This window comes from Cornus florida, unplaced genomic scaffold, assembly GCF_030987335.1.
Source record: "Cornus florida cultivar Cherokee Brave unplaced genomic scaffold, ASM3098733v1 CherokeeBrave_3.0.0_Hap2_Chr07, whole genome shotgun sequence".
In the NCBI taxonomy this organism is placed as follows: Eukaryota; Viridiplantae; Streptophyta; class Magnoliopsida; order Cornales; family Cornaceae; genus Cornus; species Cornus florida.
The window spans coordinates 47,663,403-47,735,491 of record NW_026775577.1 but is presented as its reverse complement, the minus strand read 5'-3'; the positions used below and the strand labels follow the sequence as shown (position 1 = coordinate 47,735,491).

General features: G+C 35.6%; 2 protein-coding genes across 2 annotated transcripts; both read right to left on the bottom strand.

The window, feature by feature from the left end:
- Window positions 1-29,585: 29,585 nt before the first annotated feature.
- LOC132267156 (G-type lectin S-receptor-like serine/threonine-protein kinase LECRK1) lies at window positions 29,586-32,341 on the bottom strand. The gene has a single exon (XM_059768234.1). It carries the CDS (start codon window positions 32,124-32,126, stop codon window positions 29,832-29,834), a length of 2,295 nt encoding a protein of 764 aa, XP_059624217.1. The 5' UTR covers window positions 32,127-32,341; the 3' UTR covers window positions 29,586-29,831.
- Window positions 32,342-61,312: 28,971 nt separating this feature from the next.
- On the bottom strand, window positions 61,313-67,304 carry LOC132316690 (probable LL-diaminopimelate aminotransferase, chloroplastic). The gene is made up of 10 exons (XM_059815164.1): window positions 67,213-67,304; window positions 67,082-67,113; window positions 66,855-66,922; window positions 66,241-66,357; window positions 64,872-64,934; window positions 64,346-64,450; window positions 63,386-63,436; window positions 62,882-63,202; window positions 62,486-62,692; window positions 61,313-61,606 (listed from the first exon to the last, which is right to left on the bottom strand). The coding sequence occupies exons 1-10, from the start codon at window positions 67,281-67,283 to the stop codon at window positions 61,313-61,315; spliced, it is 1,329 nt and encodes a 442-aa protein (XP_059671147.1). The 5' UTR covers window positions 67,284-67,304.
- Between the last annotated feature and the right edge of the window lie 4,785 nt (window positions 67,305-72,089).

Genomic DNA, 72,089 nt, shown 5'->3' with positions numbered 1-72,089 from the left:
TAAAATTTAAGGATAACGTTTAATGGGGAAATTGAAGGAAACACCAAATCAACTTCCCAATTTCATTTATTTATATATACATATTTATAATTTTTAAGTCAAATATAAAATTTAAAGATATTCTTTAATAGGAAATTAAAGATGGTGTACCCAAAGAACTTCTCAATTTTCGTTTTTTATCTCATCAAAATTTAACATTATACTTACTCCTCCATTTTTATTAAAATTGATCATTAAACTCTAGCTCATCCTCTTTAGAACTTAATTTTTCAAATCCCTCTATAAAAAGTGTTTTGAATTTATTATTGATTAATGTGTTATTTGTGTTTATTATAGTGTTGCTCATTTTTTTCTTTGATATTTACCAAGCTATGCATAATTGTTTCACAGAGAAATCATAATTTCTTATTACCAACACTTTAGATGAACAAGTGGCTAAATTCATAAAGGAATATTTGCAGAGGACGAAATGTAAAAAGGGCGGTAAGCCTTATGATAATAGAGATTGGTATAATTGGTCTGAGCATTTGGCAAGTTTCTTAGGTGATAGTTGATTGTATGTATTTTATTTTTTATTTTTTACCATATTTCTAAATGTTCAATGCATTTGTTTTATTGTGTTATTATAATCACCTTTACTACTTATGGAAGATTTTATTTTATCCGGTTACTTATGGACTTCAAAAGTTTAGATATGATTTCACTTGCATTGTTTATTTTTTAATAATATATGTGTGTGTGTGTGTGCGCGCGCGCATATAGCATATAAATCAAGAATCATTATTTTTTAAGAACAAGGTACTACAAAAACAAAAACAAAAACAAAAACAAAACAAAACAAAACAAAAAAAACAAAAATAATACAAGAAGAGTCCATCAATATTGAAAACACTTCATATATTATTTGAATACATAATGAAAATATTAATCAACAAAAGTGAAAAAATATAAATTATAAGAAAATAAAGGTTTCTAACTAATAAGTATTTTTATTACATATGTACCTCAAGATCGAAGAAAAAGCCATATGTGAATAGTTATTTATTTTTATGACTACAAATAATAAACCTTAACAGAGTAAGGTAATTATTAAACATTATAGACATATAGATAAAAGTAATTCATTACAATCAATCAATAAAATATTTAATAAAATGTGAAAAATGAAATTCATATAAGATTGGCTTAATTTATATATATAATTTGTAGAGTGATGTAATGATCCTGATTTTGTAAAGACCCGGTCATTTTTCTTCCTTTTCTTTGTCTCAAATTTTTACGGATATTTTTTTCCCGTTGTCTTTTCCTTTGTGTGTTCGGTTTTTCATCACTTGATATCGTCTCGAGTACTTTGGAATGATTTCCAAGACTCTTTTCCTTGGATTGACAACCTCCTTTGGGGATTGTGTCATTTCCATATTTTATTTTTCCGAACACTATTCACATTTTGTCTTTTTCTCGTTTATCCTTTTTTCTGGCACAACCTCAATTTTTGTGCTCGGATTTGATTCCAGTTTTGCATACATTCATGATATTTGATTTCCAAGATAGTGGTATTTTTACTTTTCTAGAAAAGCACGTTAATTGCTTAATTCTTTCATAAAGGGACATTAATGCATACTTTAGTGTAATTATCCTTAACTTGTGGGGTTTTAGTGTAATTAAATAAAGTAATTATTTTTCATCTTGAGGACCATTTTGCAATTAAACTTGGAAGATATTTTTAAAAATGACCTTTTTGCAATTTTTGAAAAGTGTGACAAGTGTCACACTCTCATTGGTCCAGTTGTTGACATTTGTGTGGAAACACTTTGATGCATTGGATGATGACATTTGGAGGGTGAGGATTCACCCACTTGTTGGCCTAGGATTGGTGCACTTGTTGGCTTGGATGGTTGACAAGTGTAGGTGTGGGATAAAGCCTAGGAAGGAGCCATGGATTGGTAACAAGTGTAGGGCCACAATTTAGTCTTGCAAATATCTTTGGGCCACTTTGAGATTATGGTTTTAAAGGAGGATTTTTGTGCAATTGACCATAGATATGTGTGTTGACCATGGTGTAAGATCATATAGTGAGTGGAGGATTCCTATTTCCTCCACTCACACTTCATTCATTGTTTTCATTTCCTTTCTCACCAAAAACCCTAGCCTTCATGGATGGAGCTTGAAGCCTTAAGCCTTGACCTTAATTTTTGAGGGTCTTCCACTCACCTTAGATCATTAACCTTGGGAGACAAAAGTTTCCTCTCATCTTCCTCTTCATAACCCTTGAAGAGTTTGCCATTTTGTGTTGATTTGCCTTGGATTTAAGAGGAACAATCCTCTTGTGAGGTAGGGGATGTTTTAAGGTTATATTTTGTTTCTTGCATGCTATTGATACTTATATGAGTTGTATGTATGTCTTTTGCTAATTTAAGAAATTATGATTTATTATAGCTTGCATGTAACTCATTTTAAACTTGTTAAATGGCATGGCCATGAGTTGATCTTTGATATATATTGACTTGGGATGATTTAGATGAGTTTTCAAATCAAGAGATTTAATGGATTTAATTTGATTTAAATTCTAGTAAATTGTATTTTACTTGTATTCCATTTTAGACTAGAGATATGGTATGACCATGATTTGGTGCTTGTTATATATTAATTTAGGATCATTTGAACAACTTTTGAAATCTAGAGATTTAATTAAAATTGAATTAATTAAAATCTACATGATGATGTCTTGCTTATTTTGCTCTTTTGATTTGATATATGTATTAAGCATGCTATGTTATTTAACATAGATTAATTTGAGGTTGTTCGGGATAGATTTGAAATCTAGAGACTTTCCATGATTAGGTTGAAAATCTCTTAAAATGTAGTATTCTAATTACCTTCTGAGCATGCTACTAATTTGAAGTATATTTAGTACTTGTGGCCTCTTAAAATGGTATTTAGACTTAACAGGATATAAAATATCATTGATTAGTAAAGCTTGTTTAAATGTATCTTTTGTAGGTATATAGCTTATCTAGAATATTACAATTGTTTACCTTGGAAACTAGTTACTAAATTAAAGCTTATTTAGTACTTGTGTCTTAGGATGGTAATGTGACTCAATTATTGTAAAATATTCTTGCTTTGTGTATAAATTGCATATTGAGGACTTGACATGTCATATGCTATTTAGACTTGAATTTTAGGACATGGTTTGTGTGGAATCAACATTACTTGTGCATGCAATGTGGTAACTTGCATTTGATTTTGTATAAGTTTTGAACTTATTGGTTTTAGAAAGCTTGTGAGAACAAATATTATGTGATGGCTAGGGTTTGGCTCTAGTACGGAGACAAGTGTCTTCTAAGTCATAAGTGCGCACTAGGTAGTACCTTGTGGGTCGTAATTACCCGAAAATACTTGCTTGGTCTAGCGACCGCATGTCCTAGTCTTTCCACTATTTGTTGTTTTTGCATTTAATTTTAAGTTGTTAATCATGGATTACTTGTAGCTTAAGAATTGATGTTTGTTTGGGACAATTGAATACTATTTAGTATACTTGAACTTGTATACTTGCTCCGTGGGTTTGACTTTCATTTAGTGTACTTAAGCATGTATACTTGGATGCCGTTATCCGCTTTAACTTGCATGGGTAGCTTAGGATGCTCCCCGAGTCTCACTTGATATAGACGTTAGGTGGCATGAGCCCCTTTAACGTGTTTCACCATAAGGTGATATAATTGTAAAATGCTAGGTCGATGCATGCTCATTACATATGAGTAGCTTTATGTTACTCACCCCTACGATATTGGGGCATATTTCAGGTACAAGAATTAAAGTTGAGACTCCCATTATGCTTGGATGACTTGTGGACTTGAAGATTTCCATTTTGTGAAGATTGGCTTGAAATGCCTTTATAGCTTTATATGTCAAAATGTGTATATTTGATTCCATTAATGTAATGTGTACGTAAGTACACTCTTTACAATGTATTTGACATGTAAGAGATGAGGCCAAGAGCCATTAACATGAAAGACTACAAGCATGTTCTCTTTAAAACTCAAGTATTGCCATTGTAGCTTATTTGTGAGAAATGGAGGCTTTGTATGCTAAAACTTGTTAATGGAATGTAAAGAGGCTTTAGGCTATGTTGGTGCATCTATTTTATCATATTGCATGTACCTGCATACTCACTTTGGCAAACAATACCTTCCTTGATGAAACAAAAACTCTAAGTAGCATTTTTAGGGAGTTTTACCCTATTTTGTTCCAGGGGCATTTCAGGTATTTCACAATCTTTTTTTTTATTTTTCCTCCCAAGTCACCTAGAAAACTCAATTTTGAGGTGGGTTTCTTCTTTGTGTTTTTCCAGAAAACATCATCTTGGCCCTTAAAAATCAATATTTTTCCGAAAAATCCTTGCTATTAGGTTTTGCAAATTTTTAGTACAAATATAGTTGGTACTATTTATCGACTTTTTTTTGAAAATCGTAACGACTGATCCGAAACTTCCGGAGGTCTTGTGGGTGTATTTTAAGATTGCATTTTCAATTTAGGCAATTTAAAAACCTCCCGAAGCCCTATTTCCAAAACTTGGGCAGTAGCTCGGATTTGTTTTTTTTTCTCTTGACTTGATTTTTCTTAGGGGCATTCTGGGCATTTTAGAATGTATTTTTTTTTATTTTCGTTTGCGATCGGGGTAGGAAACTTAATTTTAGGGGGGGGGGGGTTTCTTCTTTAAGTTTTTCTAGAAAAGTCCATTTAGATGCCCGTTTTTACTCTCAATTACAGTAGTAGCGGGTTGACGGCACTGTAGCTGTCACGGCCTTCGTCGGGCCGCCGCGACGTCGATTTTGTTTTTGACCTTTCTCCCTCATCCGAACTCCAAATCAAGTGAATTTTTTTTTGAAATTGATTAAGTTTTTATTTTCTATCCAACGGTGTACTCGGATGCAACCAGATATTTTTAGATAATTGCCAGTTTACCCTTTTAGCTTAATTGCTCGTTTTTCTTTGTTTTATCGTTTCTCTTTCGTCCGGAATCCGAATAATGAAATTCTTGAGTCCATCATGATTAGTTTTTCATTTTATTCCTAGTGGTGTGCTCGATAGCACTTGAATCCTTTTTTTTTTTGCAAAAATGACCATTTTGCCCCTAGGTTCCTTTTTGTCTGTTTTTGAAACGACACTTCCGCATTTGTTTTCCTTTGGGTTCCATGACCTCATTGAGGGTCACATTGGTGTCTTAGAGATGCATTCTATCTCTAAAGACCGTTGTTTCACCTTTTGCTTCCGGATTTCGGATCCGTTATCAGGTCATCTTTTGGTCATCACTAACGCACTGGGTTTACAAAACTTGGGCCATCACAAGTGGTATCAGAGCTCCTAGGTTTGAATACCTTGGACGACGGGTTTTGGGTACATATCATGCTTGTGTTGCCATACTCTATTTGTTTATATGCTTTATGATAACATGTTTTGGTTTGATAACATGTTTATATGCCTAGGCGGTATATGTAGTATATCGTTTGGTTAAAGCATGATTTTATTCTAGTATAAGAAACATGACATATGATGTATGCTAGGTTATATTTGTATATGCATATTGTTTTGCATATTTGATAGGACTTAGGATTAGTCACGGATGTTTGACTCGAGGTTGGGTTGTTTGGTGAGTTTGCACTTAGTGCAATATTTGGTGTGTTTTGGTTTTGTTTAGGCACTCTTCTTAGATGTTGTTAGCAATTGTCAGTTTGGTTTCATGGTAGTTTAGGTCATTGTTGACCTAGCGTTGGCTTTGGATAGGTGGATGGTCACCTTTTGTTTAGGCTCTCGTGGGGTGAGCCATTATGCGTAGCCGTAGTGCTGGATTTGTTGGTTTTGGGCCATGATAAAGTTGTGGACCTCTTAGGAATCTTGGTTGTTTAGGAAGATTCCTATGAGATTGCAATTTTTGTGGGCGGGAACGTTTGTTGGCGGGTGCATGGCACTGTCATACTACCGTGTTGGCTAGCTACAAGCACAGTTTGGATGGAATCAGTGTTGGTTTTGTTTTGATAGGCATTGTCCTTTGATCAGTGATGATGATGGTTGTTTTGGATGGAATCAGTGTTGATTTAGTTGTTATTGGTATGGCTATAGTTGCCATTTTTCTTGAGGAGTTCTTGCGTGATGACGCTTTTGGGATCAAGTCGATTGATTGATGTTTCGGGTAGTGAGAGCACTGCACTGTTAGTGTCACTTGTAGTGTCACCTTTAGATTCGGAGTTAGATTGTTAGAGTCTTACCATTGTGGTAAGGTCTCACGTCTGTTTGGAGTCAGATTATAGCTAGGACTTGTTTTCCTTTTACCTAAACACTCTAGGACACGATGTCCATAAGGTTCATTATTGCATCATCTTATCTTCTATAGTTTCGTTTACTACCATGTTAGTAGTATGATTTATGTTATAGCGATGCATGAGTAGGTGGAGGTCTATCCACATTTGTTTTCTTGTTGTATGACATTAGCATACTTTAGTTACATGCTTAGAAATGTCATGTTGTTACTATGCTTTAATAATATACTTTTGCGTTATGTGGAGACATGTTGCATGTACCTTTGATTTTATCTATGTGAGTAGATTTGCTTACTCGGTAGTTGCATTCCTTGTCATATGCATGACTTTCATATTTAGTTTTCCCTTTTGTTTCCTCCGGTCGCACTTAGTGCGTATGTGGGTTTTGTAATGGTTCCATTGTGAGATTCCTTGTGGAGGAGTTTTCACATTTGTTTTGTTTTGAGCTGTCCGCTTCCCTAAGGTGGGAAGAACGCTCCATTTTTGTGTTCATTGTGTTAACACTCATGGGGGGATAGGGTTCCTCCTCTTTTTCTTGGTTGTCTCTTCTCTTCGTCGTCTCATGCACAGTTTTGGGGTCGGTTGGTCCGTGCGGATCACCGTGGTTATCTTGAGTCCTTGGTGAGGGTTTGGTGAATTTTGGTCGACTTACTTCCAAGTAAGGGGTGAAGTCTTTGACCTTGTTGTCTTTTGTTTCAGAGGTGGAGTCGTGGTGTTGTCCTTCTTAGAACTGGTGGTTTTCTTTCTTTTATGTCTTCTCTTGGGGAGTTTTTACCGTGTTTGTTGATGGAGTTATGGTGCTCAGGGTGAGTTGATTTGTGTGAGATCATTTTACGAGGACTTGTGTCCATATTATTGAGGATTTTTTTTGATTTGTGAGGTGAGCTGAATGCTTTTTTGAGAATGTCTTTTGGAGATTTGTTTCAATTTTGGAGACCTGGATGTGGTTAACCCTTAGGAGAGGTTTTGAAGGATCGCAGTTGGATTTGGCTTGTTTGTGAAGTTTTCTCGTCCTAGTTATGGCTAGGCATCATTTTGAGGCATTGTAATTCCAGTGATTGGGTATGGAATGAAATTGAGGAATTTTGATTTAGCCTGGTATTGCCAAGCACGGTTTTGATAGACTCTGTTTTTATGACCATAGTTGTTAGAATTTTGATGTGTATGCCACGTGGTGGACTTGTTTTTCGAGGGCTTAGTTATCCATGATAAGGATGTGGATCTGATATTTAATTTTGGTGTAGTTTTGTAGTTAATCTATTTCAGGGAGATATGTGGGACTTTCGATGAAATGTCTTGTATTGATGTTCATGGTGGGGTTGATTTATCTGGCAGGCTTTGGATTTTCGATTGATGTTGTTAATAGGAGTGTTTTGAGACATTGGAGTTGTTGGTTTTGTTGTATTTAGGATTTAAGACCTTAAGCATAGCGGTACCTATAGCATTGTTGTCAGAGTTTTGGGATTGGCCAGGATGGTTCAGCAGGACATCTTGGACCATATCTCAACTCTCACAAAATGTTGGTCCCCGTAGTACTTTTGGTAAATATCATTTTGACATTGATGTCATTGGTATCGAGAGGTTTCATGGGTAGACCTAGTGGGGGGCAGGTTATGAACTAGTACCTTATACTGTCATGCTACCGTACAAAGTTGTGTGTTGTGGGCAAGTACTAGTTGCCGTCGATGCTACCTTACTGACGAGTAAGTGTGAGCGGGCACTAGGTACTGTCATTGCTACCACACATTTGAGTACGTCGCGGGCAGGTTTTGGTCACTATTCGTGCTGCCACGTTGTGTTTGTTCTGTACCCTGATTTGATATGTGGTTATCTTGGAGTTCTTTTGGTGGTTATTTTTGGTTCCTTATGATGGTTCGCTAGGAGGGATGCTTATCGTTGTTGTTTTCTGTTCCTTTGTCTAACCTTGGGTTCTGTGTGTAAGTTTGACTTGTCGTGTGGCCATGTTCGTTAGGAATGATTTCCGAGACTCTTTTCCTTGGATTGACAACGTCCTTTGGGGATTGTGTCATTTCTATATTTTATTTTTCCGAACACTATTCACATTTTGTCTTTTTCTCGTTTATCCTTTTTCCTAGAACAACCTCACTTTTTATGCTCGGATTTGATTCCGATTTTGCATGCATTCGTGATATTTAATTTCTATGATAGTGGTATTTTTACTTTTCTAGAAAAGCACGTTAATTGCTTACTTCTTTCATAAAGGGACATTAATGCATACTTTAGTGTAATTATCCTTAACTTGTGGGGTTTTAGTGTAATTAAATAAAGTAATTATTTTTCATCTTGAGGACCATTTTGCAATTAAACTTGGAAGATTTTTTCAAAAAGGACCTTTTTGCAATTTTTTAAAAGTGTGACAAGTGTCACACTCTCATTAGTCCACTTGTTGACATTTGTGTGGAAACACTTTGATACATTGGATGATGACATTTGGAGGGTGAAGATTTACCCACTTGTTGGCCTAGAATTGGTGCACTTGTTGGCTTAGATGGTTGACAAGTGTAGGTGTGGGATAAAGCCTAGGAAGGAGCCATGGATTGGTGACAAGTGTAGGGCCACAATTTAGTCTTGCAAATATCTTTGGGCCACTTTGGGATTATGGTTCTAAAGGAGTGTTTTTGTGCAATTGACCATAGATATGTGTGTTGACCATGGTGTAAGATCACATAGTGAGTGGAGGATTCCTATTTCCTCCATTCACACTTCATTCATTGTTTTCATTTCCTTTCTCACCAAAAACCCTAGCCTCTAGGGATGGAGCTTGAAGCCTTAAGCCTTGACCTTGATTTTTGAGGGTCTTCCACTCACCTTAGATCATTAACCTTGTGAGACAAAAGTTTCCTCTCATCTTCCTCTTCATAACCCTTGAAGGGTTTGCCATTTTGTGTTGATTTGCCTTGGATTTAAGAGGAACAATCCTCTTGTAAGGTAGGGGGTGTTTTAGGGTTATATTTTGTTTCTTGCATGCTATTGATGTTTATATGAGTTGTATGCATGTCTTTTGCTAATTTGAGAAATTATGATTTATCATAGCTTACATGTAACTCATTTTAAACTTGTTAAATGGCATGGCCATGAGTTGATCTTTGATATATATTGACTTGGGATGATTTAGATGAGTTTTCAAATATAGAGATTTAATGGATTTAATTTGATTTAAATTCTAGTAAATTGTATTTTACTTGTATTCCATTTTAGACTAGAGATATGGTATGACCATGATTTGGTACTTGTTATATATTAATTTAGGATCATTTGAACAACTTTTGAAATCTAGAGATTTAATTAAAATTGAATTAATTAAAACCTACATGATGATGTCTTGCTTATTTTGCTCTTTTGATTTGATATATGTATTGAGCATGCTATGTTGTTTAACATAGATTAATTTGAGGTTATTTGGGATAGATTTGAAATCTTGAGACTTCCATTATTAGGTTGAAAATCTCTTAAAATGTAGTATTCTAATTACCTTGTGAGCATGCTACTAATTTGAAGTATATTTAGTACTTGTGGCCTCTTAAAATGGTATTTAGACTTAACATGATATAGAATATCATTGATTAGTAAAGCTTGTTTAAATGTATCTTGTATAGGTATATAGCTTATCTAAAATATTACAATTGTTTACCTTGGAAATTAGTTTCTAAATTGAAGTTTATTTAGTACTTGTGGCTTAGGATGGTAATGAGACTCAATTGTTGTAAAATATTCTTGCTTTATGTATAAATTGCATATTAAGGACTTGACATGTCATATGCTATTTAGACTTGAATTCTAGGATATGGTTTGTGTGGAATCAACCTTACTTGTGCATGCAATGTGGTAACTTGTATTTGATTTTGTATAAGTTTTGAACTTATTGGTTTTGGAAAGCTTGTGAGGACATATATTATGTGATGGCTAAGGTTTGGCTCTAGTACGGGGACAAGTGTCTTCTAAGTCATAAGTGCGCACTAGGTAGTACCTTGTGGGTCGTAATTACCCGAAAATACTTGATTGGTCTAGCGAACGCATGTCCTAGTCTTTCCACTATTTGTTGTTTTGGCATTTAATTTCAAGTTGTTAATCATGGATTACTTGAAACTTGAGAATTGATGCTTGTTTGGGACAATTGAATACTATTTAGTACACTTGAACTTGTATATTTGTTCCGTGAGTTTGACTTTCATTTAGTGTACTTGAGCATGTATACGTGGATGCCGTTGTTCGCTTTAACTTGTATGGGTAGCTTAGGATGCTCCCCGAGTCTCACTTGATATAGACGTTAAGTGGCATGAGCCCCTTTAACATGTTTCACCATAAGGTGATATAATTGTAAAATGCTAGGTCGATGCATGCTCATTTCCTACGAGTAACTTTATGTTACTCACCCCTATAATATTGGGGCATATTTCAGGTACAAGAATTAAAGTTGAGACTCCCATTATGCTTGGATGACTTGTGGACTTGAAGATTTCCATTTTATAAAGATTGGCTTGAAATGCCTTTATAGCTTTATATGTCAAAATGTGTATATTTGATTCCATTAATGTAATGTGTACATAAGTACACTCTTTACAATGTATTTGACATGTATGAGATAAGGCCAAGAGCCATTAACATGAAAGACTACAAGCATGTTCTCCTTAAAACTCAAGTATTGCCATTGTTACTTATTTGTGAGAATTGGTGGCTTTGTATGCTAAAACTTGTTAATGGAATGTAAAGAAGCTTTATGTCATGTTGGTGCATCTATTTTATCATATTGCATGCACTTACATACTCACTTTGGCAAACAATACCTTCCTTGATGAAACAAAAACTCTAAGTAGCATTTTTAGGGAGTTTTACCATATTCTGTTCCAGGGGCATTTTGGGTATTTCACAATGCGTTTTTTTCATTTTTCCACACGAGTCACATAGAAAACTCTATTTTGAAGGGGGGTTTCTTCTTTGTGTTTTTTCAGAAAATATCATCTTGGCCGTTAAAAATCAATATTTTTCCAAAAAATCCTTGCTGCTAGGTTTTGCAAATTTTTAGTACAAATGTAGTTGGTACTATTCATCAACTTTTTTTGAAAATTGTCACGACTGATCCAAAACTTCCGGAGGTCTTGTGGGTGTATTTTAAGATTGTATTTTCAATTTAGGCAATTTAAAAACCTCCTGAAGCCCTATTTCCAAAACTTGGGCAGTAACTCGGATTTGTTTTTTTCCTCTTGACCTGATTTTTCTTGGGGGCATCCTGGGCATTTTAGAATACATTTTTTTTTATTTCCGTCTGTGATCAGGTAGGAAACTTGATTTTAGGGGGGGTTTCTTCTTTAATTTTTTCCAGAAAAGTCCGCTTAGATGCCCGTTTTTACTCTCAATTGCAGCAGTAACGGGTTGACGGCACTGTAGCTGTCACGGCCTTCGTCGGGCTGCCGCGACGTCGATTTTGTTTTTGACCTTTCTCCCTCATCCGAACTCCAAATCAAGTGAATTTTTTTTTGAAATTGATTAATTTTCTATTGCCTATCCAACAGTGTGCTTAGATGTACCCAGATATTTCTGAATAATTACCAATTTACCCTTTTAGCTTTATTGTTCGTTTTTCTTTGTTTTATCGTTTCTCCTTCGTCCGGAATCCGAATAATGAAATTCTTGAGTCCATCATGATTATTTTTTCATTGTCTTCCCAGTGGTGTACTTGATAGCACTTGAATCCATTTTTTTGCAAAAATGACCATTTTGCCCCTAGGTTCCTTTTTGTCCGTTTTTGAAACGACACTTCCACATTTGTTTTCCTTTGGGTTCCGTGACCTCATTGAGGGTCACATTGGTGTCTTAGAGACGCATTCTATCTCTAGAGACCGTTGTTTCACCTTTCGCTTCCGCATTTCGGATCTGTTATCGGGTCATCTTTTGGTCATCACTGACGCACTGGGTTTACAAAACTTGAGCCGTCGCAGATTTTATCTTTTTCCATTTTCTGGAATTTTTTCTGATTTTTCGAGTGTATTCTCGTCTTACCTCGTTTTGCGTTCCACATGGGTCCCGAGTACCGTTTTAGTCATTTTCTTGAGTCGAGAATTTTAGAAATGTAATTTTAAATATTTTTAGTCATTTATAAGTGACGGGTTGGATTTTAGAATTTTTAGGAGGTCGGGACGACTTTTGGGTTCGTAAACTTCTCCCGATTTTGCCATTAGCAATGAGATGCATTGTGGTCTTTTCACACATATATACATATACATGTATCTATATATTACAAGTAGATATTTGTTGGGTAAGAATAGCATTTCATTGGAAGAGGAGGGGTATAATAGTAACTTAGCTTGAATTAAAAATCAACAAAAAGTTGCCACATGGCATTCTTGGGACCATATGACCATTTAGAGGACTTTACAAACACTCCATTTTCCTCTTCATTTCTGGCAATACTCCTTCTCTCTAACCCTTCTCCATCTTTCTTTATCTCTATCTATAAACACATACATATCTCCATATATTAAAGCTTGATTTTGGAGAGGGTAGAGTTGGATTTTGAGGAAGATCAAGAAGAGAAAGTTGAAGAGCACGTCAAAGGCCACATTTTGAGACCATGGTTGCTAGGGTTTGGAAGAATTTCAATTTTTGGGAGGCCTTAGGTCTTGTTTTGCTAGCTTCAATGAGGTAGGGGTTTCTAATGCATACATTCTTTGATTTTAGTGAATTAAATTCTTATAATTTGGCCATAGCATAATTAAATTGTATAGACTTGTTTATGGTTATGAGGTTCTTTGTGTATTAAATGTGAATGTTGTATATTATGTGATAGTTGGGTTTGTTTACTTGCTTATTTGAATGGTGTAAAAGAGCATGCTAAATTTAAGTTATTATGTGCCTAACATGCTTAATACTATGAATGTGAAATTAATTTTGCGAAGAATTTATATGATAAATTATCTTCCTACTATGCAAGCAGGGTGTGGCTAAGGCGTATGAAATTTTAATATTGTGAAAGCATTGAAAAGCATGAGGCATTTCATGCATGGCATTTGGTAGGAAAAAGGGAAAATGGATTTTGAGAATGGAAAAGAAATGGTTTATGGGAAAATGGCTTTGAAAGGAAAAGATTTGGAAATTTGTTGCAAAAACCCGGTCGCCTAGGAGTTACCTAGGGTCCGTGGCGTTAGTGCGACCTAGAGGGAACTATGGAGACTGCCCTAGTGTGGTTGAGTTACCTGAGCCCCAAATGACGCCATGGAGTTGCCATGAGTCAGGGACAGTTAGCCAACTCTTCTCTCGTGCCGCCATGGAGTTACCATGGGACGGGTTACACTAATGGTTTGGAAATGATGACAGAAAAGGTTTTGAAAATGGGGAGCGACATTGTATGACAGTGCATTCCATAACACGGCATCGTTCATTTATGACTTGGAGTATTGTTGTTGATATTGTGGTTATATTTTTCCCAGAAATGGCATGATTCCGATTTCTTTTTTTCTATTCTTTGTTTGGATTCACGGGGTTATAAGAGGTGTTTCTTAGGCACCTCCTATTGAGCAATTGGCTCACCTCTTTATTTTTCAGGACACGGAAAGGAAGTAGGGGACGACAATCTACCACAAGTTTAGTCGGGTTGACAGACTTGGACTCTTTTGTTCTTGATGTGTATAATACCCTTTTTGTTGTAAATTGTAATAGGTGACATTTTGGTATCTAGTTCATGGATGGGAATTCATTTTGATTCAAAGTGGTACATGTAAGGCCTTAAGCCCATACCTTAATGTATTATAGACATATTTAACTTCAAATGATGTAATAGACTCATGTATAGTTTTATTTGAATGTAATGATACGTAGTTAAGTTAAATTCATTGTCATATGCATGATTTGGGATAGGTTCAGACTTTAAATAGTGTCACTAAGGGACCAAGAGAGTGCCCATGTGCATAAGTGCTTGATTTTAGGCTTTTTTGAGCATTTTCAAGGTTCTAGTCATCTGGAACTGGTTCAACTTTTATGGAACCGGTTCAAGGGTGTAATTGGTTCACATTTGGGCATTCTACCCATGTGGAACCGGTTCAAGGAATTGGGTGTGATGTTTCCATTTTTCGCCATTTTTCTTTTTTTCGGGATTTTTGTAGCTGCAAGGGCATTTTCGTCTTTTGTCGTTTTGCGTATCGGACACTACGGAGAGTACCGGTTGTGTCTGAGAGTTGTATGGGGCATTTCATTGAGTTCAGAACTCTTTGAAATACAAGGGTAACCATTTTCGCATTTTTCAATTTTTCGGGCTGGATGGTCCCGTGTGGGACCCGTTACTGGAATTGTTGCTTATGGGAATTTTGGTTGGGTTCATTTGCATCTCATGTATTTTAATTAATGTATTTTATGTGGTTGTGGATAGATATGTGTATATATGTGTGTAATTGTGATTTAAGTTAAAGATAAAAAGAAAAATGTATATAATAAAAAGTGGGACCCACATGTTTATTTAGAAATGTAATACCCCTAATTTTAAAAGGATAGTCCTGGTATTTTAATAAATTATTTAATTGCATTTTTGTTTGTTTACGTGTGTTTTTATTTATTTAATTGTTTATTTGCCTGATGAGTTGAATTAATTAAATAAATTGTGTTATTTGTTTTATTTAATGAAATTACATGTTTAATTTGAGTATTGGTTTAATTGTATATTTTATTTTATTTAAATGGATTAAATATTTTAATTAATTAACTTTGTTTTATTAATTGGTAGTAGACATAGTTTTTACATTAGGTTTTGTTTTATGGGCCGATTAAGTTTCAGTTTAAGGTTTACCATACGTCTGCCTAGGGTTTTAGAACCCTATTCACGGCATAGTGAAGGCAGAGAGACGTTTAGAGAAGTCTGGGAGAAAACAGAAAGGGAAAACAGAACGTTCGCCAGAAACCTTATGAAGACGACGCTGAGATTTTGAACCGAAATCTCAAAGGCAAGTTCCATCTTACTACAATCCAACAGAGACTCAATACGCATGTACATCCTAACCAACTCAATAATAACTATGTAATCTGTACATATATATATATATCCACACTATGAGACTCTCACTGGACTATGATGAGGGTCTCAACCTGAGTAGAAGGCAACATACAAAACGCACCTGAGTGGGCATGACTACCTAAGCCTAACAGGGTATACCTCAACCAACATAGCTAACTACGCATCCTATTGCATATACGCTCCCTAACCGTCGACTCTGAGGCTCAAGCTCATATCGCGGTACCATAAAAATATATTTAAAGTCCGATCCTATCCATCCATAAGAAATCCAGTTAGTCGTTCAGCTTATTTAGCCGCACAGACTAGTGCATATAATCCAATCCATCCAGCAGTTAATAGAATAAATAATAAATGTAACTATCAACTAATTCATGTATTCCACAATCGATAATAAAACATTAAGTGTAAACATCAATTGTTCTATATTAAGCATGATAAAATGTTGTAAATTAACAGGTTTAACCGATACTACTCCGCAATGTCCAATAATTGATACTACAGGCCATACATGTAAACCAATTAATTCTAAGTAAGCATAACAAAATATAAAAGTTCACAGGTTTATTTTTATAATACTGGAATGTGACTAATTGAAAATCATCACTAAGAATTGCAATACTAAAATTAAACAACTTGCAATCCTTTCCACCCAAAAAACAGTAAACCAACTTAGTTCCAAATAAGCATACTAGAATATATAAATCCACATGCTTATTTTTATAACACTTGGACAGAATTAACTAAGAATTTTATTACTAAGAACTGCTATCCCAAAATTTAAGCAATTTGAAATCCTTTCATCTAGAAACAGTATACTGATTTATTTAAACATTGTCTACTGTCGCATTAAAAACAAAGTTGTTTTATTTTGTATAAATCTTCTCTCAGAGATTTTAATCAAGCTTAGAACATCTCCAAACACCCTAATACAACTCCTATCAGAATCTAAAAATCCCAAAATCTAAGCACCGTAGCCAAAACAGTCGTTGAAAAGCTAAAAAATTAAAAAAAAAAAAATCGAGGGAGCCGCCTCCCTAGTGCATGGAGCCGGCTCCCTCCTTGAGGGAGCCTGCTCCAAAGATCCTAGAGCCAGCTCCCTCCTTGAGGGAGCCTGCTCTTTGATTAAGGGAGCTTGCTCCCTTCTAACGAGAGCCGGTTCTCCTCCTGTTCCCTCTTCGTCTTCGAGTCCGGCGACTTCCCAGACATTTTTCCTCCATACCTAGGGTTCCTAGATGTTTAAATTAGATCCCGGCATGTTCCAGAAGCAATTAAATTCTTTATTCAATCACCAACATTAGTTAAACATGAATTATGCCAAAAAGAATTTAAACCGGAACAATTATCCATTCATGAACGTACTGTCAAAGTGATCACCCATACAAACCAGATTTAGTTTAATGTTTTGCCCAAGGTGATCCAAAACTGATTAAATCCTTTATTCATTAATTAACATCAATTAAAACATGAACCATGCAAGAAAAATTCAAAACAAGCAATATACGATTCATGAATACGTACTGATTTACTCAAATCCAACATTCAAAACCAAATTAATTTTAATGTTTAATTGCCTTTGAGATTTCGATTCAAAATCTCAGCGTCGTCTTCTTAAGGTTTACGGTAAACATTCTGTTTTCCCTTTTTGTTTTCTCCCAAACTTCTCTAAACGTCTCTCTGCCTTCACTATGCCATGAATATGGTTCTAAAACCCTAGGCAGACGTATGGTATGTATTTATAGACAATTATAATACCTAAGTCCAATTAAACCCTAAACTGAAACTTAATCGGCCCATAGAACAAAACCTAATGTATAAACTATGTCTGCTACCAACTAATAAAACAAAGTTAATTAATTAAAACATTTAATCCATTTAAATAAAATAAAATATACAATTAAACCAATACTTAAATTAAACATGTAATTTCATTAAATAAAACAAATAACACAATTCATTAAATTAATTCAACTCAACAGGAAAATAAATAATTAAATAAATAAAAACACACGTAAACAAACAAAAATACAATTAAATAATTTATTAAAATATCAGGACTATCCTTTTAAAATTAGGGGTAGGCCAAGAGGCCAATTTTTGGCCTCACTCTTTTTTCTTTAATCTCTCTCCCAGCTGGTCTCTCCCTCTCCCCACTTTTCTTGCTTTTTCTTTTTCTTTGTCTATCAAAACTTCAAGTTTTGATTTCTCCCACAATACTTGGTGTTTTTAGAAGTCGTTTGTGGCAAATTAAAGATCATGGTGAGATCTATGAGTTGATCGGAGCCGATCTCCATTTAGCCACCATTTAAGGGGATCTCAAAATCCTAGGATTTGAGGTGAAATTGGGGCTTTTCATCAATTTAGAGGTAGGGGTCTCTAATCCTCACTTTCTTGCACCTTTGTGAGTTTTTCTACTATAATTGTTGCCAATCATGCTTAATTTGAATTGATTGTCCCTTAAATGATTTAAATTGTGTATGTGAACCATGTAATTATGTATATTTGTTGATTTACATGGAAAGCATGCCTAATTGTTGATTTTCTATGCCTATTGTGTTCGTTAAATTGTTAGAATTTGTAATGAGGAATCATGTTAATTGTGTAATATTAATTTCCCCAATTCTCATAGTATTAAAAAGGCATGTGATATGTATTCAAAGCATTGGGCATGAAAAAGGGTGAAATGATTTGAAAAAGATGAAAAGGGGATTTTGGGGAGAATTTTAGATAAATGATTTTTGAGAAAACTCAGTCGCCGCGGAGTAACCAAAGGGCCGGTGTGTTAATGTAACCTAGAGGGAACTAGGGAGATCACTCTAGTGTGGTTGATTTATCTGGGCCCCAAATGATGCAACGGGGGTACCAAGGGTCAGGGACAGTAGCCAACCCTTCTCTCGTGTCACTGCAGAATCACCAAAGGACGGGTTACATTAACAGTTTGTGAAGCGATTCATGTTTTTTGAAAATGGGGTGTGATATGCATGGCATTGCATTCATGGCACGATATTTGTTTGTTTTGAACTTGGAATTGACATTGTACTTTCCCAGTTTAGCATGACCTCGCTGCCTGTTATTCTATTCATTGCTTGGATTCATAGGGCTACAAGAGGTGTGTCTTAGGCACTACCTACTGAGCTTTATGCTCACCCTATCATTTAACATTTTTCAGGGCCAGGAAAGGAAGTAGTGGACGCTGACCCTTCACAACTATGAGGAAGATTAGGAGTTTATTTTTGTGTGTCCTTTGTATACTTCCCATTCTTTTGTAAAGTCTCAAAGCTGTAGTAAAGTGCATTTATTTTTGCAAACCTTGACTATGTATTGTAATTATAATTCTCAATGAAATTTTGATGTAACTTGAGACTATGTAAACATTTTATGGTGAATGAGGCAAGTTATGTATGTGAAAAAACTTGAATTGTTGTCTATTCTTTTACCGTGAATTTGGACTTGTTGCAAATCAGGTTCATCATAGGTTTGGCAAGCATAAAGCATAGCCAGAATGCATATCTAGGGAGTTCAAGGTCCAGGGGCCTAGTTTCAGCCGGCTGACCCTCACCATCAGCCGACTGAAACCCCAGGTTCGGCTAACCGAATCAGTCGACCGAAACTTCTATAGTAAAAGTCCCGAGAGCATTCATCTTTAGCAATTGTTTCAGCCGGCCAATGATGAGCGCTGAAAAGTGTGCATTTAAACCGCTTAAGCTCGAGTATTCCAGGACTTTTATCTATCTTATTTTCTTCTTTTAGACTAATTTCATGTTATTGTCCTTTTCAGGTGTTTATCCCTAAAATAAGTCAATTCAGCCAAATTAGAGTATAAAAGAAGCAATTTCAAGCTGAATGGAAGAATGGAGCAAAGTGGTGGAAATCAGCAAGCTTCAATCAATTAGACATATTTTTGATCGATCTCACATTGATCGATCCAGCCCTACAAATATGTATCAAACCCCTTATCCTTATCCTCAAGAAATTCTATCTTCGATCGATCCAACTTTCTTCAGATCGATTGAACTTTCTTAATCTTATCCCCACCTACCACTTTTGTCTTTTTCCCAAAATATCCCAAAAATATCTCAGATTTGTCTTATTCCAAAAAGGCGCTGCCATGGATTGATCGATCTGGCCTTACTTCGATGGATCTGGCAAGAGTTCGATCGATCTCATCTGAATTCGATCGATTGAACCTCCTCAAGTCCGAAATAAAACAGAATCCAGCTCATTAAAAGATGGCTCGTGGTGCAATCATTGAAGGGACCCTAGTGCACGAGACCTAACCATTGGGTGTGACACTTGAGCTACCTATATAAGGATTTTAAGCCATTTATATCATACATCATCATAGATATCATATACTATCTTGGAAAGGAGGCTAGAGATTAGAGAGACATACACTATTTTGGTAGTTCTTCCATTCTTTTAGGGTTTCCATCAAGAAGAAGATCATTCCTACCATGGAGATGGCCCTTGAGGGTTAGATGACTACAGCAATGAGTGGCTAAACATCTTCTTAGAGCTAGAGTTAGCCTTAAGCATGCCTTCTAGACCTTGATGCTTTGTATTTTGAGGGGATTTGTGTTGTAATCTTGTCTTGACATTTGATTTATATATGAATCTTATTTTTACAATGATTTGTGTTGATTAATACTTCTAATTGATCATTTCATTCTATCCATATGTCTATGTATACTAGAATAGATGTTCATGTGTTTATCTCTTGGTTTTGTGATATTAATGCATGTCTATGTGTATTGATGCTATGAATCTAGAGATTGTTAAGGCATAGTGCTTAAATAGAATACTCTTGTGATTTGTTTGATAGTTCATGCTCATTTCTTGATGGATTGTGCCTCTACCTTAGTTTAATTAGTTTAATTTTCATATCCTTAGCTTAGATGTAGTGTAGTTGCTTTACTTTCTTAGATGTGAGGACAATCAATGCTTGTTGTTTGATGTTCCATACTTATGAATGCAAGTAATATAATTCTCTAACTTGTTAGTGTATTGATTGTGAGCTTAAAGGACAGAATAATGACTTAGTTTGATCTATTGTGCTATTCACTAGGTTGTCTAGACAATGTATACTTAATAATTCAATCCATGCTTGTTGATTCAATCAATCACACCTCTTTATATTGCAACACATATTTCCCCTCATTCATTACACATTGAGTATTTAGAATAATGATGTTTAGTGGTGACCTCTAGATCCCAAGACTTCTCTCTCTTGTTTTCTATCCTTTATTTGTTTTAGTTGCCTTGTTTTGAATCTATTTACATTGTATTTTAAGTAACCAATCAAAACATCTTTTGATCACTCGATCTACTAATCCGACCTTGTTTCCATTTCAAGCACGCACCCAATCCCTTAGGACGATCCCTACTCACCCTAGCTATATTAGTAGTTAAAGGTAGTAGTGACACTTTATAAATTTAAACTTGACCACACTTTTATTGCAACTTTGGTGCACATGCGATGACCCACACCAGCTAACCCTGTAGGTCAGCCGACTAAACCTGCTCTGTCAGCCAGCCGATAAAGGCTCATTAGCCGGCTGATCATCCCCTTTGAACCGCATTGTTTGACTATTGTTATATGGTTGTATTCTAAAGTATTTTGAACCCCAAATCGATCCTTATGATGATTTTGGACACAAGAAATAGATGGTATGATCTAGATGAACTCGAGTTCGGGTAAGGACCCGGTTAACGATTCGAACCCACGAGTTCGGGTCGTTACAAAATTGGTATCAGAGCGATGGTTCGAAAACCTTTAGGATGATGGGTAGAGGCCTACATAGGGTTGCATGGGAAGTTGTTTGCATTGTGTATATGTTATGTGTTTTATTATTTAAAGAAATATGTTTAACTGTTTGAATGCTTATGTGCTTACGTGTTTATATTAAAGTGTTACTTGCATAGTTTTGTATGCTAAGTGTTGGTATGGCATCATTTCATGTTGAGTCATCCATGGTGGACCTTAGTGTCATGTCATTGAATCGTTTCCTTGTTTTATAGCAAGATGCCACCACGAAGGGAACCCAAAGGTATTGGCTCTAGGCCGACAAGAAGAGATGTTGGCGAGAGCTCTAGCTCCAATCCAGCAGAGTAAATTGAAGGAGATACACTTCTTAGGGATTTGATTACCCCAAGAGGTGTTTCCACCAGAAGGAATGATGATGTTGAAGCACCCGTTGAAGAGGGTAAAGGTTCAGCGGAACTAACATTGAACCACTTGTTGTAGAATGCTTTGAGGGAAACAATTGCTACTTTTCCGCAATCAATACCTCAACCAGTAGTTCAGGTGGAGGAGACGCCAGTGCAGAAACGTCTTAAGTTAATTTCTGGATTTTCGAAGTTGATGCCAATGATGTTCGAAGGTGGTGTAGATCCCATGGTAGTGGATGACTACATGAATCAAGTGGAAACTTAGTTGACCTCTATGGATGTGATGGATGATTATGTGAAAATCATCCTAGCCACTTACAAGTTTACTAAGGATGCTAAGCTTTGGTGGAAGTCAGTCACCAATCGGCACAAGATAGAAGAGATGAGTTGGGATAGGTTTAAAGAGTTGTTCTATGAGAAGTATTTTCCGGTCACCAAGAGATAGGAACTAAAGGACCAGTTTAATGGCCTTATCTAAGGCAATATGTCGGTGACAGAGTATAAGAACAAGTTTACCTCACTGTCTCACTTTGCTTTAAAGATGGTGAGTAACGAAGTTGACAAGGTTTGGAAGTTTGTCTCTGGGCTTGATTATAAAATGAGGCCGTTGATAACGGTACAGTACATCAAAGTTTACTCAGAAACAGTAGAAAGGGCATTAATATTAGAGGCTGAAGTAAAAAATAGAAATACAGGAAAAGAATAGTAGAGACAAAAGAGGAATATTGGGTCATCTTCAGAGGGACCTTCATAGAAGAGGAATAAGGGTGGTTCGTCTTAGTTTCAAGGACAGCAGTTTACACGATCCGCTCCTACCACTCTTATGTCAGCTGGGTCTAATAAAATGGAGTCATTTGTTTTCAATGTCAGCAGCCTGGACATTATAAGTCCAATTGCCCCATGAGATCGTCTTCAGTTTCTTCAGCTCTGAGAGCTTATTATGGGTGTGGCTAGCAGGGCCATTTGATTTGAGATTGCCCGAATCAAAGAGCAGGTGCCAATAGTGGCAGAGGGTCACGGCAGAGGCCGTCGCAGTTGGCTATAGTTCAATCGGGTTTCAGACCACCACCACCACCACCACCGCCTGCATTGTCTTCACAGGGATCATGGCCAGCTAAGAGGGATACTCGTGTGCATCGGTGCAACATTCAGGTGTTCAGGTTGGCAGTTCTCAAGCACAGGCACCACAAGGACGTGTCTTTGTACTTGCACCGACTGATGCATCTTCTGGTCCATCAGTTCTCCGGGGTATCTTTCCAGTGTTTGGTTTTTGGGCTCGTGTTCTCTTTAACTCTGGTGCATCTCATTCCTTTATTTCATCATCATTTGTACTTGCATCGGGGTTAGAGGTCAGTTTCATGGATCGGCCATTGTGCGTTGAAACGCCAGTTGGGGTTTCAATGTCCTTGAGTCGAGTTATGCGAGACTGTTCCACCGTGATAGCCGAGTGGACTTTTGCGTTTGACCTTATCTTCCTGGAGATTACTAGCTTTGATGTCATTCTCAGGATGGATTGGTTAGCTTGATTCCGTGCTATGATCGACTGTTTCAGAGGTAGAGTCACGGTTTGTACTCCCGAGGGAGATTGCTTCTTTTTTATAGGAGATCAAAGTGATTCCCAACCTTCATCATTGTATGGAATTTGTGGACAGAGTTGTGGTGATTACTTCTTGGCTAGTCTTTTAGCTGAAGAAAATGATGTTGTGGAAGAAGATTATCCTACGGTTGCTCGTGATTTTCTGGATGTGTTTCCTGAGGATTTGATAAAGTTGCCTCCACACCGAGAAGTGGAGTTCACAATTGATTTGATGCCCGATACCGCACTGATTTCTATGGCACCTGTTGAATTAGAAAAATTGAAGAAGCAGCTTGATGATTTGAGGATGAAAGGTTTCATCTGACCGAGTGTGTCACCGTGGGGCGCACCGGTCTTGTTTGTTGAGAAGAAAGATGGTTCTTTGAGGTTATGCATTGATTACCGAAAGTTGAATTATGCCACCATCAAAAACAAGTATTCTTTGCCAAGGATAGATGACTTGTTTGATCAGTTGAGGGGAGCCAATTGCTTCTCGAAGATTGATTTGAGGTCTGGTTATTATCAGTTGCGGGTCAGGGATGAGGATATCCTAAAGACGGCGTTCTATACACGGTATAGACACTATGAGTTCCTTATTATGCCTTTTAGCTTGACTAATGCACCAGCAGCATTCATGGACTTGATGAACCGTGTCTTTCATGATTACTTGGACTAGTTTGTGGTAGCTTTCGTGGACGACATTCTTGTGTATTCACGATCTCGAGAGGAGCACAAGATCCATTCGAGCACTGTATTGCATATTTTGCAGGAGCACCGATTGTACGCCAAATATGAGAAGTGTGAGTTTTGGCTACAGGAGGTGAAGTTTTGGGGACATGTTGTTCCGGAAGGTGGAGTGTCAGTGGATCCATCGAAGATTGAAGTAGTTTTGACTTGGGAGCAACCCAAGAATGTTTTTGAGATCCAGAGTTTTCTTGGCCTAGCGGGTTATTATCGGAGATTTGTGAAAGATTTGTCTTGTTTGGCAGTGCCTAGACTCGCTGGACCTAGAAAGGGATCAAGTTTGTATGGAATGAAGTATGTGAGTCATCCTTTCAAGAGTTGAAGACAATGTTAGTGATACCTGAGCATGGCTTGGGTTATGTGATTTATTGTGACGCTTCACGTGATGGTTTGGGATGTGTGCTGATGCTGGATGGTAGAGTAGTGGCTTATGGGTCTCAATAGTTGAAGACTCATGGGTATAACTACCCTACACATGATCTATAATTAGCGGCAGTTATGTTTGCTTTGAAGTGTTAGAGACATTACTTGTATGGTGAGAGATTTGAAGTGTTTTCAGATCATAAAAGTCTCAAGTACGTTTTCTCTCAAAAGGACTTGAACAACAGACAAAGGCGATGGGTTGAGTTCTTGGAAGATTACAATTTTGATTTGCAGTATCATCTGGGCAAGGCAAATGTGGTAGCGGATGCCTTAAGCTGGAAATCTCGTGGAACTTTGGCCGATTTAGCTATTCGAAAGTGGAAGATGCTTGAGAGTTTGGCAGAGATAGGATTGCAATGCTCTGATGACGGTGTATGCAATGAGTCGGCATTCTTGTTTAGTTTTGTGGCTCAATGTACTCTTGTTGGACGAGTAATTGAGTCATAGAGACAGGATCCGGATTTGGATGCCATTCACACTTTGATTTCAAGTGGTGAGATAGTGAAAAATTGGACCTTACATGCAGATAGAGGTCTACGGTTCAGAGATTTATTGGTTGTTCCCACAACTTGTCATGAGGACGTTCTTCGGGAGTTTCATACTTCCCGCTTTGCTATTCATCTAGGTGGTACCAAGATATATCACAATCTGAGACGCCAGTATTGATGGAATGGAATGAAGAAGGATGTTGCACAGTTTGTAACTAAGTGCCTTACCTATCAACAGGTGAAGGCCGAGCATTAGAGACTAGCTGGTTTGTTGCAACCATTGCCTACAGCACAGTGGAAATGGGAGCAGATTGCTATGGATTTTGTGACAGGTCTTCCTAAGTCCCGAAGGGGTAATGAAGCCATATGGGTCATCATTGACAGATTGACCAAGACGGCTCACTTTTTTCCTATTAAGGCAATAGACGACGCATAGGTGCTTGGTGTTCTATATGTGAAGGAGATTGTAAGGTTGTATAGAGTTCCAGTAACCATTGTTTCAGATAGGGATGCCAAGTTCACTTCGAAGTTCTGTGAAGGACTTCAATCAGCATTTGACTCAACGTTGCACCTTAGTACATCATTCCATCCACAGACAGATGGCCAGTCGGAGCGTACCATCCAGATCTTAGAGGATATGCTTCGGGCATGTGTGCTTGATTTGGGAGGTAGTTGGGAGGATCACCTTCCACTTATTGAGTTTGCCTACAACAATAGTTATCAGGCGAGCATTGAGATGGCTCCATTTAAGGTGTTGTACGGCATACCTTGTAGTTTTCTAGTCTGTTGGACTAAGGTGGGCAAGACAGCCGCCTTAGGACCTGACATATTACTCAAGACTACCGATAAGATTAAGCTGATCAGACAGAGGTTGCCCACAGCTCAGAGCCGACAGAAGAGCTATGATGATAGGCAGAGACGACCGCTATCTTTTGAGGTGGGAGACCATGTTTTTCTACGGGTTTTTCCACGGAAGGGATGATGAGATTTGGAAAAAGTGGTAAGTTGTCGCCATGATTCATTGTACCATTTGAGATCTTAGATTACGTAGGAGAGGTTGCCTATAGAATTGCCTTGCCACCGCAGATGGACAGGGTTCATAACATGTTTCATGTATCGATGTTACGAAAATATGAACCGGATCCATCATACGTTTTGAATTGGGTTGATGTGGATATTGATAAGGATGTCTCCTATGAAGAAGGGCCAGTTCAGATCCTTGACACATGGCAAAAGGTGTTAAGGGACAAAACGATACCGCTAGTGAAAGTTCTTTGGAGGCATCACGGGGTCGAGGAGGCTACTTGGGAGCTTGAGTAGGAAGTTCGCTCCAAGTATCCAAAGTTGTTTTCTTTCCCAGGTATGACTTGACTTCGGGGATGAAATCCTTTTAAGTTGGGGAGATTGTGATGTTTCCATTTTTCGCCATTTTTCTTTTTCGCCGGGATTTTTGTTGCTGCAAGGGCGTTTTCGTCTTTTGTCGTTTTGCGTATCGGACACTACGGAGAGTACCGGTTGTGTCCGAGAGTTGTCTAGGGCATTTCATTGAGATCAAAACTCTTTGAAATGCAAGGGTAACCATTTTCGCATTTTTTAGTTTTTCGGGTCGAATGGTCCCGTGTGGGACCCGTTACCGGAATTGTTGTTTACGGGAATCTTGGTCGGATCCATTTGCATCTCATGTATTTTATGTAGTTGTGGAAATATATGTGTATATATGTGTGTAATTGTGGTTTAAATTAAAGATAAAAAGAAAAATGTATGTAATAAAAAGTGGGACCCACATGTTTATTTAGAAACAAGCCAAGAGGCCAATTTTTGGCCTTACTCTTTTTTCTTCACTCTCTTTCCTCGCTGGTCTCTCCCTCTCACCACTTTTTTTGCTTTTTCTTTTTCTTTTTCTATTAAAACTTCAAGTTTTAATTTCTCCCACAATACTTGGTATTTTTAGAAGCCGTTTGCGGCAAATTAAAGATCACGGCGAGATCTATGAGTTGATCAGAGCCGATCTCCATTCGGCCACCATTTAGGGGGATCTCAAAATCCTAGGGTTTGAGGTAAAATTGGGGTTGTTCATCAATTTAGAGGTAGGGGTCTCTAATCCTCACTTTCTTGCACTTTTGTGAGTTTTTCTACTATAATTGTTGTCAATTATGCTTAATTTGAATTGATTGTTTCTTAAATGATTTAAATTGTGTATGTGAAGCATGCAATTATGTATATTTGTTGATTTACATGGAAAGCATGCCTAAATGTTGATTTTCTATGCCTATTGTGTTCGTTAAATTGTTAAAATTTGTAATGAGGAAGCATGTTAATTGTGTAATATTAATTTTCCCAATTCTCATAGTATTAAAAAGGCATGTGATATGCATTCAAAGCATTGGGCATGAAAAAGGGTGAAATGATTTGAAAAAGATGAAAAAGGGATTTTGGAGAGAATTTTGGATAAATGATTTTTGAGAAAACCCGGTCGCCGCGGAGTCACCAAAGGGCCAATGTGTTAATGTAAACTAGAGGGAACTAGAGAGATCGCCCTAACGTGGTTGAGCTATCTGGGCCCCAAATGACGCCATGGGGGTACCAAGGGTCAGAGACAGTAGCCAACCCTTCTCTCGTGTCACTGCAGAATCACCAAAGGACGGGTTACATTAACAGTTTGTGAAGCGATGCATGTTTTTTGAAAATGGGGTGTGATATGCATGGCATTGCATTCATGGCACGATATTTGTTTGTTTTGAACTTGGAATTGACATTGTACTTTCCCGGTTTAGCATGACCTCGCTGCCTGTTATTCTATTCATTGCTTGGATTCATAGGGCTACAAGAGGTGTGTCTTAGGCACTACCTACTGAGCTTTATGCTCACCCTATCATTTAACATTTTTCAGGGCCAGGAAAGGAAGTAGTGGACGCTGACCCTTCACAACTATGAGGAAGATTAGGAGTTTATTTTTGTGTGTCCTTTGTATACTTCCTATTCTTTTGTAAAGTCTCAAAGCCGTAGTAAAGTGCATTCATTTTTGTAAACCTTGACTATGCATTGTAATTATAATTCTCAATGAAATTTTGATGTAACTTGAGACTATGTAAACATTTTATGGTGAATGGGGCAAGTTATGTATGTTAAAAATCTTGAATTGTTGTCTATTCTTTTGCCGTGAATTTGGACTTGTTGCAAATCAGGTTCATCATAGGTTTAGCGAGCATAAAGCATAGCCAGAATGCATTTCCAAGGAGTTCAGGGTCAAGGGGCCTAGTTTCGGCCGGCTGACCCTCACCATTAACCGACCGAAACCCCAGTTCGGCCGACCGAATCAGCCGATCGAAACTTCTATAGTAAAAGTCCCGAGAGCATTCATCTTTAGCAATCGTTTCAGCCGGTTGACCCTTTTAGGTCAGCTGACTGAACCTGCCATGTCAGTCTATCGATGAAGGCCCACCAGCCGTCTGACCATCCCCTTTGACCTGCATTGTTTGACTATTGTTGTATAGTTGTATTCTAAAGTATCTTAAACCCCGGATCGATCCTTATACTGATTTTGGACACAGGAAATAGATGGTATGATCTAGATGACCTCGGGTTCAGGTAAGGACCCGGTTAACAATTCGGACCCACGAGTTCGGGTCGTTACATTGGGAACTGGTTTAAGTCCTCCAGTGCACTTTTTGGCTTTCACAGTTTGTCAGCTTGGATCACCTGACTTCGTGCAGTCATAACTTCTTCATTCTAAACCCAAATAGGGTCATTCTTGAGTCCATTTTCAAGGATTTTGAGTTTGCTTTCCAATGTGACCAACTTCACCTTCAAATTCTATTCATGTTGAGAGATATGGTTGTTTTAGTGGGATAGTGCCAGAATTTTCCTTAAACCGAGTAAGGGCACTTTTAGGAAATTATGACCAATGGCCGTAAAGCCTCTTCGAAATGTCATAGAATGACTAGAATGTTTGTTTTAAACTTCATTTGACTAGTTGAAGGACAGATTATCCTCTCATATTATAAAATGACCATTTTACCCCTAGTGTATCCCCAGATTCGAGTAAGAACCCGGTTAGCGATTCAAACCCCCGGGTTTGAGTCGTTACAGGTGAATTGATTCTTTTATGAAATCTTCTAATTTTTGTTTTTGTATTTTTTTTAAAAATAAAATATTGAGTTTTATATAAAGTTTATTTATTTAACAAAAATATTTATTTCATCACGTGCATCGCATGTGAATTTTCCTAGTATGTAATAAATAAGCTAACTTTTCTCACTAATAGATGCGTGGTTTATTTGAAATAAGAAATATGCCAATTACAAATTTATATCTCACATTTATGACTCAGTCTGCTTGCTTTATCCGCCGGCTCTTGATCCATCTGCAACATGGGATCGCACACCCTGCTTACGAGTGATATTGAGTGCCCTAGGCATACTAAGTCCCGACCAATGACCATGCATCATTTCAAAAAAAAGTTGGCACATCAAATTGTAAAATTATTGATAATGAGACAATATGTTATATTTAATTAGATGGGTATACTTATGACGTGGCATGCCTAGAACACCCAATATCTACTCCATGCTTACCCACTCTACACACACTATTATATTGGAGTATCAAGTTTTCGATTCCCACTGCTGCTAGTTCAGACTCCACTGCCCACATTGACAAGTTGGAGCTACATTCTGAAACTTCCAATTGCTAAATTTCCACTCCGTTGATTGAAGAAAAAAGATTGAAGAAATTCTGTCACTTGTTACAAAATGACTATGTTTTTGCCCATGAGGAAACTAGAAGCAATTGCATAAGAAATTGCATGTCCATGAGGATATTTATTTAAACTAAAAGATTTGATACCCAGAATATGTTGAATTTTAGATAGAGAATTTATTTGTGCCATTTCATCTGGAGAAAAGTCCTTAACAGAAGGAATACATCATACTGAAAGAAAATATATATATATATATATATATATATATATATATATAAAACTCACCATAACGTGGTTTCATTATTCAATATAGCATGGATCCTAGACATAAAAAGGAAGCAGATAGTGAAAAGAGTTTGATTCTTTTGTTGTTCGGCTTACAAAACCATAAATCAGAGGCCTAGATGGAACTAATAAAGGAAGTAGGAGAGGGAGGAGTTGGTATGTCAACAGTCCCTTCCAACATCAACACCACCTTCTTCATGGAAGGGCGAAGCGATGGGTCATCCTGGATGCACCAAATTCCCACCCGAACCATCCTCTCCAGTTTGCTCTTATCCACCTTTTCATCCTGCACCAGCTTGTCCAGCCTATCAGAGTCGAAGCAGTGGAAGACCCAATCTGCAAGAATTACTTCAGCCTCGGCAAAGTCTGGATCCAGGCTTCTTCGACAACATATGATCTCCAGCAACATGATCCCAAAGCTGAACACATCTGCTTTCACCGTTATGGCCAAATTCATGTGCCATTCAGGCGCGACATAGCCCCTCGTTCCTCTCACTCCAGTATAAGTCCTGGTTTGGTTGGGGTTCATCAGCTTTGACAACCCAAAATCTGCAACTTTTGCACAATGCCTTTCATCCATTAGGATGTTTTGAGGTTTTATATCGCAGTGGATGATCTGAGTCTCGCACTCCTCGTGCAGATACAGAATGCCCCTAGCCACATTCACGGCAATTCTAACTCTTTCCTCCCATCTTGGCTTTGTTTCAGACTTGAAAAGGACATCTGCAAGTGACCCATTGCTCATGAACTCATACACCAGAAGCCTATTAGTTCCATCGTGGCAATAACCAAGCAACTTCACTAGGTTCTTGTGATGGGTTCTTCCAATTACTTTCATCTCATTTAGGAATTCTCTTTCGCCTTCAGCCACCACTGTCTCTAGTCTCTTAACGGCAACAGCTCTCTTGCTGTTTGATAAAATCCCTTTAAACACTGTCCCTGAAGCTCCTTTCCCCAATACTTCCCCAAAACCATTGGTTGCTTGCTCAAGCTCACCATAAGTAAAAGACCGAAGAATAAACTCCTCAATCAATTCATCATTCCCACCATTCAATAACTTTTTGTACCCCTTCACACGGTATTTGTAAATCAGAACCCCAGATATCGCTAGCACAGTAAAAGCAACAGATAGTACCGCAACACTAACAATAAGAACTTTGGATTGCTTTTCTTTTTTGAATTCTCTGCTTCCTACTTTGACAAGTGTAGTTACTTGATCATTCAGCTGAAATCTTCCGAATTTTAGTGGAAGCTTTTGTTTCATGCACTTCTCATCTTTATAGAGCACAACTTCACAGTCGTAATCTTTCAAACACTCATCTTTGCAAGCAAATTTACTCTTGTTGTGGAGTGTGGAATACGAATTTTCTAACCAAGCAACATTATCTAACTCATCAAAATTAAATGAAACATTCCCATTCCTAACATAATTTCTGTTGCAGCCCAAGTCCTTCTGGCCCTCGTCAATCAAAACAAAACCAGGAAGACATGTACAAACAGCTTCTTGATTCATCAAGGAACAATATTGATTCTGACCACACAAGCCTTTAGGAAGACACTTGTTGCTGGAAGATGACCACTCAACTGTCCAATCATCATCACTCCGATTCAAGCCATATGAGTAAACCCTGAATATTCCATCTGCATCAACTGTCATGCGGTACATCAGTTTATCAGAGACATCTCCCCCATCATACAGATTCTTTATATTGCCACTGGTGTTAAGCAAGTATAATTGGCCCTTGTCATCAAAATTTAGAGTCACGTTGTTTCCGGCTCCGTGTATTCCCGAATCCCAGTAACCATATTCTACTAAATTCGGGCTGTCTGCTGGATATTGCGCTAGGTATCCGTCCTCCTGCATTAAGATCCGAAACTTCCCAGTGGAGTGATCGTCCTTAGAGACGCTAGAGAACAACTCTTTCGGCTCTGCAAATTGGCGAAGCTTCTGACGGGGTAAAAAGGTGTCTGTTGGAGCGTTAAAGCTCTGCCATACGATCTCTGAACGTGAATTATAGAGAACGAAGTTGCCGGTGTCCAGCATGGAAGCTGATGAACCAGTCTGGTTCCCACCGGCAATTGTTATCTCAGGGTCCTCCCCCTGTCGCAATACCAACCTTCCATCATCACCCAAAAGCAATTTACTATCTCTGTGAAATGGTGGATCATCTCGCTTCGCTGTCCATATGACTGTTTTCGGGGCAATTGTTGCGTACCAGATGCCTATGGAGAAGCCATCACCATTTGGGTAGAACCCAAATGCAAATTGGCCAGAACCGGAGGACCAAAATGAGTTGCTAGAGGCTGGAGAGAGAGAGGAGCCTAGGCTTATGATGGAGTTTCTTTGTTGAGCAGTTGCTAATGAAAATTCAGTGATCAAAACAAGAAACAGACAGAATATTGGAGCCATGCGTAGGTTGGAGTGATTTGGGGATCTTTGGTTCTCTTGTATGGTGAAGAAATCTATATATCATGATTCATTGTTCTGGGCTTTGAGTCTTTAGACTCACTCACGACTTTGAACTGAAAATAAAACAGTCTTTCAAATAAACAAGACGTGTGTGGTGGAGGGAACCCAGATTTTCTATCCAAATTGTGGAATTTTAACAGCAATGACTGTCTTTGGGACTATTAGCCAGACATTTTCACATTCTTCTTATAAACTTTCATGAAAAGACAAGATTGTCCCTAATTAGTGACAAAAATTTCACACACCCACACCCAAACAGACTCTTTCACCAACTCTATTTAGCAGCCATGATGGGAGTCAAGTCAACTTGTGGAATTTTAGCAGCAATGAGTGGCTTTGGGACTACTAGCCACGCATTTTCTATCCAAATTGTGAGAGTCAAGTCTGTGGAATTTTAGCAGCAATAACTCTGGCTGTGGAATTTAGATAAAAATAGTCTAGAGTGGAATAGGGGATCTGTTTCAGCCGGTCCTAGGGTAAAAAGTAAAAAAGTGAAAAAATATATATTTCTGGAAATATATAATATATACACAATATATATTAATTATAGGATTTATATATGCCGTTGTCATCTTCATCAGCAAAATACTGTTACAGCCAGCCCTTCATCACTTTATTTTTCCGTGATGTGTAAATTAATTTGCAAAATGCTTATATGTCTCCTATGTATTGGTCCGGATCACAAATGAGATGGTGGATACCAAACCACTTAATAATTTGTGGTATCCAAATTGTGGACGATAAGTCACCTGTGGAATTTTAGTAGACTCTTGCTTGGGAGTCAAGTCTTGTAGAATTTTAGCCAGCAATGACTGTGTCTTTGGGACTATTAGCCAGACATTTTCTATCCAAATTGTGGGATTTGTGAAGGAGAAGAGAAAAAGCTAACGACCGAGTCATATTATTTTTTGCACCGAGAAATTCTTAGTAACATTTCAAAACCAACTATTAAGTAAATTTGTCCAAATGTGCTGATGTGTAAATTAATTTGCAAAATGCTTACATGTGTGTTATGTATTGGTCAAATCACAAATGAGATAGTGGGTACCGAACCACTTAATAATTTGTGGTATCCAAATTGAGGAAGTCAAGTCACTTGTGGAATTTTAGCGGTTTGGGACCATTAGCCAGACATTTTCTATCCAAATTGTGGGAGTCAAGTCAGCAGCAATGACCAGGGCCGGCTGAAGCTTACCCGAGTTTGGCGATAGCTAAGGGCCTAAAGCCCCACCCAATAAGTCCAAAAATTTGGATATTTTATATATTTTAAATTTTTTGAAAAATATATTATTTTCTTTTAAGTATTAAACCTCGACCAATAAAAAGATTTGATAGTGGGCTTAAATTTTTTTTTATCATTTCTCACCTTCTTTATTTTGAACGCCCAAATATTTTTTCTTTATATATTATAACTTATCTAAAATTTTATTTATTTCTATTATTAGAACTAAATCAAGAGAGAAATTTAATAGTGAGCCAAAAATATTCTTATCCTTTTATCAAATTTTTTATTTCTAATTTTTTTTTTTCACAATACTTGGGTCCCTTCATTGGAGGATGAAGTTTATCCTCCCTGCTAATGTGGCCCAATACAATTTAGACATATGTCCAAATTTTTAAAATTTTTAAAAATGATTATTATCCAACTTCTTACACATTAAACCCAAATTCAAATTTTTTTTTTTTCTTTCCCTATTTAAAATTTTTAGAATCCCTTAAACCCAAACCCAATTTTTTTTTTATTCCCCCCTCTCTATACCCCCCAAATCTCCATACCCAACCTCAATATGAAATCTCGTCTATCTACATCAATCAATCACTCAACTTTTATTCAATATGTAAAACAATATACAAATCAACAGAAGAAGAAGAAGAAGCTCATAAGTGACACAAAATTGCACCAAATTGGAATTTGCAGTATTCACAAACTTTTAATCTTTCATTTATATATTTTTCACCAATGAAGAAAAAAAAAAAAAGAAAAAAAAAAAGCGCTTGTAGCCCTATCAATTAAAGGTGTTGGGAATTTAACAGGAATGCAAAAGATAAATCTAACTCTAACCAAAATTAGATTTACGAAAAAAGTTATCTTTGACTAAGAAATAAATATACGAGAAATTTTTTATTTTAATATAGATTAATATCAAATTTTTATATAATATTTTAAGCTCTTATTCCATCCCTATTCAAATATAATATATTCTTTAAATAAATTTAGTATTTTTTCAATTTGGATATAAAAACAAGCATATTCTTTTAGAAAGGAAAAAAAAAAACCCTTTGGGATTCGGTTTAACCTGTAAGAAAATAGGGAATAATAAATTTTATAAAATTTAAAATTTTAAACATGTGTCTAAATTGTATTGAGGCACATCAGTTGGGAGGATGAACTTTATCCTTTAAAGGAAGGACCCAAGTATTGTCCTTTTTATTCTCACTATTATCCTCGATTCCTCATTACATATATATATATATATATATATATATATATATATATATATATATATATATATAATGATAATTCTCATTATCATTATTACAACAACATTAAATATTAAATATGGTTGGAATTGGTAAAACTTTTCATATTTTTGTAAGACTCTTATTAACTTTTATCTTCCCTCGTTTTCTTATTCCTCACATATTTTTCCTCCTCTCATTATAGCATTTTTTTTTCCTCCTCTCGACTCAGTACTCGTTACATTCCGTTGAAAGATTTTGTATATACTTTTACTCTATAGAAGAATTTGTTAAAGCATTAGACCGAATTTTTCTATATAATTTTATAACTTAAATTATTATATAATTTTATTAATTCATAAATTTAACATGTTTTACATTGTTATGTCATTCTAAAACATATTTGTTTGATATTGAATTTAATTCATGTTTTTGTTGATACAAGTCATATAAAAATAAAATATGACTATATGTATCAGTATATTTATCGATACAAGGAAAAGAAAAAAAACACAAATATAACGTAATTGGAAACCATTAAAAACAGATAATATATATATATATATATATATATATATATTTATTATGATTAAAAACAGATAATATACCATTAAAAACACATGATTTATTTATTATCATTAAAAACAGATAGTATACCATTAAAAATGTAATATATATGATTAAAAATATAGTTTTCTCTCACTAGATTTTCTCCCTAATCATATATGTTATCTATTTCATAATTTTTTTATTTGAAAAAGAAAAAAAAAGAAGGTGAATGGAGTCGCAAAATTGTAAACAGATCATGCAAGATCGGAGTTTTCAGCACCGACAATGTTTCCGGCAAGATCAAGTGAATTCTAGGAGAAGAGGAAGGTTGAGATTGATATTGGTCTTGGCCTTGGTGCCGTGGAACTCACGCACCACTGCATAGTTAGAGAGGAGGTTGTACTCCTTTGAATCCACGATGAATTCCATATCTACATCCGCCATGGTTGGACCTCCGTGTGTGAGAGGTTGGAGGTCTCGTTGTTAGTCTTTAATTTTGAAAAGAGAAGAAGTAAAAAGGTTATTTGGTAAGAAATATTGATTTGGGTCCCATGTATAACTTTTGTATACCATATTCATATATGGTAAAATCATCAGTGACAAAGCAATGATTGGACAAGCTAAGCTTACTTAGCTTCATCCCCGCCATTAGATCTGACATGGACACCCTCTGGTGGGAGGTGCCATGGAGACGAATCACGCCCATTAATTATAGGTTTTATATACACCATCGTCATCTTCATCAGCAAAATATTGTTACAACCCGCCCTTCTTTCTACCTTCTTCTCTCTCAAAATAAAAATCAAATATTTATTTGTTTCCAAAACAAGATAGAGGGTCTCATCTGTTTCCTAACTTTTCTTCATCTTTCCAAATTTTCTACTTCAATTACTTTATTTTTCCGTCAGATGTGCTGATCTGTTAATTAATTTGCAAAATGCATACATATTTGCTATGTATTGGTCCGGATCACAAATGAGATACTGGAAACCGAACGACTTAATAATTTGTGGTATCCAAATTGTGCAAGTCAAGTCACTTGTGGAATTTTAGCAGATTCTGGCTTGGGACCATTAGCCAAACATTTTCTATCCAAATTGTGGGAGTCATGTCAACTTGTGGAATTTTAGCAGCAATGACTGTCTTTGGGACCATTAGCCAGACATTTTCTATCCATATTGTGGGATATGTGAAAGAGAAGAGAAAAAGCTAACGACTCAGTCATTTTATTTTTTCGTTAAATGTGCTGACGTGTAAATTAATTTGCAAAATGCTTACATGTCAGCAATGTACGAATTGGTCTGGATCACAAATGAGATAGTGGGTACCCAACCACTTGATAATTTGTGGAATCCAAATTGTCACTTGTGCAATTGTAGCACACTTTGGCTTGGGACCATTAGCCAGACATTTTCTATCCAAATTGTGGGAGTCAAGTCAACTTGTGGAATTTTAGCAGCAATGACCTGGGCCGGCTGAAGCTTACGCGAGTTAGGCGATAGCTAGGGCCTAAAGCCCCACCCAATATTTTGGATTTCTTTATATATTTTAATTTTTTTGAAAAATATATTATAACTTATCTAAAAAATTTATTTACTTGTATTATTAGAACTAAATCAAGGGAGAAATTTAATAGGGAGCCAAAAATATTCTTATCCTTTTATCATTTTTTTTTCCTTTTGCAGACAATACTTAGGTCCTTCCACCCGGAGGATAACACGTGCAAATTTTTAAAATTTTAATAATGATTATTATCCAACTTCTTACGGGTTAAACCCAAATCCAATTTTTTTTCTTTTCCTCTTTAAAATTTTTAGAATACCTTAAATCCAAACCCAATTTTTTTTCTTCCCACAAATCTTCATACCCTCACAAATCTCCATACCCAACCTTAATATGAAATCTCAATCTATCTACATCAATCAACCACTCAACTTTTATTCGATATGTAAAACAATATACAAACCAACAGAAGCTCATAAATGACACAAAACTGCACCAAGGAATTTGCGTATTCACAAACTTTTAATCTTTCATTTACATATTTTCCACCAATGAGATAAAGGGCAAAAAAAAAAAAAAAACAGCCCACAAGCGCGTTATCAATTGAAGGTGTTTGAAGCTTGACAGGGATGTAAAAGATAGATCCAACTCTGACCAAAAATAGATTTATGAGAAAAGCTATTTTTTACTAAGAAATAAATATACTAGAAAAGTTCGATTCAAATATAGGTTAACATCAAATTTTTATATAATATTTTAAACTCCCATTCATTCCCTATTCAAATATATTATATTTTTTAAAATAAATTTATTATTTTTTCGATTTGGTTATAAAAACAATCATGTTCTTTTGAAAAAAAAAAAAAAAAAAAATCTACTTTGGGATTATGTTTAATCGGTAAGAAAATGGGTAATGATTATTTTTTAAAATTTTAAAATTTTGAAACATATATCTAAATTGTATTGAACCACGTTGGGAAGATGGACTTTATCCTCCAAGGGGAGGACCCGAGTATTGTCCTGTTTTTTTCTCACTATTATCCTCAATTCCACATTACATCATAGTGATATATATATATATATATATATATATATATATATATATATATTTCTCATTATCATTATTACAACAACAGTAAATAATAAATATGGTTGGATTTGGTAGAACTTTTCATACTTTTGTAAAACTCTTATTAACTTTTATCTTCCCCTCTTTTTCTTATTCATCACATATTTTGTCTCTTCTCTCATTATAGCAATTTTTTTCCTCTTGTCAGTACTCGTTATATTCCGTGGAAAGATTTTGAATATACTTTTATTGTATAGAAGAATTTGTTAAAGCATTAGACCGAAAGTTTTCTCTATGGTTTTATAACTTAAATTATTATATAATTATATAATTTTATTAATTTTTGTTATGATAAATAATATATTTTGTTTGTAAGTTGTCATTATTTTTATTTATATTGTTGAATATGTCTATAAGAAAATATGAATATGGATATGAAAGACTTAAAAAGATGAGAACAATAGTTTAACTAATTCAATCTTAAAAAATGAGTTACTGATAAATTTATTGCGACTAATAATTAAAACATAGCAAAAAAATTAATGTAAAAATTGAACAAATGAACAATTAAGTCATCTTCATGAATTAAAAGATTATACAATAGTGAAAGAAAAAAATAAATAAATAAATAAAATAAAGGCTAAGTGTCTGTTTGGCGTGATTTTTGAAGCTCTAAAACGGACTTCCTAGCCTAAAAAGGCATTCCAAAAAAACTAATGATTGTTTGGTAAATAATTGGAACGGGCTTATTGAGTATGGTATAAAAAAAAAAAATTTGGGGCCCACCCTATAGATACGCCCTCCTTCAGTTGTGGACTTGGAAGGCTTTGAGTAAAAATAATAATAATAATCTCTAACAGTGTAATCAATTTCGTGGGGTCATTAGGTAGGTACCGTAGGTGAAATTTTGGAGTTTTATTCTTTCTGATTTTTAGTTTTTAAAATTTATTCCATTGGATCGGTTTTGGAGAATGCATTTCCTAAATTAGAGCAAGCCCAGATAGTTACCAAAAACGAAAAAAACAGACCTCTCTTTATTGGACTTACTTTCATTAAAGAAGATAGCTTATATGACAACTCCCATTAGCTAATTAAACAAGAAGAAGAGTATTTTACCTTCCACTTGTTGCTGACGATCACCACTGATTTCACTCGACTTCCTCTATCTAGAAAGAAACGCTCCCCACCTGCACGATTAAATGTGAATTATACCAGACCGATCGATCATGATTTTTCTTCATAACCAAGGCTCCACCCGACGAGGCTGTCTCTAGCATACCCCTAGCGTACACGGCCATCGAAGCTTCCTCAAATCCACCCTCCACAAGAAATTAGCAAAATTATAATGCATAATCAGTCATTTTCTGTGAACGACCTTTATGAAGAGAGAGAGGACTTGCTGATGGTGGTGATAGTATCGTACACATATACGGAGAAACCATAATCTTGGGCACAACTTGACATGGAAGCAAAGCTTGGTTTTGTTTAAGGCTAGATTTTATTATTATTATTATAATTATTATTATTATTTTATTTTTTACTGGTTGCAAATGATCTCTAATTCACAGTGTAGAATTGTTGGAGAATAGTCGTGTGATATCATCTCATCTCATGGTGCACTAATTAAATATTGCACTGCATTAATAGTACACCTGCGAATGTTGATTCGAATATGATATGAATATTCAGATATAAATTGAGAAAAATATTCCATAAGCCGATAGTGATTCAAAATTGAATATGGACTATAGCTTATCAGATCCATTAATCATTGGATCTGATTAAAATAATATATAATTTCATCTAGGGAGGGATATTTTGCACTTACTTTTATATAATTGCACTATAATCTTGTACGAAATAACACCAATAACCATAATTTTAAAAATTAATAATTATTTTTTCAAATATTACAAGTACTCTTCTCAGCTATAGTAAGATCTTTTTGTTTTGCCCCTTCTGTTAGGGCCTCTTTTTCTCTTGCTTTATGCCTTTATAATCTCTCTCTATGCAGTATCAACTTTCTCATTTCTCTCATTAAGGTAAAAACTTCACGAGGATAGTAGTGATCATGTCAAATTCAGGATATAATCTCAAATGAAAATCGGAGATATATAGCGTTCTTTATTATTTTTTATTTTTTGGTCAATCAAATTCATTAAAAGGAAAAGACTGTGGGGGGGGGGGGGGGTGACGGCTAAAGCCCAAGGCCCAAAAGCAACAAACCCAGAAAGGCAAAAAAAGGCCCAGCCAGGCAACAAAAACTAAAACCAAAACCAAAAAAACCCGTTGCTATTGCAACTAGAGAACACAGTTGTAGCAGCAACGAGTAACCAGCAAGACACACTATTGCCCCTCACCAAAAACTGAACTTGGCAAACTCCAAGCAGATGCAATACATCTCGCAGCCTTCGAATCACACAGCTTACAGGACATGAGACGGTTCCTAACATCAGTGTAGATCAGCTTAGTAACTGAAGTAGTAGAGGCAACTTGATTCATGGCATGTCGCCTATTTCTCTCTTTCCATATGAAGTAGACAGTTGTAGTAAGGCAGAGCTTGTATACATAAGCATCAGAGCTTTAGTTCTATCCTTCCGTATAGACACGATCCAGTTGGTAATGTCATATAAGTTAGAATCCCCAACATAAATCCCACATAGGTGTTGGAACAACATCTACACCTCCGAAGGAAAACTACATTTGAAGAAAAGGTGTTGATGACTCTTAGCATCAGCAAGGCACAGAGAGCAGTAATTTGGAATGATTTTCTTTGCCAGGGCTGGGCTATCTCTAGTCTTGAGTTTGTGAGTGAGAGCAACCCAAGCAATAAACGAATACCTCGGGATATGATTTGAAAACCAAATAGCAGAGTGCCATAAGATGGTCGGTGATGGAGAGATAAGAGCTCTGTAAGTGATAGCTAGATAGAAGCTGCCAGTAGGAGAAAGGGTCCAAGTGACAAAGTCATATGAACCTGTATTCAAGATAGGAAGCTGCTCTATGGTGCCTATGGAAGGACTGATTTCTTTGAACAAAGTAGGAATTATCCACTGCTCATGCCTAATGAAACATTGAACCTTTGCCCAATCTTCCCACTGGGAACAAACGATGAGATTATGATCAACTCTAATGTCAAGGGGACCTAATGGAAGCCAGTAATCATGCCAGATTGAAACATCCTTTCCATCCCCAACCACATGTTTGATAAAAGGACTGGCTAAAGCCCAAGGCCTAAAAGCAACAAACCCAGAAAGGCAAAAAAAGGCCCAGCCAGGCAACAAAAACTAAAACCAAAACCAAAAAAACCCGTTGCTATTGCAACTAGAGAACACAGTTGTAGCAGCAACGAGTAACCAGCAAGACACACTATTGCCCCTCATCAAAAACTGAATTTGGCAAACTCCAAGCAGATGCAATACATCTCGCAGCCTTCGAATCACACAGCTTGCAGGACATGAGACGGTTCCTAACATCAGTGTAGATCAGCTTAGTAACTGAAGTAGTAGAGGCAACTTGATTCATGGCATGTCGCCTATTTCTCTCTTTCCATATGAAGTAGACAGTTGTAGTAAGGCAGAGCTTGTATACATAAGCATCAGAGCTTTAGTTCTATCCTTCCGTATATACACGATCCAGTTGGTAATGTCATATAAGTTAGAATCCCCAACATAAATCCCACATAGGTGTTGGAACAACATCTACACCTCCAAAGGAAAACTACATTTGAAGAAAAGGTGTTGATGACTCTTAGCATCAGCAAGGCACAGAGAGCAGTAATTTGGAACGATTTTCTTTGCCAGGGCTGGGCTATCTCTAGTCTTGAGTTTGTGAGTGAGAGCAACCCAAGCAATGTACGAATACCTCGGGATATGATTTGAAAACCAAATAGCAGAGTGCCATAAGATGGTCGGTGATGGAGAGATAAGAGCTCTGTAAGTGATAGCTAGATAGAAGCTGCCAGTAGGAGAAAGGGTCCAAGTGACAAAGTCATGTGAATCTGTATTCAAGATCGGAAGCTGCTCTATGGTGCCTATGGAAGGAATGATTTCTTTGAACAAAGTAGGAATTATCCACTGCTCATGCCTAATGAAACATTGAACCTTTGCCCAATCTTCCCACTGGGAACAAACGATGAGATTATGATCAACTCTAATGTCAAGGGGACCTAATGGAAGCCAGTAATCATGCCAGATTGAAACATCCTTTCCATCCCCAACCACATGTTTGATAAAAGGACTGGCCAAACCTCTAAGGTGGAGAAGCATTTTCCAATTCCAAGAGCACACCTGTGGAGGCTTCAAGATCCAAAAACTTCTATTTTTTATGAGATTAACATGAGCCCACTCGAACCAAATTGATTGGCCTCTGTCTTTGAATAAGTTCCATATATGCCTGAGCATGGATATTCAGTTTAAAACAGCTAATTGAGGTATGCCTACTCCCCCAAAATCTTTTGGTTTGCATACATTCCACCAAGCAACCTGAGCTCTAGAAGCTTTCAATTCAACCCCTATCTAAAGAAAATTCCTAAGGACAGTGTTGAGCTGATTTATCACCATCTTAGGGAGGATAGTAAGGCTGCACCAGAACCCAATCATATTAACAAGGATGGATTTTATAAGCTGTAATCTTCCTGTATATGATAGGAATCTGGCATTCCAATATGTAATTCTACCTGTAACCCTTTCAACTAGAATTCTGCAGTTATTAGCATTGAGTCTTTTAGAGCTTAAGGGCATACCAAGATATCTAATAGGAAGGTTTCCTACTTCAAAACCGCACAAATTTTTCATGAGCTGTTGGATATGCTCAGGGACATTGGCAGTAAACAACAAGCTCTTAGATAGGTTAGGGAAGAGTCCAGATAACTCTGAAAAGGTAATAATAGACTTAGTTATGGTAGAGAGGGACTGAATGTCACCATGACAGTAAAACATGAGGTCATCGGCAAACATAAGGTGAGAGAGTTTAGTTTTCTTACATTTCCAGTGGTAACTGAAAAGAGGATCATTGGCAATGTTCTGATGCGTAATAGAGGATAAGATATCCATAACTATAACAAAGAGGAAGGGTGACAAAGGGTCACCTTGCCTCAGGCCTCTAGTACCCTTGAAGAAACCATGAAGCTCACCATTAATAGATACTGAAAAACCAGGAGATGTAATACAAGCCCTAATCCAATTAACAAAATTTGCTAGAAATTTGAGAATATGGAGAGTGTCCAGTAAGAAAGTCCAATTCACAGTGTCATAAGCCTTCTGCAGATCAACTTTCAGAGTACATCTAGGACTGTTGGAACTAGTATGATACCCTTTCATCAATTCCTGAGCCAAGAGAACACTGTCCCCAAGTCTTCTATCCTTGATAAAGGCTGTTTGGCATTTGTCCACAAAATAAGGAAGAACTGGTTTGAGTTTGTTTGCCAAAAGCTTGGAGATGACTTTGTAAATGGTATTACAGCAGGCAATGGGTCTAAAGTCTATCATGCAATTGGGGTTCTTCACTTTAGGAATAAAACCAAGATAGGTAGCATTTATCTCCTTGAGTAAATGACCAGTTGAAAAGAACTCCTTAACAGCCTTAGTGGTGTCTTCACCAATGACAGACCAAACCTTTTTATAAAAGTAGGCATTATACCTATCAGACCCTGGAAATTTGTTGTTCTTGAGGGAGAAAAAACACTTCATGATATTTTCATTAGAAGGAATAGCATTGAGCTGAGCAATGAAAGTATCAGGAATAACCTTGTGATACACAGAATTTAGAGCATTCATACCTAAGTAATTGCTTGTTTCTCCACCAAATATAGATTTAAAGTAGTTGAGAGCTTCCTCTTTGATTACTTGAGGTTCATTAGTAATGGTTCCATCATTCAGTTGGAGGCTGAGAATCTTCTTCCTGTTGCATCTATTGTTGAAAGCTTTCATGAAGAAATTAGTGTTGCCATCCCCTTCCTTTAACCAGTTAATTCTGGATTTTTGTCTAAAGAAAGATTCCTCTGTAGCTGCCACATCATTATAAGCTTGAAGGAGCTCATTTTCTCTATTTCTTAGATGCTCATCAGAGGGACAAGAGTCAAGAGTCTTTTGACAATGGTGAAGGGCCTCCCTAGCTTCAATAACTCTAGAAGAAATCCCATTGAACTCTTTAGTATTCAAGACTTTGAGCTGCTGCTTTAAAAGCTTGAGTTTCCTAGTCACTTGGAAAATAGTGTGACCATTCACATTAGCTTCCCATACAGCCCTGGTAGTGGATAAGAAGTTGTTAACCACTAATTGACTCTAGAGGGGGGGGTGAATAGAGTCAATGGCCAATTTTCGCAATTTATGAAATTTGTTTTACAACAACTATTATGCAATGATTAATTGGAAAAATTAAGCAATATATAGCACAAGTAAAGAAGAGATAGAGATAGGAAGATGCAAACAATGAACTCAGTGATTTAGCGAGGTTCGGAAACTCCTACTCCTCGGCTCAAGATCCCCCTTGAGACTTCCCAAATTCACTAGAGCTTCTCCTTAATGGTGGAGAGCAAACCTTCAAATTTGAAGCAAAACCTTGCTTCTTTTCCTTGCTAGGAGAACACCCTTCTCCTAAGCTTCTTTTGGGTCACACCAACCCTTACAAGATTGTAGCAAAGTTTGTAAATGAAATACAACTCTCTCAATAGATATACAAGTGTAAGCTCACAACTAGAAAATATTAGAATATTAATGAAGCTCAAGTTCTAGGATAAGAGAATGTAGTGATGGTTGAAAGTGAAAGCTCAGAGAAAAAATTAAATAGCTTATTGAATACTCTTGAATGCTCTCTTGAATGTATTATTCAGTGGTGTGTCTACTTCAGTAAATGAGCCTTCCTTATATAGACAACCGTAGCTTAATATGTCTGTTAAAAGTAGTTGGAAGACTTAAATGCAGAAAAGTGCCGTTGTAGATTCAAATAACTTAGAAGAGCCGGCTCTACAAAAAATTGGAGGAGGCTCCAATAAATGGGAGGCGGCTCCAATAACTGGGAGGCGGCTCCAATTCACAAAATGCATTCTACGACACACAATTTGGCTACTGGAGTGCAAAGAGCAGGCTCCTACATTTGGGAGGCGGCTCCAATCCTTATGTAAGACTAAGAATGAAACACATCTTGTTCTGTGCACTTCCTATTATGAGAGCATGCATAAGTAAAGTTCATGGAAAGATTTTAGGCCTTCTAAAAACTGATTTTTAGAGAAAATATGCATGAACCTAAAAACTTGAGCTTCAGAAGATATTCAAATATGCTTTAACATTTAAATCTAAAGCTCTCACCATCCTATCTACCCTTTTCTCCATTCCCTGACTATGATCTTTTGAGCTTGATGAAGACTTGCTTTCTTCCTTGAAATTGTTTGATTGATCTTTGAAGTTTGAGTCTTTCTTTGATTTCTTGCAATCTTTGAGGCTTCATTGAGTCCATAGCTTGAGTACTTGAATGCTTGAAATGGCTCATCTAGCTCATCATATAAGATATGAACTATATATAACTTAATGAAAATATTAGTACATAAACATCATTAATGGTTTGTAATCATCAAAAATAAGCTTGACCTTTAGATAAAAATCCTTAGGCCAACAATCTCCCCCTTTTTGATGATGACAAAACATTGATGTGTTTATTGACAAAGTAGAGTTGTATTTGAAAGAGAGCTCCCCCTATCAATAAGCATATCTAAAGTATCATATCATGCTTGATTTCATTTAACTTTTTACAAATATTTTTATAAGTCTCCCCCTATCAATATGCATCAATCAAGATATATATAAAAAGTAGAGTAGACACATAGCATAGTAGACACATAGCATAATAACACATCTTTCTCCCCCTTTGTCATCTCAAAAAGTCTACTTTTATGAAAGAGAAAATACATGCCAATTCATGAACTATTAGAGAATGAGAATTTAAAGGGCAATAAAATAGGAAATATGTCATTTTATAGATGACAGAAGTCAAAACAGTAGATAAGGAAAATATGAACATAACTAGCAGATGTTAGACAAAAGCATAGATCATGATAAAGACTTCAAAAGAAAAATGACATAAGTAAAAACATAGCTAAAGAGGCTTCTTCAAAGCAGATAAAACAAGTGAGTGCACAAAAAGAGTTTTTAGACGAGGTGATATTGTTCTAAGTAGAAGGAGGAGGGGGTTCAAGGCCTTTTCGAAAGGCTTCAAAGTCTTCACTGATATAAGTGACAGTCATAAGCACTTCGTCAAGTTGTTGTTGTTGGTGTTCAAGAGTGGTTTGTTGTTCTTGAAGAGTGGCTTGATTTTGACGAGAAACATTTAGAAGTTCCAATAAAAGATCATGATTTGAGCGATGTGCAACTGGAACATCCTCATCTTCAGCACTGTCATGGCTTTCATGTTCTTCCTCATCCCCATCATCAACATCCTCAATCTCTTCTCCACGAGCTCTAGCCTCTTCGAATCTTCTCTGCCTAGGATAAAACCACATACCATCGGGATCCCTTTTTAGCCCCATTGTGTCTAGATTGAAAGCATCAAGGATATCTCTTGGGCCTAGTTTGGCTGATTCATTTTTGTCAAGTGAAATTTTGTTAGCCATGAAAATGTGAGTGAGAACCATGGCATAGTGGAGTGGAGTTTTTTTTCTTGTTCTTGCATGCCAACATGTGATGAAAGATAATGTAGGCCAAGTCAAAATCTTTTCCATTTAAGACACACCAAATCAGAAAGATTTCCATGCGAGAGACTTTTGAGCGACTGCCGGTTTTAGGAAGAATGGAGTATGCAATAATTTTGTGGATCAATCGAGCTTCCATAGTCAATTGTTTGGATTTGACTTCTTTGATATTGGTAGTGCGGGAATCATAGCTCATTTGGCGAATGGCTGCTAGTTTGTCAAAATCTTTCCCAGTGAACCATTTTTTAGGAGAGTAGAATTGAATACCATCATCCATAAAATGAAAGATTTTGGAAATGCTTTCAACATCAAGATCGAATTCCACTCCAGCCATATAGCATTGTAACTTCTCTACACCAGGCATTTTCTCAAGGTGGGTGTAGAATAACTGAACAAGTCTTGGATAATACTTGTTTTTCATCCCAACAAATGACCCAAGGCCAATAGCATTAAAGAGTTTGTAGGTGTTGAGGTTGAGGTCATCACAAATTGTGTGTGACGGAACCTTTCATTTGGCCACTTTCCGATGAAGAAATTCTTTCTCATATAGCCTCTTGTGAGTAGGAATTCTATATAACTTTGTGGCAGAAATTTGAATTGGACTTGGAGGAGGAGTTTGTTCATTTGGGATAAAGTCATGAGATTGAGTGATCCTAGTTTTGCCACGAGAAGGATTCCTTCTACAGGAGGATGATGCCATGGAAACTCAGTAGGGACCTAAACAAGTCACAATTTAAAAACTAAACTTATATTAATTTTGAAAGATATGGAGGCATTTTCAAAAAACTTTGAACAAAATTTTTCATATCTAGACAATTTGGAGAACAAAACAATAAAATAAACTATGTTTGAAAACCCCAAAAAAAAAAAATTGTGAGCAACAATGTGATTGTCGTTGGATTTAAAAAAAAAATGAATTTTGAAATGTAGACTTAAAATGGAATTTTAATGGAATAAAATTAAAAAGAAATGAATTCACAAGGCAACCCCCAAAAAAAAATTTGCTGAAAGTATTAATTTTCTAGGGTTTGATAGAAAATTAAGTCTTGAGAAATGTTGAATCAATTATGACAATTCATGTGGAATTGGTAAAAGATTATGGAAATGTAAACCCAAGAGGGAAATTCAACATAATCCACAAGAGAATGCTTAGATTCATGAAGCAAGACCAAAATTTTGGATCAAAATATGACATTTCTAGGGTTTGAACATGTAATATAAAGGAGATTAAACCAAAATTTTGTTCAAAATTGAAAGGAATTCATGCAACAAAATTCAATTTAAGATGAGTTTAAAGCAATTCATGGAGTATTACATCAAAGCATGGATCAATACATATATATGATAGACAAAATAATGAAGAAATGAGAACAAATGAGGTTGAAGTTTTTACCTGAGATGGAGAAATTTTCGCACAACAGTGAGAGGAGAATAAGTCAAGATGCAGAATGAAGGCCACTAGACGTTTACATGATGGATGGAATCATTGTGAAACCTTATAAGTGGAAGCACCCATACTCATGGTGAAGAAGCTCTCACGGTTTATGCTCTCTGGAATGGTGGATTGTTTCAAAATGACTACTGCCCGAGGTAATAAACAGAGAGACACTTGATTGGAGCCGGCTTATGGGAAATTGGAGCCGGTTCAAGAGCTTTTTGGAGCCGGCTCTTGATTTTTGGAGCCGGCTCTTAATGAGTTTTGAGAGATCCCGAGAGTTTGGACATGGATGCAGGTTTTGGGGAGCCGGCTCATGAAATTTTGTGATCCGGCTCTACAGATACCGAGAGTTAGGATTTATGATTTTCTTGGATGCAGGTTGGAGAGGCGGCTCTTGAATGAGATGATCCGGCTCTTGTTTTCTATAGAGGCGGCTCTTATTTAGATTGGAGCCGGCTCTGCAGCTGCTACTTCACTGCATGACATTCTGTTCTGTGATCATTCCAATTTCTCTTCTGAGTAGACAGAATCTCTCCTCTTGGAGTGGTTTTGTGAAGATGTCAGCTAATTGCTTTTCAGTAGTCACAAATATAAGATCAATATCACCCTTAGAAACATGATCCCTAAGAAAATGGTATCTAATTTCTATATACTTTGTTCTTGAATGCTGAATAGGATTTTTAGAGATGCATATTGCACTTGTATTATCACACATAATAGGAATGTGATCAAAATAGAGTCCAAAGTCTTCTAGTTGTTGTTTAATGTAAAGTGTTTGAGCGCAACAACTACCGGCTACAATATACTCAGCTTCCGCCATTGATAGAGCTATGGAATTTTGTTTCTTGCAAGACCAAGATACTAATGATTGTCCAATGAAGTGACAAGTCCTGCTAGTACTTTTTCTATCAACTTTGCATCCACCAAAATCAGCGTCCGAGTAACCAACAAGGTCAAATGATGTATGTCTAGGATACCAAAGTCCCAAGAATGTGGTATAGCTCAAATAGCGAAAGATTCGTTTAACGGCACATAAATGAGATTCTTTAGGACAAGATTGAAAACGAGCACATAAACATACACTAAACATGATATCCGGTCTACTTGCGGTTAGATATAAGAGACTACCAATCATACCTCTGTATTTTTTAATATCTACATCAGTGCCTTTTTCATCTTTATCAAGTTTCAAAGATGAGCTCATTGGAGTATGGGCATGTTTGACTTCCTCCAAGCCAAATTTCTTTAGCAAATCTTTAACATACTTAGATTGGCAAACAAAAATGCCATCAAGTGTTTGTTTGATTTGCAATCCTAGGAAAAAAGTAAGTTCACCCATCATGCTCATTTCGAATTCATTCTGCATACTAGAAGCAAACTTTTCACATATCACACTATTGGTTGATCCAAAGATAATATCATCAACGTAAATTTGAATGACCAATAAGTTGTTATCGATGGTTTTAGTGAAAAGAGTATTATCAATTTTACCTCTAATAAAACCATTAATGAGTAGAAAACCACTTAGTCTTTCATACCAAGCTCTTGGAGCTTGTTTTAAACCATACAAGGCTTTTGATAATTTGAAAACATGGTTTGGGTAATTATAGCTTTCAAAGCCCGGTGGTTGATCAACATATACTTCTTCTTCAATGATACCATTTAAGAAAGCACTTTTTACATCCATTTGATATAACTTGAAGTTCTTATGGGATGCAAAAGCAAGGAGCATTCTTATAGCTTCAAGTCTAGCTACGGGGGCAAAGGATTCCTCATAATCAATTCATTCTTCTTGATTATATCCTTGAGCAACAAGCCTTGCCTTGTTTCTTACTATGATTCCCGATTCATCCTTTTTGTTCCTAAATACCCATTTTGTGCCAATGATAGTTTTGTCTTTAGGCCTTGGAACCAAAAGCCAAACTTTATTTCTTTCGAATTGGTTAAGTTCTTCTTGCATGGCCAAAAGCCAAGATTCATCATTTTCGGCTTCATGAATATTTTTTGGTTCAAGTTAGGAAACAAAAGCTACATAATTGCAAATATTACTCATTTGAGATCTAGTTCTTACACCTTTAGATGGATCACCGATAATTTGATTTATTGGATGATTAAGCACTTGCTTCCAAGCCTTAGGAGGAGTGTATTCATGAGAGTGACTTTCTTTTGGAACATCTTTGGAGAGATCTTTATAAGAAGGATCATTTAAATCAAGAATTTCAACATTCTTTTCAATCTCAATCACATCTTCATTTTCATCCAATGAGCATCTAAGAGGGGATAATGGTGATTCATCAAATACAACATGTATTGATTCCACAACCACTCGTGTTCTTTTGTTAAACACTCTAAATGCTTTGCTACGAGAAGAGTATCCTAGGAAAATACCTTCATCTGATTTAGGTTCAAATTTTCCTAGATTATCTTTGTCATTTAACACGAAGCATTTACACCCAAAGACTTTAAAGTATCCAATATTTGGTTTCCTTTTGTTCCAAAGATCATAAGGAGTCTTATTAAGGAGTTTTCTAATGATGACTCTATTTATGACATAGCATGAGGTACTAACAGCTTTGGCCCATAGAGATCTAGGAGAATTATGTTCATTTAACATAGTTCTAGCCATTTCTTGGAGAGACCTATTTTTCCTTTCAACAACTCCATTTTGTTGAGGAGTTCTAGGAGCCGAAAGATTATGATTGTATCCATTTTCATCACAAAATCTTTCCACATCTTGGTTGTCGAACTCTCTACCTCTATCACTTCTAATGGACTTGATCTTACATTCTTTTTCGTTTTCTACTCTCTTACAAAATTTAGTAAAGATTGTATGAACCTCATTTTTATGTGTAAGGAAAAATACCCAAGTGAATCTAGAGAAGTCATCCACAATGACAAATGCATAGAGTTTTCCACCAAGACTAGCAATTCTCTCCGGACCGAATAAGTCCATATGAATTAATTCTAGTGGTCTTGAAGTTGTTATATCATTTTTCCTTTTAAATGATGACTTGATTTGCTTGCTTATTTGGCATGCGCTACAAGTTTTATCTTTAGAAAAATTAGTCTTTGGGAGGCCTTTGACCAATTCATTCTTAGATAGTTTTGAAATCAAATCCATACTAGCATGACCTAACCTTCTATGCCACAACCAACTATCCTCATTTGAGGATACAAGACACTTGACATCTTGATCGTTTAGTTCACATAAAAGCAAAGAATATACATTACCATTTCTTAGAGCATGGAAAACTTCAACATTATCCTTTTTGACAATGCATTTGTCCGATTTAAACAAAACATCATATCCTTTATCACATAATTGGCTAATACTAAATAGGTTATGTTTTAAGCCCTTAACAAGTAACACATCATCAATAGATAAGGAGGAGGAGATACCAATAGTTCCAATGCCAATGACCTTGCCTTTTGAGTTGTCACCGAATGTGACGCTTCCTCCTTTATGAGGTTTGATGGAGTGAAATTTTGATTGATCTCCCGTCATATGCCTTGAACATCCGCTATCAAGAAACCATTTGTCCTTGGATAAATATGGAGACTTCAAGCAAACCTACAAAAAGAATTTGAATAATCTTCTTTTGGTACCCACATTCTCTTGGGTCCATGAGAGTTTGGAAGAGGTGTATAAGTCCCTTTAATAACCCAAACTTCTTTTGTCCTACATGGCCTAATAGGACAATGATTGATCTTATGTCCTATTTTTTTACAATAATTACATTGTGGACTAAAAGAGGAATTTTTAACAAAGTAATTGTTCAAAGGTTCTTTTTTTTTCAATAAACAAGAATTTTTATTGTGAGGATCAAATCCAAGTCCATCCTTGGCATAAGCATTTCTTTGCTTTCCAAGTATGAGACCCAAATTTTCTCTACCTTTTGTGAATTTTGCTAAAGTCTCAATTTGATCTTCAATCATAATTTTTAATGATTTATTTTCAGAAATTAAATCTATTGAAACCGATTCTTTAGCTAATTCTTTTTCCTTTTTCAAAGCTTCATTTTCAAGTTGAAATTTTTCAAGGTTTTGAGAGATGATATTCTTTTCCCTTTTTAGAGTAGCACATTTTTGAACCATTTTGCCTAATTCATCATGCAATTCTCTAAAGGCATCTAGCAAGTAATTGTGTGCATCAACCAATTCATCATAAGTAGTTTCCAAATTAAATGAGTCATGATTAGAAATTACCTCATCGTCATCGGCCATGAGGCAAAGATTAACCAATTCATTGAGTTCATCGTCACTTTCGGATCCATTTGAATCATCATCCTCCCATGTAGCTTGCATGGCCTTTCCTTTCTTTTTCCTTTCCTTTTCATTTTTATAGGCATAGCAATCGGATTTGAAATGCCCCAGTTTTCCACAATGGAAGCAAGTAGGTGCTTCTCTTTTTCCTTGCTCACTAGATGACCCATTTCTTTTGAAGTTGTTGCTCTTTTGGAACTTCTTCATTTGAAGGATTCTTCTCACGGTCTTGGTAATGAGAGCAACTTCTTCTTCTTCATCATCATGAGGAGCCTTATCAATTGCAACTTCTTTGGTAGTAGTTTGTAGAGCTATATCCTTCTTTTGAGTTTCTTCATCTCTATCATTCATTTCTAGCTCGTAAGCCATTAATGAACTAATGAGTTCGTCAATGGGAAGTGTGTTAAGATCTTTTGGCTTCTTGGATGGCGGTCTTCTTTGCTTCCCAATTCTTTGGCAAAGATCTAAGGATTTTTCTTACATTGTCGGATGATGTATATTTTCTTCCAAGAGCTTTCAAAGGATTAACAATGTTAGTAAAACAAGAGTACATTTCACTAATAGTTTCTTTGTTATTCATGGTAAAAAGTTCATATTTATGGACAAGCATATTCATTTTGGATTCCTTAACATGACTAGTACCTATATAGGTAACTTCAAGTTTATCCCAAATTTCTTTAGCCGTTTCGCAATCCGAAATTCTATTGAATTCGTCTTTGCTTAAGGCACAATAGAGATTAGTGATAGCCTTGACATTACATTGTATAAGCCTACGGTCATTTAGGGTCCATTCAATATCGGGTGTTGGAACATTTTCACCCTCTACTATCTTGGTTGGAACATGGTCTCCTTTTTCTATGGCTTTCCAAACATCTATATCTATGCCTCTTAAGAATGCTCTTATTTTGATTTTCCAATAGTTGTAGTCACTTCCATCAAACCAAGGGGGTCTATTGTTAGATTGACCTTCTTGATGAAAGTTTGTATTGGCCATGATCGTTCTCTAAGATGATTAATCTTTTTCTAGAGATTAGGCTCTGATACCAATTGTTAACCACTAATTGACTCTAGAGGGGGGGTGAATAGAGTCAATGGCCAATTTTCGTAATTTATGAAATTTGTTTTACAACAACTATTATGCAATGATTAATTGGAAAAATTAAGCAATATATAGCACAAGTAAAGAAGAGATAGAGATAGGAAGATGCAAACAATGAACTCGGTGATTTAGCGAGGTTCGGAAACTCCTACTCCTCGGCTCAAGATCCCCCTTGAGACTTCCCAAATTCACTAGAGCTTCTCCTTAATGGTGGAGAGCAAACCTTCAAATTTGAAGCAAGACCTTGCTTCTTTTCCTTGCTAGGAGAACACCCTTCTCCTAAGCTTCTTTTGGGTCACACCAACCCTTACAAGATTGTAGCAAAGTTTGTAAATGAAATACAAGAATCTCTCTCAATAGATATACAAGTGTAAGCTCACAACTAGAGAATATCAGAATATTAATGAAGCTCAAGTTCTAGGATGAGAAAATGTAGTGATGGTTGAAAGTGAAAGCTCAGAGAAAAAATTAAATAGCTTATTGAATGCTCTTGAATGCTCTCTTGAATGTATTATTCAGTGATGTGTCTACTTCAGTAAATGAGCCTTCCTTATATAGACAACCGTAGCTTAATATGTCTGTTAGAAGTAGTTGGAAGACTTAAATGCAGAAAAGTGCCGTTGTAGATTCAAATAACTTAGAAGAGCCGGCTCTACAAAAAATTGGAGGAGGCTCCAATAAATGGGAGGCGGCTCCAATAACTGGGAGGCGGCTCCAATTCACAAAATGCATTCTACGACACACAATTTGGCTACTGGAGTGCAAAGAGCAGGCTCCTACATTTGGGAGGCAGCTCCAATCCTTGTGTAAGAGTAAGAATGAAACACATCTTGTTCTGTGCACTTCCTATTATGAGAGCATGCATAAGTAAAGTTCATGGAAAGATTTTAGGCCTTCTAAAAACTGATTTTTAGAGAAAATATGCATGAACCTAAAAACTTGAGCTTCAGAAGATATTCAAATATGCTTTAACATTTAAATCTAAAGCTCTCACCATCCTATCTACCCTTTTCTCCATTCCCTGACTATGATCTTTTGAGCTTGATGAAGACTTGCTTTCTTCCTTGAAATTGTTTGATTGATCTTTGAAGTTTGAGTCTTTCTTTGATTTCTTGCAATCTTTGAGGCTTCATTGAGTCCATAGCTTGAGTACTTGAATGCTTGAAATGGCTCATCTAGCTCATCATATAAGATATGAACTATATATAACTCAATGAAAATATTAGTACATAAACATCATTAATGGTTTGTAATCATCAAAAATAAGCTTGACCTTTAGATAAAAATCCTTAGGCCAACAGAAGTCCCTATGATCACCGAGGAAATTAAAGAACTTGAAAGGGATATTTCTTCTAGGATTTGGGTTACCAAACTTAACCACCATTGGGGAGTGATCAGAAATTCCTTGGGGTAAGAACTCACATTCAGAAAGGGGAAAAATTGTAAGCCATTTATCATTAGACAAGACTCTATCAAGCTTTTTTGAGATGTTGGCAACTCTGGGCTTTTATTAGTCCATGTAAAGAGAGTTCCACAGTACCTCAGATCACTAAGCTCAGAGGTGTAAATGCAAGTGTTAAACTCATCAATGGCAGGAGTCCATCTTTGAGAACCTCCACAGCATTCTGAAGGGTGTCTAATGACATTAAAGTCACCCAGTAGGATCCAAGGGGTCTGCACACTAGCTGTAGCAAATTGACAGATGTCATTCCATAAACTTCTTTTATAATCTGCACTATTAAAGACATAAATAATAGAGAGATTAAAGTTAGGAAGGTCACTGTCTATGGTGATAGAGCAGTGGATGGCTTGGGCACTATCACTAAGCTTCTGGACCTTAATGAATCTTTGGTAAAAAAGAATCCATATTCTTCCAAGAGTGGCATGGTTGTAGTTGTGCAATAGCTGCCATGAAGGGGAAATGTTCCTTAAAACTGAGCTGACATTGACTTCTTGAACCTTGTTCTCCACAATTGCCACTAGCTGGAGCTTATGTTCATAAATAAGCTTCCTTATTTCTCTTTGTTTTTCAGGGGAATTAAGAACCCTAATATTCCAAGCTGCTGTATTGATCATTGAGTGGATTGGATAACAAGACCTAGAAAGCCCAAAATGGGCATTTCTTGGGTAATGTCACCCTTTTTCTTCTTCTTTTTCTTCTTCTTCTTCCCTATATCATCCTCAATACATCTTTCATCACTTTTATGTGTTTTACTACCATGACTTGCAGAGGACATGGCGGTATTAGAAGAGGTGTGAGAAGTTTCAGCATTGCCAGTGCTGGAACTAACATCATCACTCTGCATATCACTCACTTGGTCATGGTGGTGGCAACCTTCAGCAATTGTGTGGACAGTAGGAATAGGGCAGCCTATTGTGGAAGGTTTAATTTCAGTTTGTTGGTCATGGTTATGGCTAGCAGGAGCATTTTCAGTGTCAATGGGAGTAGAGCAGCCTGTTGTGGAAGGATCACCTTCAGAGCTTAATGAGGCAAATTGGTTTTTTGTTAACAAGGGTGGTTCGTGTCTAACATTATTATTGAGGGGAGGAGCCTGCTCTGAGCAAGTTTCAGTGGTAATATTGAGATCATTGGGAGCATGATGTTCAATCAGTGTGGTTGGACCCTCCTTATTGTTCTTCTTGACCACCCTCAATTCAGAGCTAGAGGTGACATTGTTGCCCTCAGGAAGTTTAGGGCCTGTGGTGCCAAGGAGAGGTTTACATTTAGAGGTTGTATGCCCAAAACACTTACATACCTCACAAACTTGAGGCATCCATTGGTATTCTGCATCAATGGTGATGAGTTTACCACTCTCCAACCTTATTTCAAAATTATCCACAAGAGGTTTAGCAGCATCCACTTCAATACAGACCCTTGCATAACTAATCCTAGTTAAAGTTGCAATTTGTTCATCTGCAAATAATGGTTTCCCCACTGCACTAGTGATACGACTTAGGCCCTTTGCAGTCCAATATTCATAAGGAATATTGAAAAACTTAACCCATAAAGGTATGATACTACATGCCTCCTTCTTAAACTCCATACCCTTTTCCCATTTTTTGAGAATGATTGGTCTTCCCATCATCATCCATGGCCCATTTACAAGGATATTGTTACAATCATCCTCACTGGAAAACTTGAATATGAAAAAGCCATTGTCATCCCCAAGTAATTCGTCAAAACCCATTGAACCCCACAATTTTCGAGCTTATTTGTTAACAATAGTGTATGGCAGCTTCTTCTATAGAAAGTACCCTACAATACTGGCCTTCCATTCTTGCTTCCCTTCCTCAGCTAGACTTGCAGGGAGATCAACCACAATGGAGGATATAGACTTTGCATTGGGTGGGAGAAATTCTAGGTTCATCCTGCACTTGTTAGTTCCTGTTTCATGACCAGTGGCAGCAACTTTTGACCAGCTAAAATGTGTGTCTCGAGGTTCAACATAGTCAATAGAGGGTTGCTGAGCATTGTCAAGACTTTGTGGAAGCCTAGAATTTCTATTTTGGTGTAAGAAAGGAAAGTCATTGTGTGTTGGAATGGGTTGGACAGAAGTGTCAGATACAGGGTTTAACTGCAGACCTGTTGCATTCCCTACCTCCAAAGGTGGCTCGTGGATGCTCCTCTGGTGCTGGTGTTAGGAGATAATGGTGGTCTTCCTTCCTCCACCTCTTCCCCTACCACTGGACCCTCTCCCTCTTCCTCTGCTTGATGTAGGAAAGCTTGGAACGTTACTCCTTTCCTCACTTGAGTACATAGGAGTGGCTATAGGTTCAGCAGGGCCTTCCTCTACTATTAGTGTTTGCTTCCCTCTATGCACTTCATCCCTGTGGTTTAGAGCTCTCTCTAAATCAACAATTTTCTCTCTGGCATAGGCAAGTTCACGTCTGGCATTTGCTAGAGATCTAGCAGGGGCTTCATCAAGCATCTGTTTTGCCTAAGCTAAGGCTTTAGCTTCCTCAGCAGCTACATCCCAATCCCCTTCCTCAGTTGCTTCATGAATAGTAAGAAGGTTGGCTGGAGATTGCTTATCAGAGGACGGAAGAAAAATATTGGGGCAGGACAGTTGATTGGTTGGTTGTAGGGGAGGGGTTGAGCTAGCCATAGGATTATAGTTGTGGTGGTGACTGGTGGTGGAGTTAATTTTATGTTTTTTAGTAAGTAATTAAATTGTATGTTTCTTTGAAAAAAAAGTATGTTTAGATTGTTGGAAAAACTCTAATCAAACAAAATTGTGCACATACAGAGATTAACTTGCCCATAATCAGAAAATTCCCAATGCCAATTAGATGATTGGTAGTTAAAGACCACCATGATCACAATTTAAGAGTTTCTTAATGGATAAGAAATAAAAGAACAAAAAGATCGCAACAAAGTCGTATTTCATTATCACTCAAATGACAATAGTTGAGAATGAAATCCATCAATCATAAGAAGTAGTCATGGATGTAATTGGAGTCCAGGGAGGTAACTGCTTCAGATGGTTGTAGCCTGAGATGTTCCCCTTTTTTTCTTTGTTTCGTATTGGAGTCTAGAGAGAGAAAAGCAAATTGGGACGATAGAAAGTAATATTCGTTGTGGCTTGTGACGAATATAGATTTCTGAAATATATTGTTGTTTTTCTATGCTTAGTGTAAAAATAATAAAAACTTATAAATAATTTATAAAAATAGTTAGTTAAGTCAAAACCAAAATTTATGGGATAAAAAAAAATTATTTTGAAACAATTTCTTGAACTTTTGAATAATGAAATTAAATCAAACAAATAAAAATAAGATGAAACAAATTTTTTTATTTTTTATTTTTTATTTTTATCAAATAATGAAAAAAATATTAGAGGGATGAGAATCCACCACCACGGATCTATATAAACAAATTTCTTTTGTTCTCGTCAAATTTTCTATTATAAGCAATGCACTTCATCAATCCAATTCGAATTTGGAGAGATGAAGGAAAATTTAGAGTTAAATAACATTTATTTATATAAAAGAGAACATTTTTATTTATTTATTTAATCTAATATATCTTTAGTAAATAGAAATAAGCATTCTCCGAATTACCATTAATTGGCAAACACGAAAAATCCTCCATCTAATTTTTCTTTATCAATCTAATAACACAGAATAGAAAAATAAAAGACATGTTCTAAAGAGGAAAATTAAAACATGAAAGAAATTCAATGACATGTCAGCCATGGTGGCTTCAACTTTCCCTCGAGATGACGTGTTTAAGCTAACCTATTAACAATAAAATAAAACATAGAAATAAAGATAATTTTCATTAACAAAAGAAAGAATTACAAGGAAAAAGAATGCAATACAATATAAAATCTCTAACTCTCTCTCTATTTTCTATCCCCCTACCTCCCTCTACATATGATTATATTTATAGAGTTCAGAAGGGAGGAATTAGGAGGAAAAAAGAAAAAAATTTAAAAATTAAAATCAAAAATAAAAAATACATAAAATCTTCTTATTTTTCAATTTGAAATGGTATTTGTTGATTTGTTGGAGCCAAATTTGAATTTGATTGACCTTGTATAAAAATAAAACAATTATGTTATAACAAAGTCTTGAACTCGAAACCTCTTTCAAAGTTAGTGATTCACTAGACCATATCTCCTACAAGGTTTTTGGTATTCTTCTTCAACAATAAATACTCTGTTATCCTTGTACAGCCATAATTTCTCACATTTTTGCCATTTTTACCTCTTTTCTTCCCATTCCAAAATCAACTCCTAAAAGCATGAAAAGTAGGGATAAGAACATTTATTTAATAGTAAAGATTAATTAAACATTTATAATTAAGTATAAAATAACAAGTTTTGTGCACTTATCAAATTACCTCCCAAACAAGCAATTGCTAGTCCTCTAACAAATAAAAACAAAAAGGTAAGTTTACAAAATTAATACTTTAACTGATTGTTAATTAAAGATAAGTCACTTTCACAGACTACTTTTGATTATATTTATCATTTGACTTAAATTTTTGTCACTTTTATACTTTCACTCTTGCATTCACATCCGCTTAATGTGACTTGGATCAAAACTAGTCCGGTCAAATTATAATATTATGATTTATTCTCAAGTCTCCGTTTTGAAAGCGGAATAGCAATATTGGGAAGAGTATCGGCTTAGTCCGGTTCAAAGAGGTATGGCTGTGAGGACACATGTACATGTTCATTTTTGGTAGTTTTAGGTCAAAGAAAATTTTCTTGACTGCCAAATGTGGACCGGTCCAACTTGCCCTTAAACTTAAGTTTTTGATATTGCCAAAAAATGGACTGGTCCAATTTCAGTAGACTGGTCCAACTTTCCTAGAATTAATTTGAAATATTCAATTCTACCATAACTTAGGTTCCTTTTCTATTAGATTTTCGTAGGACAATTTTACAGGAATTAGACTTGTTTTACACGTTATTTTAGATGTCTACAAAATCTATATAAACACTCTTTCTCACCTATGGTGTTTACGGCTTTTGAAATTAATTTTCTGCAATTTAGAGGGAGCCTTTTTTTGAGAATGTTTTAGTGTGTTTGTTTTTTGTTTTTTCAATCTGAGAGCACATACTATATACATGAGTGAATTATGATATTATTCACTATCTAATCGGAGTTCGAAGTATTGAAGATCCATTGCTATCGTTTAGAAAAGCAGAGTTGTTCTTTTATCTTTATCAATTCAATTTTGAAGGAAATCAGAAATTGATCGAGCTGCGAAAAGGACAGAGCATTCATGGAGTGTTCTTGTTCTACCAGTAATCCTTCTACAATAATTAAGGGACTAAGCCTGAAGTCTAAAACATTTGGACGAGGTGTAACAAAGTTAGAGGCGTTCAACAATTAGTAATTTGCTTTGAAGATAGTGGATCATTTCGCTTGAGACTGAGTGAAAGTCTCCAATGTTTTTCTCTCAATTGGGTGAATTTCTCCAATTAGGGTTTCCTCGTTAAAGTACCGATGTCAAACTCTAACCCTCACATCTTATTATTTGCACTTTATTTTTGCGTTATAGGTTGATAATTAGTTTTATTTCAGTAAAATGTATATATTAGACAAAAATTAGATAAAAGTGCAAGTCGAACCTATTCACGCCCCTAAGAATTTTCCATACTTGTTTTCCACAACTATTCCGCCTTGTGAAACTCACACTAGGTATCGGAGTGGGTTCTCTAAATTACGAGTTATTTCTAGTGGGGTATTTTTTAAATCAAAATATGTTTTGTTTTAAAAAATTATTAGGGACAATACCATTAGAAAATGTAGATTTATTTAATGAACTCCTTTATTTGAAGGCGATAATTATTCATTTCTGGAAATATAACATGAGAGACTTCTTAATGTCTCAGTGGAAGAATATTGGGGTTGCTATTGAAAGGGGATTGAAACATCCAACCACTACTTCTACGGAAGGGTTAGTCACAGAAGAGGATGAATCTCTATGGACAGTTACTGAAACTAGTGTTGCTAGTGAAAATAGCAAAGCTTTACATATTGTATTTAAATTTGGTGTTCATACTGAGTTCACTAGGATCACTCATTGTAAAATTGAAAAAGAAGCTTTGGATGTTCTTCCTGTTACCCATGAGTGTACCGATGCTATAAAGAAATCTAAATTTGATATGCTTGTCTTTAAGCTTAATAATATTATGATGGAAGAAGATGAAACTATTTCATAGTCTAAAACTCCTCATGAGCGTATCATTAGAAATCTAAAATTGAGATGCTTACCCATGAGGATAATTTTTGACTCCTGAACTATATTTTTCTCCTTTAAAAATTTTTCAAAGTCAATCTTATACCAGTTGACAAATAGGCCAATAGTAAATCTCATGGTTACCAATTAATGGCCAATGGCCTAGCGGTATCAGTCTATTAATTTTTAAAGGAAAGCCAAGAAGTCTTAGTACTTAGTAGAGACATGTGTGCGCATATCAACTAAAAATAATAATAATAATAATAATAATAAAAAGAAGAAGTTACCATGCCATTTTGAAACAAAGGATGGTTAATCACTTTACCCAAAACGCTGCTGCATAAGAAAAAGAAATTTGAACCAATTTTATTTAAAAAGCATTTTTAGCCTCCTAGAAGCTTCTAAAATACTCTCTCTGTGCCCAAATGCGCTAACCCTAATGAACTCTTCACCTCCGGGACCAAATCCTTCACCTGGAACAGTTAGTATATGTGCTTTGTCAAGAAGCTGATTAAATACATCCCAAGATCTCAAACCCGGAAAATGAACCCATATAAACGGTGCATTTTTCCCGCCATATACATTCAATCCAATCGATGCAAACGAGTCAAAAATTATTTTTGCATTCTCCATGTAGTGGTTAATCACACCATTCAACGCCTGAAAATAATTATCAACTTTGTCATTACGTATCTTAATACGAAAACTTATTGAATACAAAGAACGGTTAATAATTTGAAAGTGAGGAAATATTGTTGGAAGTTGAAAAAAATAAAAATGCTAATGAAAAAATTCACCCCATGAAAAACTAACTAATAATTTAATTGGATAGGTATGAAGATTTGATCACCTTCAAATAAATGAACTTTTATTTCTACAATTATTTAGATAAAAAACAAGTCAATCAAATTGAAAAGAGTAAAGTACACAAAACACATAATATTTTTATCTCTATTTTAAAAGTGTGTTATTAAGCTCCTTTAAGCACATTCTTAGTTCAAAATTAATTTTTAAATTTAAAATTATAAAACAATTGTTGTGACTGCACAAGTTTTACAAAACTCGATGCGTCAGCGAGGATCATTGTAGCATGTCCTAATAAATAAGTTACGTTTGCATGCATGATCATTTTCGGGAAAAACTCTTTCGTTAGTAAAATGAGCCTCCCACGGACTCATTTCATATTTTTGTTGAAAAATTCGGTCCCATCTGGTGACTGTTCATTAGCATGCACTGGGGAGTTTGGATTCATCATCTCACATCTTATCTGTTTCTGAATTTTTCCAAAAGTTATACTTCGTCTTGTTTAAAAATTAAACCTAAACACCCTCAAATTACTTTTTGAAGAGATCTAATATAAAGTAATATTGTAATATCTATTTTGCCTTTTATTCTTATGAAAATGTCCAAGGGGGGTGAATGCTAATAATCTTATATTAGAAGGGAGTCATTTGAACATTAAATAATATTTTCTTCTTTGAACATGAACTCATCTCTTATCATCTGAAACTCAATCATGTTTACAAGAAGATACATAACCTGATAACCCTCCGAAGAAAGGCATGCAAGTCCACCAGCTTGAGCAATATTAGATGCACCATTGAAGCAGGTGCACACGACACGATTAAAATCCTTTATGATCCGAAATCCATTAGCATACGATAGCTGTTCAGGGACCACAGTCCAACCCAGACGGACGCCTGTGAACCCAGCAAATTTGGAGAAAGATGAAATTTCAATTGCAACCTGAACGAATTTAATCATGTCACATTTTATATATATATATATTTACAACTTCAATAAATAGTGTTTAACAAAAACAAACTCTTAGTCAATAACAGATAAAAACAATAATGGCAACATCAGTCGGTCACAAAACCTGAACAATTTTTCTAAAAAGAAAGGTTTTGCCTCTTCTTTGTTAGCTATATATACCTCTCTTGCACCAGGAATTTCGAAGATTGATTTCGGACTTCCATCTGTGATATAAGCAGCATAAGCAGAATCATAAACGAGAATTGATCCGTTTTTCATTGCAAACTCCACTAGTTGCTGCAATTGCTGGTATGAAGCAGCATTACCAGTTGGATTGTTTGGTGAGCAGAAGAAAATAATGTCTGTCCTCGGTGTGTTCGATAAGTCAGGAAAGAAATTATTTTCTGGCCTACAGTTCATGTACACAATGTGTTCATACTTTCCACTTTCCTCCATGAACTTTCCGGCTTGACCAATTATGACACTTGTGTCTATATATGCCTGTCACAGTTACATGTTTCATTAATTATAGAAACAACACATTTCAAATTCGAACATTTTGAGTAGATCAAATGCATTTTACCATAGATATAAAGAAACAAATGATTATATATCCTTGCCTACTTGCCATAGTATGATGCCCACACATTGTATGAACAGTTAACAAAGGCCTCGTAAGCTTACCGGAAAAGATGGGTCCTGCACAGCTATAGTCACATTAGATCCTAGCAGCATCTGCAGCAGGTAGAAACAAAAATCAAGATTCTCATACACTTGTGTCCTGTTTGTAACGTTTTAATTTTAACCCGAAACAAAATAAATATTTTGTTGTATGGTATTTTGAATAGTAACCGAAAGCATATTTGGTAATACCTATTTGTTGTAAAATTTTTAGAAGCAAAAAATCAAAAATATGTTTGGTAAAAAGGTTTTAAAAATAACAATAGACCTTTGGGAAGTCAAGGTTTCGAATCTCAGTGAAGTCATTGCTACAGAATCCGTTGCAACATTGTGAAAATATGTAAAAACACCAAATTAGTGTTTCGACTTTTACCCACTATTCATGAAACGTTTCAGCACTTTATAAAACAAAATATTTTTTTTTTATCAAAAGCAACATTGCTATGGTACCCGACAAAAACAAAAATACCGAAAACAAAACTCGTACCAATCAGGTCATTAATTTTTTATTGAAAAAATATTACAAGTATGGAAACTTAATAAATTAATAAATAATCTTTTCTTTTTCTTTTTTTTCTTTTTTTTCTGAGCACTGAAAATTAATAAATTGTATAAAAACCTACTCAGTTGGTTGACATTTCTAGAAACTATTTTGTGAAAACTCGCAATTATGCACACACTCTACCTCCATCGAGGTTCAAACTCCCAACCTCCCTTTAGAAAGGGAGGGATGATACCGCTGGACCATTTTGTCCTTTGGTAATAAATGTATGTTTTCAAAGAACAAGCTTTATAATTTTCTGAAAACATACCAGCTTTATAATTTTCTGAAAACATTTTTTTTTGTTTTCAAGTTATCCAGAACATTTTTCTTCTCTGGGTGACAAACAGAGCAAATCCTCATATTTTATCCCAATTTGATAAGTACACCGTGTTCAGAAAATATGTTGAATGTAAGATTACCTGAAGGCGAGAAATGTCAGATTGTGCACCATCTGATACAAAAATCTCATTACATTTAACACCTATATCTCCGTAAAATGTTTTTACAATTGCCTTCCGTAATTCCTGCCACAACAACATGGAAAATATATAGTAAGTTGTATAGGTATAGAAATAGATATTCTGAAGATGATATCTTACTCATATAAATCAAGCAGAGGATTCATTCATACAAAATAAAATATGATTGGTATGGATTATAAATCTCAGGTTAAACCCTAGTTATTTCATTTTCATGGTTTTCATATCCACATTTTCGTGATCTTCCCCGGAATTGATTTTCTGTTGAAACTGAGTATACACTGACAAAAAGGTCAATTTCTGCAACTAATTTGTACCTTAAAATTGTGAAGGAGTCCATTTAAACAGGAAAAACTTTTAACAGGAAAGTAAAATGAGAAAGTAATCAGGCAAAGAATTGATATTCAATAGAAATTGTATACATTCAAACAGGAAAGAAAATAAAAAATAAAAAAATTAGTCTTACCATGTTGCCTTGCTCAGCTCCATACCCTCTGTAACCTCTAAATGTTGATAGAGCATGCACATGCTGCAAAAATAGCATTACAGTTGTTCATAAACAAAGAAAGGGAAGCAGGTCTCCGAAAAAATGAAAAGAATAAAAGAAAATAATGAATTTAGTGAGCTTACTTAAAAAAGGGATAGTTAAGTGCTCGAGACTACTTATATTGTGCAGTCTAAGAGAATCAGATCGACCTACTCAAATTTACTTTCCACATGCAAAGAGATTATATTTTGTTTGGAACTTGTAACGTTCAGGTCTAGAGCAAGTGCTATTACTGAATTTATTTATTTATTTATTTTCACATAGGTAACAAGAGGAAAAATCTTTTTTGGAAAAAAATTATACTCATCTCACCCAAAGCTTTCAATAATTATTCGGACCTCTTTTCTTGTTTGAAAAATTACACTAAAACCCCATTAGCAACGTATGCCTTTTACTATTTTGCACATAAAGTCTAGATTTTTTAATTGAATACAAAAAAATATTTAAAAGGACAAATTAGTATTTTAAAATTTCAATTTAACGAAAGGAGAAGGTTAATACAACTTATTTATTAATTTTTTATTATCAATTTTTTTTAACAAGAGGAAGATTTGTGAATTATGGACAAACCTCAAAAGTTGTTATCATAATTTATCCAACAATTTCACAAAATTTAGTTATAAAACATATATTATGGTGCTTTTATTTTATTGATTATCCAATTGAAATGAAAATAATTAGAAGAATATGCCATTGCAACAATAAAATGACTGCTCATCTATCAGCTGCTTATCTAGTCACCTGGTTTACTTCTAAGACCAAAAGTATTGAGACATTGATTTTGCCACGTGGCAAATGCACTTTTGGCTGAAATCTCCAAGGTGATTGAAAGAGCTGGTTGCCTCCCGCTCACGTCAGCTACACATCACTAAAACAACGTCACAACTTAAATTTATTTATTTTTTGTTGGTACCAAAACACAGTTTTGGAAAAGGGTCAGGGTTCGGTAAAATTCATTCAGGAATACTTCTGATTAGTTATTTACAAAAGATATAAGAAAGTAAGAGTCACACTTTATCATATTTTGTATATATAATTAATTAAAAGCATTTCGTCAAAAATTATTTACAATTCATAATTTTAAAGGCATAAACTTAGACCAGAAAACCTATTCCCATCACTTCATTTCTACAAATTGGATTCTAAAAAAAATAATAATACTAAGTAATTAAAGATATGAAAATCGAAAACATCACAAATTCACTTCCTAACCACCAAAAAATCTAAATAAACAAAGTAAAATAAAATAAAATAAAAAAGCTCATTGTATCTTCAACGGAAACACTACCTCAGCCATGGCAGATGTTATGATGTCCGGTATAGGCTCAGTGGTATCACCAACTCCAAGCCTTATCAACTTTTCTTGTGGGTATTTTTGAGCGTGTTCAAGCTCACGTGCAGCTATCTGTTTTAAAGTCATACGATGTAATAAATATAAATAAGCAATACAATAATAATTTCATAAGAAAAACACGAATACATATATATATATATATATATATATATATATATATATATAATATGATTTTTATATATCTACGAATGAAATCAACTTCATAGTATATAGTGGGGTATATATACTATGGAACAAGAGAGTATTTCATAAGAAAATAATTTTGTGGTAAATGTTGCATATTTACTACCAAATTTTGACTTGAATATATAAACATATATTATTTCAGCAATAACTAAATTATAATTACAAGAACAAACAATAAATAAACCAAGGGTGGAACAAAAGGCTGTAATTGAAAAAGAAAAAAATGTTATGTATTTGGACAATTGGAACAATCTGTCTGTTTTATGTGAGTGGGACGTCAGTCCCGACTCACATAAAAAGAGTCAGAATTAGACTATCGGATTCCGCATCATACCTTTGGAAAAACAAAAATCGACACTCACCTCAGGAAACAAGTATCCATTTCGCAGGCTCTCCATATTGGCATTACGAGGGACATTTGTAAAATGACCTGTTATTGCTTTGCATGTTAGTCATAACTAGAACCACATAGTGGATGCTATAAATAAATAATTAACACATTTATTACTATATATATATATATATATATATATATATATATATTTCATTAAGTTTACAAGCAATAGTGAGATGCACTGCAAGCACATACCCACCATCCTTCCATTGTTGTATTTCATGAAACTGTAAAACAACCAAGTGGAACTGAATGAGTTCCAATATATATATCTACATACCAAATAAAATTTTATGCACACTTAAAACTCTACTAAGAACAGTTACCAGGTGCTTTGAGATTTCAGTAAATTTGCACAAGGCCTGCAAATGCAGGGCAACAATTGAATATGATACATAATTAACTTGGCTAGCTGCAGTATTTATGACACTGATTAATTGCATCAATGAGCATTTATATATATATATATATATATATATATATATACATACACATATACACACACACACTTAGCCACCATTTACAACTTTCTCTGGAAAATGGTCCCAGCAGAAAATTCTGAGATAGTTCTGAGATCGATGTAACTAGGCTGCGCAGTGTTCATGCATGCATGCAATCTTATTACTTTTGTGGTCTTCAGGAAGCAAAAGCATGTTTTGGGCTGAGACGCCCACGTGGGGACTGCTAACCAAAAGAACTTTTGGTAAAATAAGTTCCACGTTTAAGCTAGTTATTGGTCACTGGTTTAGACCCGATATCAAAGTCAAACACATTGGATACCGCATATTAAATAAGTAAGGAAATGGCTTATTGGTAAGTATTTATGTTTATAATTTATTATTTATATAAATAAATTTTTGAAGAAAAACATGTTTGTTAATAAGTATTGTTTATATTTATGAATTGTATAAATTTAGTTATATAATTACTGTTCACACAGGCCGGTCGAAGCAAAACAAATATCATTCTTTACGACTTTAGATAACTAAAAGGGCCACATTCCACTTAACCTCAACAATTTTTAGAGGAGTACCCTATTTGTTAAGGTTGTGAGTAACTTTGTTAGAGAATAATTGGGCACTTCATATATACTTTTATTATTTTTTAAAAACTAGTATTTAATTTTTCAAAAATAGTTTAAAGTTAACAAACATGTTTTTCTGTTTATTATTTTTAAAATAAGACAAAAAAAATTACGTTATCAAATAATGTATGTGTTTATCGATAAACAAAATTTACAGATATATAAACACTCATTATGTTTAAGCTTAAATGATAAATAATAAATAAAAACGGTTACCAAACAGGACGGAAGTTAAAACTACGAGAAAGTCAAAGGGATAAAATAAGCTATAACGGAGATATAGATAATTATTCCTTAAATTATAGTAGAGAAGGTAAAAAACAGAAAAAAAAAAAAAAAAAAAAAAAAAAAAATGGGATTTAGAGCTAAATACTACTACCAAATACTCTTGTATAAAAGAAGAGCTAAAAAGGTTTTTAGTTTTAAATCATGCAAAATTTTGAATCAATAGCATGGATCACTAATTAAGTGTCAACATGCATGATATTGAATGAAGAGCAACCTTTGACGTCGGAATTTCAAAGAACCCGGTGCGTCAACGAGTAACCCGAAAACTGACCCGATAACGGATTCCAGATGCAAAAACAAAGATCACATTAACCTATGTGGTTAAGGTGACCAAAAGAGTGTCAACAAGGGTAATATACTTATATTGATAATTGACAAGATCCTAGACCTTAACGGAAAAAAATGGAACAAAATGACTGTACACATAAATTTTGTAGTTTGCAAATAAAAACAAAATTGGGAGTAAATAGAATATTTTATTAATTTATAAAGATGAAATACAATCCTCTGTAATAATATTCCAAAGAATAAAATCCTCTGATTCAATCTCCTTTTTGGTTGGTTAGATCCAAAGAACGTACGAGCTTGATCTTGAATCACTGTGAAATTTGGATGAAGAACGGCACGTCTTTGCCTGTGCTTGTTGTTGTTCACCGTGGAATTTGGATGAAGAACGGCACAATTTGATGTGCTTGTTGTTCTTCGTCTTCAGAGAGAATTTGTTGAATTTGATGAAGAACGACATGATTTTGGATGTGCTTGGTATTTTTCGCCTTCTGCCCTCTGGATTTCTGATTCCCTTAATTTCTGCACCTTCTGGATTTCTAAATCTCTGGATTTTTGGACTCTGAATTTATGTCCCTTCCTTCTTCTTTCAGGTCTCTATTTATAGGCTTTTTAGATTAATAGAATAATAACACGTGTCATTTCTTGATAAGGATAAAATAATAACTGGGCCGGGCTGGTTGTATTATGATAATTATCCTTAAAAATAATTATTCCAAATATATTTTATTAGAAATAATTATCTTTCCATTTAATCATCTGGGCTGGGCTAATTAAATAATTTAAGTGGACCAAGCTTGGGCCAATTAAATAACTTAATTAAACATTGACCCATATTTAATGAGTCCATTTGTCAAAACCAAAGCCCACTAAAATTTTAGTGTCTGCAAATTGTCCCCACATCGAGTCCCAAGTTTAACAAGACTTGTTTCTTTTTGCAAATGAGACTTGAAATATCCAACTTGCCTCTTTTCTTTTCTTTTTTTTTTTCTTTTTTTCTTTTTTTTTTTCAACTTTGGATTGTAAGATTTCCTCTTTTTGTTTTTCTATCCAATTTTGGGTTGAAATTTTACTTTCTTATTTGAACCGAATTATACAAATCCTAGTACAAACAGGAGATATTTTGTTGCCTATATGTACCATCAATGTTATAGGTTTTGCCATCAATTTTAAAATCTCTGAAGACTTGTTAGATTGCGATCTCTGTTTGAACAAATAATTGGTATGATTTCTCTTTCCTTTTTTTTTTTTCTTCTTTTTTTTTTTTTTTTTTTTTTTTCTCTCGAATTTTTTTTTTTTTCGTTTTGTTTTCCTTTTTTTTTTTTTCTTTTTCTTTTTTTTTTTCTTTAAATTTTTTTTTTCTTTTTGTTTTCCGTTTTTTTTTTTCCACGTTTTTTTCTCACTTTTCTTTTTCATGATTTTTTTTTTTTCTCTTTTTTTTCGCTTTCCTAAAAGGGCACCACAACTCACACCCATAAAGCTCAAGTTGTTGAAGTTTCTGGTAGCTGCAGTTGGGTCGAACAGATTGAAGCTTCGTCGGACTTGTTTTTATCTCTAAAACTCGCTGGAGCTTCTCACCAAATTTTTTTCCACCGAAACTGAGTTGCCTAAACGAAGCCCGCTGGATCTTTTGGGTCTGTTAATGGTGGTTAATCCCTATTCTAAACTGAAGCTCGCCGAGGTTCATGGTGTCTAAACTTCTGGGTTTTGCCGGTCTTCGTTGATGGAGTTCTTCAATGCTACCACTGATTTACGCACTATCCCGACGTGAACTTTATTGTTTTTCTCTCTCAACTTTTTTTTTTATTTTCAGTGCAGGACTTCCTAAGAATTAGTTCTCCTGTTACGAATCCAAAAACGACATAGAAGTTGTTCCATGCAGTCAACGCCGACTCCAACTCACTTCTCGGTCGCAATGCCATTCATATGCCTGATCTTGGCAACGAACATTGTTCTTCTCTTTGGACACGCATTCAAATGTCTGATCCCGACAATGAACATTGTTCTTCTCATTGGACACGCAAGGCTATAGGCGACATCACCAACTTTGGTCTTGATCAGATTAATGAAGAATCCAATGTCTCGGAAGCCTTGATATTAAATTCTCCACTTCATGAGAGAATAATTGAGGAAAACCAGTTTTCACTCTTGGGTAAAAAAGTATCATGGAGTAGTCCCTATATAGTTTCTGCTGAATTGCCACACACCCAACTATATTGGGAGTGGTTAGAAGATGTCTTGACCCGTTTCCACGACTTTTTATCAAAACAACAACTATATGGTGCTTTATTCGCCTCCCTATTTTCATATGATCGCCATGAAGATGTATATAAAACATTCCTTGAATGTTGGTGCCCAACCACCAATATTCTTCATGGTTCTATCAGCAAGCTATCTTCATATGATCACTATGGAGATGTATTCAAAGCATTCCTCGAATGTTGGTGCCTAGCCACTAAAATTCTTCATGGTTCTATCGGCAAGCGAAATTTTTTCTTCGATACTTCAGCAGAAAACCAAAGATCTTTTTCAACAATACCTCGACGGCAAGCAGAATTTTTCTTCAATGACACCTCATCGGAAAGCCAAATTTCTCTTTTAGTAATACCTCGGCGGCGAGCAGAATTATTGTTTTTTCACCGACACCTCAACGGAAAGCCAAATTTCTTTTTCAACAATACATTAGCAGTGAGCAAATATTTTTTAGCAATACCTCAACGGAAAGCCAAAATTTTCTTTCAGCAATACCTTGACGGCAAGTAGATTTTTTTTTCTTTCAACGACACTTCAGTGGTGAGTCAAAATTTTGTTGCAACAACACCTTAGTGATGAACTAGATTCTTCAGCGACGCCTTGGCAGTAAACAAAATTTCTCTTTCAGCAATACTTTGGCGATGAGCAGAATTTTTCTAAGCAGCTACAGTCTGGCGATGAACCAATTTATTTCTTCGCAACTACACTTTGCCAGATCAAAATTTCTTTTGTAGCTACAACTATGATGACATACCAAAATTCTTCTTTTCAGCTACACTTTGGCGGCGGGCCAAATTTCTTTCTTGCAGCTATACTTTGGTGGCATGCCAAGTTGACAAGTACGACGAACACTTTTTGATATCACATGATGAGTGACTTTGTCATTTTGCAACTTTGAGGAGTTTTTTTTTATCTTTTTTTATTTTTTATTTATGGTGGACAGTTTAAACTTGTGTCAATGAGTGTCATTTTTTTTTATTTTTTGAGACAGTTTAAACTCGTGTCAAGTTTTTTTTTTTTTTTTTTTTTAGGAGACGGTTTAAACTCATATAAAGGAGTTCTTGATTTTTTTTTCCAGGTAGATAGTTTAAACTCTTGTCAAGGAGTGCTTGATTTTTTTTTTTCTTCAGGTAGACAATTTAAACTCGTGTCAAGGAGTGTCATTTTTTTTTTTTTTTGAGATAATTTAAACTCGTATCAAGGAATTCTTGATTTTTTTTTTTTAGGTAGACAGTTTAAACTCGTGTCAAGGAGTGTCATTTTTTTTGTTTAGGAGACAGTTTAAACTCGTAT

What these genes read in the sequence shown, in the direction of transcription:
- LOC132267156 (XM_059768234.1), bottom strand. Translation starts at nt 32,126, where the DNA reads ATGGCTCCAATATTCTGTCTGTTTCTTGTTTTGATCACTGAATTTTCA.
- LOC132316690 (XM_059815164.1), bottom strand. Translation starts at nt 67,283, where the DNA reads ATGTATCATATTCAATTGTTGCCCTGCATTTGCAGGCCTTGTGCAAAT. An exon ending in CAACAATGGAAGGATGGTGG is followed by an intron (nt 66,923 to 67,081) that starts GTATGTGCTTGC and finishes AAGCAATAACAG; the next exon opens with GTCATTTTACAAATGTCCCT. An exon ending in ATGGATACTTGTTTCCTGAG is followed by an intron (nt 66,358 to 66,854) that starts GTGAGTGTCGAT and finishes ACTTTAAAACAG; the next exon opens with ATAGCTGCACGTGAGCTTGA.